General features: G+C 43.6%; 7 protein-coding genes across 8 annotated transcripts in view; 4 read left to right on the forward strand and 3 right to left on the reverse strand.

Moving 5' to 3' along the window:
• Positions 1-3,804: 3,804 nt before the first annotated feature.
• LOC308139592 (uncharacterized protein) lies at positions 3,805-10,412 on the forward strand (the record flags this gene model as incomplete). The annotated part of the gene is made up of 3 exons (XM_080509054.1): positions 3,805-3,957; positions 8,325-8,457; positions 9,202-10,412. The coding sequence occupies 3 exons, from the start codon at positions 3,805-3,807 to the stop codon at positions 10,410-10,412; spliced, it is 1,497 nt and encodes a 498-aa protein (XP_080365180.1).
• Positions 10,413-19,996: 9,584 nt separating this feature from the next.
• thap12a (THAP domain containing 12a) lies at positions 19,997-24,036 on the reverse strand. Its single transcript, XM_080509055.1, has 5 exons — positions 23,921-24,036; positions 22,783-22,900; positions 22,586-22,684; positions 21,925-21,961; positions 19,997-21,833 (listed from the first exon to the last, which is right to left on the reverse strand). Exons 1-5 carry the CDS (start codon positions 24,004-24,006, stop codon positions 20,020-20,022), a joined length of 2,154 nt encoding a protein of 717 aa, XP_080365181.1. The 5' UTR covers positions 24,007-24,036; the 3' UTR covers positions 19,997-20,019.
• Positions 24,037-26,926: 2,890 nt separating this feature from the next.
• LOC308139764 (uncharacterized protein) lies at positions 26,927-29,583 on the forward strand. Its single transcript, XM_080509286.1, has 6 exons — positions 26,927-26,988; positions 27,058-27,815; positions 27,901-28,189; positions 28,283-28,343; positions 28,704-28,920; positions 29,011-29,583. Exons 1-6 carry the CDS (start codon positions 26,944-26,946, stop codon positions 29,279-29,281), a joined length of 1,641 nt encoding a protein of 546 aa, XP_080365412.1. The 5' UTR covers positions 26,927-26,943; the 3' UTR covers positions 29,282-29,583.
• Positions 29,584-30,020: 437 nt separating this feature from the next.
• Positions 30,021-39,609, reverse strand: stt3a (STT3 oligosaccharyltransferase complex catalytic subunit A). The gene is made up of 18 exons (XM_080508680.1): positions 39,553-39,609; positions 37,664-37,784; positions 37,523-37,583; positions 36,795-36,916; positions 36,539-36,684; positions 35,999-36,089; positions 35,471-35,577; positions 35,196-35,360; positions 34,908-35,088; positions 34,501-34,656; positions 34,325-34,416; positions 34,078-34,233; positions 33,142-33,330; positions 32,933-33,049; positions 31,993-32,095; positions 31,715-31,903; positions 30,552-30,667; positions 30,021-30,422 (listed from the first exon to the last, which is right to left on the reverse strand). Exons 2-18 carry the CDS (start codon positions 37,749-37,751, stop codon positions 30,384-30,386), a joined length of 2,118 nt encoding a protein of 705 aa, XP_080364806.1. The 5' UTR covers positions 37,752-37,784; positions 39,553-39,609; the 3' UTR covers positions 30,021-30,383.
• Positions 39,610-47,190: 7,581 nt separating this feature from the next.
• On the forward strand, positions 47,191-51,117 carry LOC308139594 (galactosylgalactosylxylosylprotein 3-beta-glucuronosyltransferase 1-like; the record flags this gene model as incomplete). Its single annotated transcript, XM_080509056.1, has 4 exons — positions 47,191-47,613; positions 48,502-48,798; positions 49,491-49,587; positions 50,136-51,117. The coding sequence occupies 3 exons, from the start codon at positions 47,191-47,193 to the stop codon at positions 49,566-49,568; spliced, it is 798 nt and encodes a 265-aa protein (XP_080365182.1). The 3' UTR covers positions 49,569-49,587; positions 50,136-51,117.
• Positions 51,118-51,513: 396 nt separating this feature from the next.
• On the forward strand, positions 51,514-60,869 carry ei24 (EI24 autophagy associated transmembrane protein). Its single transcript, XM_080508590.1, is given in 12 exon segments — positions 51,514-51,634; positions 52,557-52,693; positions 55,538-55,588; positions 55,590-55,684; positions 56,538-56,597; positions 57,436-57,503; positions 57,602-57,726; positions 58,503-58,622; positions 58,732-58,843; positions 58,928-59,039; positions 59,394-59,468; positions 59,560-60,869. Coding segments are annotated over 11 exon segments (1,023 nt in total). The 5' UTR covers positions 51,514-51,634; positions 52,557-52,651; the 3' UTR covers positions 59,723-60,869.
• A 1,403-nt stretch (positions 60,870-62,272) lies between these two features.
• The window catches only part of LOC308139236 (galactosylgalactosylxylosylprotein 3-beta-glucuronosyltransferase 1-like), an 8,086-nt gene continuing 514 nt past the window's right edge, over positions 62,273-69,844 (reverse strand). The window contains exons 2-5 of one of the 2 annotated variants that reach the window (XM_080508600.1): positions 67,217-67,351; positions 65,668-66,125; positions 64,492-64,788; positions 62,273-64,114 (exon numbers count right to left, since the gene is read on the reverse strand). In XM_080508600.1, coding sequence (XP_080364726.1) covers positions 64,040-64,114; positions 64,492-64,788; positions 65,668-66,125; positions 67,217-67,328 — 942 coding nt within the window. In that variant the 5' untranslated portion in view covers positions 67,329-67,351 and the 3' untranslated portion in view covers positions 62,273-64,039. Of the gene's footprint in view, positions 64,115-64,491; positions 64,789-65,667; positions 66,126-67,216; positions 67,383-69,844 lie in introns of those variants that run through there. The other variant, XM_080508599.1, reaches the window with a different exon arrangement.

Genomic DNA, 69,844 nt, shown 5'->3' on the forward strand with positions numbered 1-69,844 from the left:
ATTAACGGCTCTGTTTTGTGAAAAACCTGAAAACATTTCTTTTCTTCAACCGACAGTCTGAACAATGTTTATATCCGTAACATTTTATTTCAACTGGAGCAGAACTTGCCATTTTGGGCCTCGAGCCGGACGTCCGGAAACCCAGAGAGTCCTTCACGGCTCGGTGTTTTTGTGAGACTTCATGTGGTGCAGCAGCGAATTACGGTGACTAAATCTCACCCCGCATACTTCACAGGAGTACGGCTTCTCACCCGTGTGAGTTCTCATGTGACTCATCAGGCTGCCCTGCTGATGGAAACGCTTGCCACAAAACACGCAGGAGTACGGCTTCTCGCCCGTGTGAGTCCTCACGTGGACCAGCAGGTTACTCTGCTGGCTGAAACTCTTAAAGCATATTTGACAGGAATAAGGCTTCTCACCCGTGTGAGTCCTCTTGTGCACCAACAGAGAACTGTGCACGCCGAAACCCTTGCCGCACGTCTCGCAGGAGTACGGCTTCTCGCCCGTGTGACTTCTCATGTGGCGCGAAAACTCACTCTGACGGTTGTAACATTTGCCGCAGATTTCGCAATTTATCTTCTTCTCAGTGGGCGTTTTTGGTTTGGGACTTAATATCTGATTTCTATGGACAATTTCACCAGACGTCTCCTCGTGGGGAAGCTTCGGCCACGCCCCCTCCGAGCTGGCCCCACGTTCCCCCTGCTCCTCCACCTGTGGACGCTCCGGTTCCTCCTGGTGCTCTTTGAACAGTAGAAATACCGGTTCCTGTTGTTCCACCTTGATCTGCAACGGCGGACCTGGTTCTCCTTGTTCCCCCCCGATCTGTAGGTGTTCCGGTTCCTCCTGGCCCTCTTTGAACAGCAGGAGAACTGGTTCTTCTCGGGCCTCTCCGACCGGTGGCGGCTGCGGTTCCTCCTGGTTGGGATGGTAGCTTGTTTTCTGCTGCAAGAGCTGCTCCTCCTTCACGTCGCGGTGCGGCGGGAGCTCTGGAGGGACACAAAGAGCGAACCGTGAGTCACATTACTTCTACAATTCCAGCTTTAAAAATGCACGCAGTGAAAGTGAAAACTTTCTCCTAAATGTATCTGCATGTGTCTTGCAAATTTCTTGGCTGTAAGTAGGGACTAGGGATGCAACGATCCACTTTTTTTCCACTTCTGGTCCGACACCCTAATTTGGATATCTGCCAACACCGATACTATTCCGAAACCAGAGCTCTGTTTGCATTCATATTATCATCATTGTTGTTATTGTTGATTTCATATGAGACTGTAATAAACTCCTCTCTACAGAAAAGTATGAAATGTGCAAATGCATGCATGTATTCTCCTAAAAGGCAACTTGAGGTTAGTGTAATGTCAGAAAAGGATGCAGGTGCGCGTGATGTCACCATCGCATAATACACTTGTCACATCTTTAAAACCTCTGAACCACTTTATTAATCCCTGACATTTTGGCTATAACATTAAGTAAAACAATAAATCCTTGGTCTTGCACAACTCTGCCTCAAACCCTAAAAACAGTGACAGTTGAGTTGAGAAGGAACATTTTCTTGGGGAAAAAGGGAGACGTTGTATCTATTACACTGCAATACTGTATTGTGCAGTGGTTGTGATTACGCTTCATCACCACAGGGGGCGCTGTGTGGTTGAATAGAGAGTGGCGAAGAAGAGGGTGTACGTTTGGAGTTATTGTGATGAGCCCAAACCCTGCTTTTTTTTTTTTTTGCTGCGGTGGATAAACCAAACACAGCCATAACGATGGAAATCCAACACGAATCACATCTATGTGCTCATTCAAACTCTTCCATACCTGTTGTGAGGAACTTGATTTGAGGTTTGCGGCTGATTTCCAGCATCCTCCGCTGACGGCAAATCTCCTCCTCGTACCGGACGACAGTTCGTTCAAACACGGTGAATATTTCTCCGGCAGCAGCGGTTAGTCGGTCGTTGATAAACTCTCTCAAAGTCTGAAGAGAAGTCATTGTTGCGGCAGGAGAATAGATTTTTTCCTCTGTGAGACGTGACAGCGGAGCCCACCAAGGTCCAGCCCCCCTCAAAAGGTGCTTCTTCTCCGGCTGTGTTGGGGGATCGCATCCAACGTTCAGATTCACACTGACACCTACTGGACACATTGGGGAACTGCAGGTTATTGGACGCACCTGCAATAGTTGGGAGTTCTTTTCTAAATGGACTGTAAACGTGTATTTTACAACGATCAATTTAATGATCAGAATCTGTGAGACTATGTAACTAAATATTTTGAACGAGACACGATGCCTTGGAATTTCTTATTAGTTGTGAATTCTGCAGAATGATGCCAGGAATAGTTTTAGGAATCATAATCAACCAATCACTGTCAAAGTTAGAATCTTTGAAGATAGAATGTAACGCTCATCCAGAAATGGCCAATTTTCCGTCTCTGACTTGTTAAAGTTGTTTCCCCTGCTCACAGCCTATTTAACATATTTCAGCAACTTTGACGAATGGATGAAACTATCTAAATGGTCATTTTAGACAATTTACTGTGAGAATAACTTGGATTTGAGGGGGGGGGATTAAATGTAATGCGTATGTGTTGTCGTGTTAAGTGACACCCCGGTGTGCTTTCAGTGGAACGATCTTCTGTTCCTGTTTCACAACTGATAAAGGTGTTTGGATGAATACAAAAAGAAATTGCTTGAATGTTCAAGTCGATTATGTCAAATAAACTTTTAATTTGGAAAATGCATTTCATGTTTGCATTAATGTATCCAGTTTCAAGATATGCCACAGCCATATCATACTACATGACTTTTCAGCAGGCATGGACTTCATGTGAGCATATAAGCACAAGTATTTCTCATATGTAGCCTATAAAATGTAAATTACGAGGTTGGATAAAACAAACATTGAATGCTGCAGACATATATTCCATAAAAGTGTTCAAAACATTGTATTTCAGGAGGCACGTGTTGCATGTGAGCAAGAAGGTCTTTCATCCAATGCAGCACCTGTGGTTTGTGCAGCTTTCATGGCATGTGTTTATAATAGAGACAGGGTAAATATTTCAGAATCACGCTATGGTGCTTGAAAAAACTATTCCGAACCATGTTGAACCGGAAACTTCCCACTAATGTTTCACAACTCAAAAAGGCTAATATTGGACCCTGACCATTTTCACATGTATTCTTTAAAACCCATAGCGAATGTCAGTTGATTGAAATAAGCACACCTTTTGTTTCTTTTGCATATATTGAAATCTATCTATCTATCTATCTATCTATCTATCTATCTATCTATCTATCTATCTATCTATCTATCTATGTCCATCCATCCCGCATTGCAGTTTGTCCGTGTGCAGTTGCCGTAGCTCATATTGGATGTGACGTCATTGGCAGGCGCGGGCACAAGCCAGGCCCTGTGAACGCATCTGGTCGAGCGGACATATCTGACACCAACACCGGTGCTGCTGACGACACGGAGACAATGGTGTCGCCAGATAGACTGTGAAGAGAAAGCTTTGACCGGAGCCTTTGCGGATTTATGGGCGTCGCCGAATGATGTCTTGGCTGAAAAATCCCGTGGGATGGAGAGGTTGATGATTTATCGGAGCTCGGTGGCGATGGATTTCAGCGGCATTCTGGTCGCTTGATGGTGGTGTTTGAAAATAACTGGTTTCCCTGTCAACTGGTGACCGACTTTCTTTTGCGTCTGTTGTTGCTGCAACTAGCGACTGAAGCAACTTTAAAGGAGAGTGGCGTTTGTTGGGCTCTACTGTATTGTCGTGTCTCACAGAGGAGCTATTTCATGTCCTGCAGCAACAATGACTTCACTTCAGGCTCTGAGAGACTTTATCAACGAGCGACTGACTGCTGCTGCTGGAGAAATATTCACCGTGTTTAAACAAACTATCGTCCAGTACAAGGAGGAGATTCGTCGTCAGCACAGACTGTTGGAAATCAGCGGCAACCTTCAAGTCAAGTTACACAGAACAGGTATTCAAAAGTCTGAATGAACACATGAATGTGACTCGTTGAAGAATCGTTAGATTTCTTTTGCAGCTCGCAGACAGAAATGATTCTGTAGCTGCAGTTCTTGTTCAAAGTGAAATAACAGATATTTTAAACCAACAGTAATAAATGAAACAGTGTTTGTGCTGTTTGCGAATAGAAGAAATGATTTATTGTCACTCAGTCTGAGCCAACATGCTTGTGGATTGTGCATCTTTTACACTATGTGTTTATAATGGAGACATTGTGGTAAACAGTTCAGAATAATGATGCGTTCAGGGTTTGCTGGGAAAAAACAGGCTGAACCACGTTAGAGTGGAAACTTCCTACTAATGTTTCAGAGCTCAGAGAAGCTCATGTTGCATCCAGATAGTTTTCTCATTTATTCTTTAAACCCCACAGCTACTGTCAGTCTATTGTATGTTATATTTTATATAAGTAGTCTTACCTGTCTCATCCATCCATCATGTCTTGTTTCCCTCCAGAGAGTCCACAGCAACACGTTGGTCACCAGAAGACGATCTCCAGCCTGGAGCAGGAGGAACATGAAGCTCCACACATTAAAGAGGAGGAGGATCTTGTTGAGGAGACTGTGACTGATGGTGGAAGAGACAATTCCCAGGACTCAGTGAGAGACTGGACCGTCCAGAGACTAACTGCTGCTGCTGGAGAAATATTCACCGTGTTTGAACCAACTATCGTCCAGTACGAGGAGGAGATCGGTCGTCAGCACAGACTGCTGGAAATCATCCTGAATCCTCAAATCAAGTTACACAGAACAGGTATGAGAAAGTCCGAATGAACCCATGAATGTGACTGATGGAGGAGCTCCATCCGTCTCACTGTTTGGTTTATCCTCCATGGGCAGAAGCAGGGATCGCAAAATGTCCCACATTTTCTACTTTAATAATAAATAAACCGTAATAATATCGGTATCGGTAGCTATCCAAATTCAGGTATCGGATTAGAAGTGTAGAAATGTGGATCGGTGCATCCCTAATCTAAAAGAAGGACGTCTCATCATCACGTCATCTGAGGTAGCATGGGAAACAGGAAACACAATGTTGTGCAAATTTGAGAGAAGATCGGTGAAAACACCTCCTAGAAAAAGGTTAAAAAGTGAATCCAGCGGCTAAAGTTGCACATCAAGCAACAATGTAATAATAACAAGTAACGTAACTGACCTTCTATCTTGTATTTTTTTTTTGTCCCTCCAGAGCTCCTGCAGCATCGTGACTGTCGGGAGGAGCAGCTCTTCAAACAGGAAACAAACTCCTGTCTTGAGCTGGAAGAAGCAGAACCTCCAGAGATCAAAGAGGAACCAGAAACTCCAGAGATCAAAGAGGAACCAGAACCTTCACGGATTGAGGAGCACCAGGAACTCGGCAGCAGCCAGGAGGGAGAGCAGCTTCTACTGAAGGTTGAAATTGATTCTTTTAGGGTTCCTTCTATTGAGGAGCAAAGTGACCTGAGTGAAGCAGAAGAAGAACCAGAGACCGAGCAGCTCCTCTCTCAAGAACCAGAGCCTCCAGAGATCAAAGAGGAAGAAGAAGAAGAACAACCAGGACTTCTACAGTTTACAAAGGACCAGGATGAACCACAACCATCAACTATGAATGCAGAGCTGAAAGAAATCGTATTTCATAGTGACGGTGTCGACAACGTTCCTGTGTCAGAGAAACAGGCTGAAGGTGAAGAACTTCTTTGTGGGGAAACTTCTTTCAGATTACACAATAATTTTTTTGGTCACATGAGAACTCACACGGGTGAGAAGCTGTATTATTGTGAAACGTGTGGGAAGAGTTATAGTCGTAAGGGTAATTTGTTGGTCCACATGAGAAGTCACACAGGTGAGAAGCCGTATCCTTGTGAATCGTGCGGAAAAAGTTTTAGAGGAAAACAGTATTTAGTGGACCACATGAGAAGTCACACAGGTGAGAAGCCATATTCTTGTGAAATATGTGGGAAAGGTTATTGTCGTAAGTGTGATTTGTTGGTCCACATGAGAATTCACACAGGTGAGAAGCCGTATTCCTGTCAAACATGTGGGAAAAGTTTTAGAGGAAAACGGTCTTTGGTGGATCACATGCGAACTCACACAGGTGAGAAGCCGTATTCTTGTGAATCATGTGGGAAAAGTTTCATCCAGCACAGTTATTTGTTGGTCCACACAAGAACTCACACGGGGGAGAAGCCACACTATTGTGAAACATGTGGGAAAACTTTCAATGATTATCGTTGTTTGGTGCGCCACATGAGAATTCACACAGGTGAGAAACCATATTCTTGTGAAACATGTGGAAAAAAATTTGGACTAAAGCAGAATTTGGTGGAACATATGAGAACTCACACGGGGGAGAAGCCGTATTCCTGTAAAACATGTGGGAGATGTTTCAGTGTACAACGTACTTTGTTGTCCCACATGAGAATTCACACAGGTGAGAAGCCGTATTCTTGTGAAACACCTGGCACAAGTTTCAACAAACGGAGTCACTTGTTGATCCACACAAGAATTCACACTGGTGAGAAGCCTTATTCTTGTGAAACATGTGAGAAAAGCTTCAACAAACTGAGTCATTTATTGGTCCACACAAGAACTCACACAGGTGAGAAGCCGTATTCTTGCGAATCGTGTGGAAAAACTTTCCGTCACCGTAGTACTGTTGTGAAACACATGAGAACTCACACGGGTGAGAGGCCATATTCTTGTCAAACGTGTGGGAAAAGTTTCGGACAACATGGTGATTTGGTGGTCCACACTAGAATTCACACAGGGGAGAAGCCGTTTTCTTGTAAAACTTGTGGGAAGCGTTTCAGTGTACGGCCTACTTTGTTGCGCCACATGAACGCTCACAACACGAATTCATGAAAGACTCTTATCGGAGATCTCATTCACGAAGTCCAGCTTGAGCCCCAAATCACAAGGAATCATGTTTAAAGGAAACGTTACTGATTTAAAAACTGTTGCTTCAGGGTGATTGTTACTGTTTTGTTACAATAAAGGAGAAGATTGACTTAAATGTGGTTTCCATTTGTATTCAAGTACGCAGTTTGACAAACTGTTAATGTCAATAAAGATTTTTTGAAAAAAACAAAACAAAGAACGCACTGATGACGCAATAAACGCGCGACTCCTGATGCCGCTCACCAGACCGGTAGTCGTCAGACGGAGTGTGGAAAAATAAACAACTTTTTACTGACCCTCAGTGGATTTATCGGCGTCTTCTAGTGGACAAAATCCCGTGGGATGGAGGAGTTGATATTTCGGAGCTCGGTGGCGGTGGATTTCAGCGACATGCTGATCGCTGGGGGTGGTGGTTTGGATTAAGTGGTTTCCCAGTTCACTGGTGACCGACTTTCTTTAGCGTGCGTCGTTTTTTGCGAGTAAAATCAGAAGCAACGTTTGAGGCTTTTTTTTTTTTGGAATCTTGTTGGACTCTACTATATTGTCGTGTCTCACCGAGGAGCTATTTCATGTCCTGCAGCAACAATGACTTCACTTCAGTCTCTGAGAGACTTTATCAACGAGCGACTGACTGCTGCTGCTGGAGAAATATTAACCGTGTTTAAACAATCCGTCGTCCAGTACAAGGAGGAGATTCGTCGTCAGCACAGACTGTTGGAAATCAGCGGAAACCTTCAAGTCAAGTTACACAGAACAGGTATTGAAAAGTCTGAATGAACACATGAATGTGACTCGTTGAAGAATCGTTAGATTTCTTTTGAAGCTCGCAGACAGAAATGATTCTGTAGCTGCAGTTCTTGTTCAAAGTGAAATAACATAGATTGTAAACCAACACTAATAAAGGAAACAGTGTTTGTGCTGTTTACAAATAGAAGAACTGATTTATTGTCACTCAGTCTGAGCCAACATGCTAACATGTCTGTGGATTGTGCATCTTTTACAGGATGTGTTTATAATGGACATTGTGGTAAACAGTTCAGAATAATGATGCGTTGAAGGGTTTGCTGGGAAAAAACAGACTGAACCACGTTAGAGTGGAAACTTCCTACTAATGTTTCAGAGCTCAGAGAAGCTCATGTTGCATCCAGATAGTTTTCTCATTTATTCTTTAAACCCCACAGCTACTGTCAGTTTATTGTATGTTATATTTTATATAAGTAGTCTTTCCTGTCTCATCCATCCATCATGTCTTGTTTCCCTCCAGAGAGTCCACAGCAACACGTTGGTCACCAGAAGACGATCTCCAGCCTGGAGCAGGAGGAACATGAAGCTCCACAAATTAAAGAGGAGGAGGATCTTGTTGAAGTGACTGTGACTGAAGGTGGAAGAGACAATTCCCAGGACTCAGTGAGAGACTGGACCGTCCAGAGACTAACTGCTGCTGCTGGAGAAATATTCACCGTGTTTGAACCAACTATCGTCCAGTACGAGGAGGAGATCGGTCGTCAGCACAGACTGCTGGAAATCATCCTTAATCCTCAAATCAAGTTACACAGAACAGGTATGAAAAAGTCAGAATGAACCCATGAATGTGACTGATGGATGAGCTCCATCCTTCTCTTATGTTTTTAGTATCTTTAATCACCTTTATTCAACTAAGGCTGTGACGGTAACAACTTTTGCTCTCTGCTGACAGCGTATGAGGAATGTGACATTTCTGGCATTTTCATGTATTATATGCCTACATTTGAGTCGTACTTTGTACACAAAACGTCACATACATATATCAGCTCAAAGCTTCCTGCATTAAATTCAACACTCCGTGTGAAAATAGTCCCAATCATTTGTGCTGCATTAGAACTGGAAACACTGCTGTTTGTGCTGCGTTGTGAAAGAATTTCCCCAGGGATTAATAAAGTGATCCTGAGGTTTTGAAGATATAAAAAGTTTATTATGAGATGATGGCGTCCAATTTGAACAAAAATAGTTTGAACTGCTTCCTTTTCTGACATTCTACTGACCTCGAGTTGCCTTTTGGGGAGAAAACATGTGAACATTCTTACATTTCATACTTTCCTGTAGAGAGGAGTTTATTACAGTCTCGTATAAAGTGAACAATAATGATAATGATATTAATATTAAAGCAAACAGCTCTGTATCGGAATGATATCGGTATCGATAGATATCCAAATATGATAGATCAGTGAAAATACCGCCTAGAAAATGTTAATCTACCAGCTGAAGGTGAACATCAAGCAATGATTTAATAACTAACCTTCCATCTTGTACTTTTTTGTCCCTCCAGAGCTTCTGCAGCATCGTGACTGTCGGGAGGAGCAGCTCTTCAAACAGGAAACAAACTCCTGTCCAGAACCAGAAGAACCAGAAACTCCAGAGATCAAAGAGGAACCAGATCCTTCATGGATTGAGGAGCACCAGGAACTTGGTAGCAGCCAGGAGGAAGAGCAGCTTCTACTGAAGGTTGAAATTGATTCTTTTAGGGTTCCTTCTATTGAGGAGCAAAGTGACCTGAGTGAAGCAGCAGAAGAACCAGACTCTGAGCAGCTCCTCTCTCAAGAACCAGAACCTCCAGAGATCAAAGAGGAAGAAGAAGAAGAAGAACAACCAGGACTTCTACAGTTTACAAAGGACCAGGATGAACCACAACCATCAACTATGAATGCAGAGCTGAAAGAAATCGTATTTCATGGTGACGGTGTGGACAACGTTCCTGTGTCAGAGAAACAGGCTGAAGGTGAAGAACTTCTTTGTGAGGAAACTTCTTTCAGATTACACAATAATTTGTTTGGTCACATGAGAACTCCCACGGGTGAGAAGCCGTATTCTTGTGAAATATGTTGGAAAGGGTTTAGTCAAAGGGGAGGTTTGTTGGTCCACATGAGAACTCACACGGGTGAGAAGCCGTATTCTTGTAAAACGTGTGGGAAACGTTTTGGTCATAGCAGCAGTTTGTTGGTCCACGTGAGAACTCACACAGGTGAGAAGCCGTATTCTTGTAAAACATGTGGGAAAAGTTTTAGAGGAAATCGGTCTTTGGTGGATCACATGCGAACTCACACAGGTGAGAAGCCGTATTCTTGTGAAACGTGTGGGAAAAGTTACACCCAACACAATTATTTGTTGGTCCACACAAGAACTCACACGGGTGAGAAGCCGTATTATTGTAAAACATGTGGGAAAACCTTCAGCGATCATAGTTGTTTGGTGCGCCACATGAGAATTCACACAGGTGAGAAACCATATGCTTGTGAAACATGTGGGAAAAGTTTTGGACTAAAACACAATTTGGTGGATCACATCAGAACTCACACAGGTGAGAAGCCGTATTCTTGTGAATCATGTGGAAAATGTTTCAGTGTACAACGTAGTCTGTTGTCCCACATGAGAACTCACACAGGTGAGAAGCCGTATTCTTGTGAATCGTGTGGAAAATGTTTCGGTCAACGTAATTCGTTGCTGCACCACATGAAAGCTCACAAAGAGATGAAGACATGAAAGACTCTATAGGAGATCTCATTCAGGAAGTCCAGCTTGAGCCCCAAATCACAAGAATCATGTTTAAAGGAAACGTTCCTGATTTAAACACTGTTGAAACGGTTGCTTCAGGATACTTGTTACTGTTTTGTTACAATAAATGAGATGATTGACATAAATGTGGTTTCCATTTGTATTGAAGTACGCAGAGTTTGACAAACGGTCAAGGTTTGAATTGAAATCGAAGGAAAAAGGGCGACCTGGTGAATAAATAACAAACAGAATAGGCTGCACAAAAAGTTTGTTTTACAACATTCACATAACATTCATAGTTGGGATGTGGGTTTTAGATTATTTAACGTTGTTAAAGGCAGATTATTGCATTGATAACTTAACATGAGGTTTCAATCTTGAGTACCCAGGGAAAAATATTAAAATATTAACATGCCCATGATAAATCATTGCATAAATAGTTAAAAGCATATTAAGAAGGGATCAAAATACATATTCTTTTGTTTGTTAAAAATGTATTTGTAGAAGTTTATTTGAACGCTAAATATATTTCATTATGTATATTTTGTAAAACAAATGTTAAATCTGAGTTTGTGTGGAGGGACGTCTGCGGTCCGCCTGCAGCTTGCTGATTGGACAATGGAGATCCTGAGGTGAGCAGGAGTGAGGTGCAGTTCAGCAGGTGTGTGTTTTTCACAAGCCTGAGAAAGAGACCAGGCAGCAAGAAGATGGTGTGTTAAACACAGTTTCAGGGAGTTCTGCATCGAAGTGCATGAACGGCTCCTGTTGAGGGATTGTTGACCAAGCAACCTGCGTAAAAACACCTGGACTGAAGCTTCAGTCAAAAGCTTCACAGTGAATGAACATGATTATCATTCTTTGAGCTAAATGGCATTATAAAAATAACACTTTTCTCTATCTTAGAAAATTAGAGAATTCATGAAAACCGTCGGACAATAACCATTTAAGCCGTTAAGACTTTAGATTTATCTGCTCGTTTTAATTTTTTTTTTTTTTTAATGTAATACTCTGGTTTTGTCTGTGTGTGTTAATTATCTCCTGACGGTTGCTCTGCAGTATTGTTTTGTGCTCTGCTGTACTGTTATTGTCAATAAAGGCTTTTTGAAAACGCAAAGGACGACGCACTGATGACGCATTAAGGGTGCGACGACCGGTGCTGCTGATGAGAGGGATGGACTGGAGTTGCCAGTCCAAGTGTGAAAAATAAACTTTCTACTGAGCTTCGGTGGATTTATGGGCGTCGCCGGATGCGTCCTTGTCGTCTTCACCAGTTCACCGACTTTTTTCTAGCGTCCGTCGTTTTTGCGATAAACAACAGAAGCAGCTTTGGAGGCTGTTTGGATCTTGTTGGGCTCTACTGTATTGTCGTGTCTCACAGAGGAGCTATTTCATGTCCTGCAGCAACAATGACTTCACTTCAGGCTCTGAGAGACTTTATCAACGAGCGACTGACTGCTGCTGCTGGAGAAATATTCACCGTGTTTAAACAAACCATCGTCCAGTACAAGGAGGAGATTCGTCGTCAGCACAGACTGCTAGAAATCAGCGGAAACCTTCAAGTCAAGTTACACAGAACAGGTATTGAAAAGTCTGAATGAACACATGAATGTGACTCGTTGAAGAATCGTTAGATTTCTTTCGAAGCTCGCAGACGGAAATGATTCTGTAGTCGCAGTTCTTGTCAAAGTTCTTCTCAAAGTGAAATAACAGATTTTAAACCTACAATAATAAAGGAAACAGTGTTTGTGCTGTTTACAAATAGAAGAAATTATTTATTGTCACTCAGTCTGAGCCAACATGCTAACATGACTGTGAATTGTGCAGCTTTTACAGGATGTGTTTATAATGGAGACATTGTGGTAAACAGTTCAGAATAATGATGCGTTCAGGGTTTGCTGGGAAAAAACACTCTGAACCACGTTAGAGTGGAAACTTCCTACTAATGTTTCAGAGCTCAGAGAAGCTCATGTTGCATCCAGACAGTTTTCTCATTTATTCTTTAAACCCCACAGCTACTGTCAGTCTATTGTATGTTATATTTTATATAAGTAGTCTTACCTGTCTCATCCATCCATCATGTCTTGTTTCCCTCCAGAGAGTCCACAGCAACACGTTGGTCACCAGAAGACGATCTCCAGCCTGGAGCAGGAGGAACATGAAGCTCCACACATTAAAGAGGAGGAGGATCTTGTTGAGGAGAGTGTGACTGATGGTGGAAGAGACAATTCCCAGGACTCAGCGAGAGACTGGACCGTCCAGAGACTAACTGCTGCTGCTGGAGAAATATTCACCGTGTTTGAACCAACTATCGTCCAGTTCGAGGAGGAGATCGGTCGTCAGCACAGACTGCTGGAAATCATCCTGAATCCTCAAATCAAGTTACACAGAACAGGTATGAAAAAGTCCGAATGAACCCATGAATGTGACTGGTGGAGGAGCTCCATCCTTCTCTTATGTTTTTAGTATCTTTAATCACCTTTATTCAACTAAGGCTGTGACGGAAACAACATTTGCTGGACAATATTATTGTCAAAATACAGTTTGAGACCAGATCAACCACAAATATACTAATATATCTGAAACACACAGGTCCTTCAGTGAGTTGCAGACCTCCACCAGTGCACGGCTGAGAAGTCTGACAGAGGATCATTTAAATAGCAACTGTGTGTGAGGAATGTGCCATTCTTTGGCATTTTCATGTATTTTTTGCCTACTTTTCAATCACACTTTGATGTACACAAAACCTCACGTACACAAGCTCAAAGCTGCCTGCAGCTTTCATTTTTTTTAACTTTAGAACTTTATTGTTCCACTGCTGGAAAATCAAGAAACAACATTACTATTCGGGGTGTAACGGGACACAGATATGAAAAGTTTATTATGAGATGATGATGTCACACAGACGCCCACATTGTTCAAATTGAACAAAAATAGTTTGAACTGCTTCCTTTTCTGACCTTATCTTGTACTTTTCTGTCCCTCCAGAGCTTCTGCAGCATCGTGACTGTCGGGAGGAGCAGCTCTTCAAATGGGAAACAAACTGCTGTCCAGAACCAGAAGAACCAGAACCTCTCGAGATCAAAGAGGAACCAGAACCTCCAGAGATCAAAGAGGAAGAAGAAGAAGAACAACCAGGACTTCTACAGTTTACAAAGGACCAGGATGAACCACAACCATCAACTATGAATGTAGAGCTGAAAGAAATCGTATTTCATAGTGACGGTGTGGACAACGTTCCTGCGTCAGAGAAACAGGCTGAAGGTGAAGAACTTCTTTGTGGGGAAAGTTCTTTCAGATTACACAATAATTTGTTTGGTCACATGAGAACTCACACGGGTGAGAAGCTGTATTATTGTGAAACGTGTGGGAAGAGTTATAGTCGTAAGGGTAATTTGTTGGTCCACATGAGAAGTCACACAGGTGAGAAGCCGTATCCTTGTGAAACTTGTGGGAAAAGTTTTTGTCGTAAGGATAATTTGTTGATCCACATGCGAACTCACACAGGTGAGAAACCGTATTCTTGTCAATCGTGTGGGAAAGGTTTCAGTGATAATTGTTGTTTGGTGCGCCACATGAGAATTCACACGGGTGAGAAACCATATTGTTGTCAATCGTGTGGACAATGTTTTTCCCTCAAACAAAGTTTGGTGGAACACATCAGAATTCACACGGGTGAGAAGCCGTATTCTTGTAAAACATGTGGGAAACACTTCAGTCTGCAACGTACTTTGTTGTTCCACATGAGAACTCACACGGGTGAGAAGCCGCATTCTTGTCAAACGTGTGGGAAATGTTTCAGAAACAAACACAATTTGGTGGACCATATCAGAACTCACACGGGGGAGAAGCCGTATTCTTGCAAAACATGTGGGAAATGTTTCAGCGTGCGGTCGACTTTGTTGTCCCACATGGGAACTCACACGGGTGAGAAGCCACATTCTTGTGAATCGTGCGGAAAAAGTTTCGGTCAACGGAGATCGTTGCTGCGCCACATGAAATCTCACAAAGAGGTGAAGTCGTGAAGGATCTCGTTCAGGAAGTCCGGCTTGGGGCCGAAATCACAAGGAATCATCCAGTTTGAAAACATTACTGAGATGATTTAGGACTTTTTTTTTTATTACTGTTTTTAAATAATTAAATGTGGTTTCCATTTGTGTGGAACAACACAGAGGTTGACACACGGTCCCCTGGTTGCACAAGGAGTCTTGCAGCAGCAGACTTATTCTATTTGTCACTTAACTGCTTTTTCACGTGTTTTGAAAAATGTTGCGTTTGTCGTGTGTGGGCAGATATGAACTTTGAAGAAATGGAAATAAAATTTTGATATGAATTTAACAATGAATGAGTCATGATTAAATTTTTCACTCTGTTTATAACAAATACATTTTGCTTACATGTAGCACAGGCCTGCTAAAATACGCTTTCGGCCATTTCACCTCAGAAAACCTCTTCTGCGTTCCACGTAGCTTTGTAACTTTGTTTACACGGTGATGGCAAAAACCTGCAGCCATTAATAATGTGAAACGTCGCCGCAGCCAATCACAATGTGTGACGTCGTCGGAAGACGCTGGCACAAGCCCCGGCCTGAACAAATCTGGTTCCTACACCGGTGTTGGTATCAGCTCTGTCCGGGGCGAGCCTACTGATGACGTCACACACAACTATTCAATACGGGATGGATGGACGGATATCGACAGATAACTGTTATTTTTATATTCGATATAGTAATTCATTTTTCGTTGTATTGATCTGATTCACAGTCTTATTATCAGATTCTTACTATATCTGGTGTTTATTTACCTGGTGATGTAATTATTGTCTGTTGTTGGACTGTTTATATATTTGCACTATCTGCTCTATGCTATCTTTAATTACCAACCTCGGGGAAAAATACAGTCCTTCCCTGATTGATTGATTGAAAAAGAAAACAAATCATGAAAAGAGTTCAACATCCCTGCAGTTGTGTTATTGCCCCAATGATGTGGTTTAGTGTTGACATTTCTTGGTTTCAATTCATTTGTGTGACAGGCGGTGGTGTGAGCATCTCGTGTTCATGTCTAAGGTGTGGGCACCCCGGAAACCGTGGAACATGTCATGGAGCATTGTCAGAGATATGAAACAGCAAGACAAAGGTGGATTAGGAAGTTGGGAAATAATAACTAACCTTCTAATACCTTCTAATGTATATAAGATACCTCTATTCTTACCTAGCTGTTTGCACATTTCTTGTCTTTCTTACTCATGAGTGTCTTTAAGAGCAGAATGTAACAAGTACATTTCTCCATTGTGAGATCAATAAAGGTTTATCTTATCTTATCTTATCTTAATATCATATGTATACTTCAGCGGCACTCAGGGAGTAAAGGACATCCGTTTGGGTTTGGGTTTCTTTGGGAAAGCACGTTAATGGGGAGGATTTTTTTATTTATTAAAAAAAAATAAAAAATTCCTATAGTTTTTGGATTAGTCATTTTGAGCCTCAGCAGGTAGGTGGCGGTAATGCACTAATTCGTTGTATTCCAACCGCTTTATGAAAGAAGAAGAAGAAGAAGAAGAAGAAGAAGAAGCAGAAGAAGAAGCAGAAGAAGAAGAAGAAGAAGAAGCAGAAGAAGAAGCAGAAGAAGAAGAAGACGAAGAAGAAGAAGAAGTAGTCGGACTTAAGCCCCGCCCCCCGGACAGATCTGGTTCCGACACCGATGCTGAAGACGAGAGGGAGGGAACGGAGTCCTCAGACCGGGTGTAAACAAACGTCGACTGAGCCTCGGTGGATTGATGTCCGTCGCCGAATGAGTCCCTTTTGTCTTCCGGCTGAAAAATCCCGTGGGATGGAGGAGTTGATGAGTTCAGCGGCGGCGTGTTTCAGCGACATGCTGGTCGGCGACGGCGGTGTTACGGATTAAATGGTTCCCCCGCTAACTGGTGACAACTGACAAGCTGTTTCGGAGGCCATTCGGACTCTTCTGTATTGTCGCGTCTCACAGAGGAACTATTTCATGTCCTGCAGCAACAATGACTTCACTTCAGGCTCTGAGAGACTTTATCAACGAGCGACTAACTGCTGCCGCCGGAGAAATATTAACAGTATTCGAACAAGCTATTGTACAGTACGAGGAGGAGATTGACCGTCAGCACAGACTTCTGGAAATCAGCGGCAAACCTCATCTGAAGTTCCACCGAACAGGTTTGGAAAAGTCTGAATGAACACATGAAATGTGACTCGCTGAAGAATCGTTAGATTTCTTTTGAAGCCCGCAGACAGAAATGAGTCTGAAGCTATCACACAACTTTTTGTTCAATGTGAAATAACAGGAAGAGGAAACACTGTTTCTGCTGTTTGTAAACAGAATAAGTGATTTATTGACAGTCTGAGTCAACATCATGACATGCCCGTGGTTTGTGCAGCTTTCATGGCATGTGTTTATAATAAATATTTCAGAATCATGAAGTGTTGCTGGGGGAAAAAAAACAACCTATTTTAATCCATGGAAACCCCAAAGCTAATGTCAGTTTATTGAAGCAGGCAGACTTTTTGTTTCTGAATATTTACATAGCAAAAGTAGCATTTCCTGTCTCATCCAGCCATCATTTAAAAAAAATTCACATCCATCAAATCAATGAGTTTTGTCTTGTTTCCCTCCAGAGAGTCCACAGCAACACGTTGGTCACCAGAAGACGATCTTCAGCCTGGAGCAGGAGGAACATGAAGCTCCACATGTTAAAGAGGAGGAGGATCTTGTTGAGGAGACTGTGACTGATGGTGGAAGAGACAATTCCCAGGACTCAGCGAGAGACTGGACCGTCCAGAGACTAACTGATGCTGCTGGAGAAATATTCACCGTGTTTGAACCAACTATCGTCCAGTACGAGGAGGAGATCGGTCGTCAGCACAGACTGCTGGAAATCATCTGGAAACCTCAAATCAAGTTACACAGAACAGGTATGAAAAAGTCAGAATGAACCCATGAATGTGACTGGTGGAGGAACTCCAGCCATCTCTTATGTTTTTAGTATCTTTAATCACCTTTATTCAACTAAGACTGTTTAACTTGACTGTAAATAGTCACCAGAACTTTAACAATGTACATTCACTGTGTAAAATGTATGTTAAAACCTAAATATCTTTCACAGCATATCTGCTAAGATTGTAAACAATGTTACTGTTTATGAAAGCTGAAAACAGTTAAGTTGTCATGTTGGTTTTTGTAATGAAATCATACACAGGTGTTCAAAGAGCAATACACTATGAACATGACATAAGGGATTTATATTTAGTGTAATTAACATTAAAGAATCTCTAAATCAGTCGCTCTTGCTCTATTGTGTGCCTGCGGGCGCCGTTGCTGACAGATTACATCACATAGTGATCACCTTGTTTGTTTTTTTTAAGTCTGAAGTCAACCAACAGCATCCTGACATAAGTGTCATAAGGTGTGGCCTTTCCTGGTTCTGTAGGGTTTCCTGTCGCTGTGGCACTCTGCTGCTGCCTTGCATGTGGATCTGGTAGGGCTGGAGGTGGGGGGGTGGTAGGCTTGGGTGGTTGCTGGTTCTATATCTACTTTTTTCCACATGGATTGCCCAATACAGTTGTGGTCACCAACGTTTTTTGAAGAGGAGTTTCCTGTGAACATTTAAAAGCAAAACACCTCATCATCACTTAATCTCAGGTAGCATGGCGAAGAGGAAACACAATGTTGTGTAAATATGAGAGAAGATCAGTGAAAATACCACCTGGAAAATGTTAATCTACCAGCTGTTCAGCAGATGAAAGTGAACGTCAAGCAATGATTTAATGACAAGGAATGTAACTAACCTTCTAACTTATGTTTTTGTCCCTCCAGAGCTCCTGCAGCATCGTGACTGTCGGGAGGAGCAGCTCTTCAAACACGAAACAAACTCCTGTCGAGAACTGGAAGAAGTAGAACCCTCAGAGATCAAAGAGGAACCAGAACCTCCAGAGATCAAAGAGGAACCAGAACCTTCACAGATTGAGGAGCGCCAAGAACTCGGCAGCAGCCAGGAGGGAGAGCAGCTTCTACTGAAGGTTGAAAGTGATTCTTTTAGGGTTCCTTCTATTGAGAAGCAAAGTGAAATGATCTGTAAAAAACGGAAATTTTGTCGGAAGAGGATAATTTGTGAAATCTGTGGTAAAAGTTTCAACGGACAGAACAATTTCTTGATCCACATGCGAGCTCACACAGGCGAGAAGCCGTATTCTTGTGAGACATGTGGGAAAAGATTCAGTCAACAGAGTCACGTGTTGGTTCACATGAGAACTCACACAGGTGAGAAGCCACATTCATGTGAAACATGTGGGAAAAGGTTCAATCAACACTGTCATATGTTGGTCCACATGAGAACCCACACAGGTGAGAAGCCGTATTCCTGTGAAACATGTGGAAAAAGTTTCAATGTAAAACACAGTCTGTCGGGCCATATGAGAACTCACACAGGTGAGAAGCCATATTCTTGTAAAACATGTGGGAAAAGGTTCAATCAGCAGAGTAATATGTTTGTCCACATGAGGACTCACACAGGTGAGAAGCCGCATTCTTGTGAAACATGTGGGAAAAGTTTCATAATAAAAAACAGTTTGTTGAGCCATATGAGAACTCACACAGGTGAGAAGCCATATTCTTGTAAAACATGTGGGAGAAGCTTCAGTCAACAGAGTCATATGTTGGTCCATACGAGAACTCACACAGGTGAGAAGCCATATTCATGTAAAACATGTGGGAACAGGTTCAATCAACGGAATCATATGTTGATCCATATGGTAACTCACACAGGTGAGAAGCCGCATTCTTGTGAAACATGTGGCAAAAGTTATACTCTTCATCCTTCATTGCTGCGCCACATGAAATCTCACAAAGAGAAGAAGTCATGAAGGATCTCGTTCAGGAAGTCCGGCTTGGGGCCAAAATCACAAGGAATCATCCAGTTTGGAAACATTACTGAGATGATTTAGGACATTTTGTTACTGTTTTTAAATAATTAAATGTGGTTTCCATTTGTGTGGAACAACAGAGGTTGACAAACGGTCCCCAGACTTATTGTATTTCTCACTCAACTGCTTTTTCACGCGTTTTGAAGGATGTTACGTTAATTGTGTATGGGCAGCTATGAACTTTGAAGAAATGGAAATTAAATTTTGATATGAATCCAAAGGGTTTTGTCATTAATTTAACATGAATGAGTCATGATTTAATTTTTCACACTGTTTACGCAATGTAGGAACAAATACATTTTGCTTAAATGTAGCACAGGCCTGCTAAAATACGCTTTTGGCCATTTCACATTAGATTTTCACAAAGCTAGCTTTAGATTCGTAACTTTGTTTACACTGTGACGGCAGAAATTTGCAAAATTAATTCTTTGGCATGTCTCAGAAACACTTGTACAGTTCTTGAAATTGCTTGGAAAGTCAAAATGAAAACCACGAAAATTAAGAAACAAATCTTTATGAACACAAGAAACCAATCAGAGATTACAAAAGTACGAACATTCATTAGCGAACAAAGTCAAGTTGCTACACAAAAAAAAAAAAAAATCCAAAGTGATTCTCAGGGGCCAAACTTGATCTGAATTACCAGCGCGCTCAGTCAGTGCTGGAGTCGTGTGGGTACGTCTGCACGTACATCTCGACCAGCGAATCCAGGTCGAGCCCGACGTCGTGGTTCAAGTTTAACACCGCGAGGCTCTTCGATTTGAATTTGTCCGGCGTGCTCTCCATGTACATCTTGTAGCGCTTGTACGCCATGTCGGCGCTCTCCTGCAGGGGCAGGGTCGGCACGATGCTGATCAGCCGCAGGACGGCCAGCATGTTGGGGAAGAACTTGACGTCCGCCGCCTGCAGCGTCTCCTGGACGCTGCCGGGAAACGTCTCGTCTTTGCCCTTCTTGCTCCACTTCACCCACCAGCAGTGCATTTCGGCGGAGAGGGTCCCCGCGTTGGGGATGTCGCTGTTGAACACCTGAATGCAGGCCTCTTCGGGCTCCGTGGATTTGCGCTCTTCGATGGCGGCGGGGACCAGCGACAGACACCTCAGGGTCATCAGGTGGTCGTCGCCGAAGAGCCGCGTCGCCTCGTCCAGGACGTGGCTCACCAGCGGAACGGACAGACGCTCCTTGTAGAAGTCTTCCGGCCGCAGGGTTCGGGCTTCCACCGGATGCTTCCTGGAGAACGAGCGGGGAATTTTGACGGGGATCTCCATGGCGGCGGCGAGGTTCACCGCCTCGTCGTTCCAGAACTCGTGATAGACGTCGATGTTGTCGGACACCTCCTTCAGGGACTGCACCACGGCTTTCACGCCGACTGCGGCCAAGTGAACATCAGCGGCGCTTCCTTGGAGGTTGTTGCCAAACGCTCGGGTGAGAGTCAGAACGTGTTTCAGCACGACCAACGCCATGATGAACTCGAAATCCGTCAGGCTTTTGGAGATCTCCAGGGCGCTGTGGGTGACCTGATCCGTCCACCTCATGTCCTCGTTGTCGTGCACGCTGTCCACGCAGAGCAGCAGTGCCTCGATGAGCTCCGACGCCACCTCGAACACATCCTGCCGCCTGGTCCAGTTGCTTCTGCAGATCTCCCTCAGCTCACGGACCTTGTCCTCTTTGTCCGGGTAGAAGATGGAGATGGCGTCCTCGAAGTCCGCCTGCAGCAGAGGTGTCTGACTGAAGAAGGACTCGATCTTCTTCAAGGTGGCCATCACCAGCTGAACGCCTGGGAAAGACATACCGGCTGCCAGCGTCACGTTCAGGGCCTGAGTAGATCTCAGCGAGATCACCGCCCTCGGATATTTCTCGGTCACCTTGGCGGCGAAGGCTTTGATTTTTTGGAAATGTGTCCCGGACAAGGCGTGGGCTTGACCGCGACACTGCCCCATATCCAAACCCCATCCTTCCACTTCTGACAGCAGGTGCCCGGCCAGGTCGTCCACGCCTGCCTGGAGGCCCAGGAAGCCGAGGAACCGCTCGCGCTGGCAGTTGGACTGGTCTACGTACCGGAGAAGGACGGGGAGGTGCCACTCCCCAGAGACCTTCACGGGGTCGTCGGTCAGCAGTGAGAAGAAGCCGCTCTGTTTGACTTCCTCCACCAGCTTGCCGCGGATGCTTTTCTCACAGGTTTCGATCAAGCGCTGGAGCTGATCCGAGGAGTGGCTCTCCTCGTCCTCTTCATACCTCTTCTTCAGGGCCTCGTCTCCACCGTTCACTCGATACTCCAGCAAAGCCTGAAAGTTGCTTGACCCCAGGGCGCCAGTCTTGCCATCAGTTGGACAAGTCGGAGGAATGTTTTGTTCTCCCAACAGCAGAACCGCTTCAAACAAACACTTGATGTACCGTTTGTACTCGTCATCCTCGGACGCTTCTCCCACTTCTTTCTTAGCCGGCATTTCTTCAGACTTTTTGACTTCTGAAAAAAAAAAGGGGGGGGGGGGAAACTTGAAAAGTCACACTTCTCTCTTAGTGAAAAGCAAGAAACACATATTGGGATTTGAGCTTACTTTTCCTCGCATTAGTCAGTGTTTCTTTGTCCTTGGCCTACAAAACAAACATGAAACTTGTTAGGGTGCTTGCAGAAGAGATTCTCAGTGATAATCACATTAAAACATCACATCCTGCTCAGAACACTTAATGAAGACAATGAAATGTACATTAGTTGAGCAACGAAAGTGCTAGATTCATAAGATTCATGTGACGTCTAAAACACAAAACAACAGGACACGAGCAAGACTGATTTCAGAAAACCTGAAAGTACAGATCCAAACAATGTTAAAAACGCAGTATTGAGTATTATGATTGAGTATTATGATATTAGGACTGTAGATGAGGTTCTCATTACCAAAACGATAGTATAGATTACTAGTCGATAGTTAAATGTTTGTTTCCTTATTGAGACTTGCTTGTTAGACCCAGTTGACACAATTTTACAAAACAATTTTCAGGTGAAAACAAAAATAACTTCTGTTGTGTTTTGTGTCCAGTTACATGACAATAGTGCTCCGAGCCACTAAAAACAGCTCCCTGGGTGTCTGTGCACTCGCCATTGTTAATGTTCATAGCTGTACACAGTCAAGGTATTTCAATGTACGGATGGTCTAAAGATTTCACTTTAGATTCAGTGAAGAAAACAATTCAATTCTTAATGTGTGTGATCTCACCCACCGTATCTTTGCTGCGCTTCACCTGCCCATTATGAGACTGGTTTGGACCATCAAAGATAGTTGGCACGGCATCGTCTTTCAGTTCTGGGTTCGGACAGTCCTGGAACCAAAGCATAATCATCACACACGTAGGAAACTCCCGTCACCACATCTTCACAAATGCTTCACCAATCCTACAACGTGGTTAACGTCACTCACGGTATTCATTGATGTGGCTTCAAAATGTTTCCCACAGAGTCTGTAGTAACTGTACAGCTGCTCTGGACATTTGTCCACCAGGTCCGGCCTCTGGCAGCTTTCAGCCCACTGTTTGGATCTGAAACAAGAAACCCGGTGAAAATTCTGCCGAGTCAACCTTAATGTCAGCTGTGAGGTTAAGACATGGTTCCATTTGCAGTCGACACAAAGCAGTGAGTTACTCACAGCTCTCAAACAAGATCAATAACAGAAAAGCTGGAAACAAATCACACAGACTGTCAATCACACAGCTTCCAGCTGAAATAACCAATCAGTTCACTAACCTGCCATCATTTCATGGTTCAAATACTGCAGTCTATTTGCCTCTTACACTGTCGTATTTTTTAAATAAATGGATATTACCTGTCCAGATTGTTTTTAATGTAAGTTGTATGTTACAAATTCCCATGTGGGGATGAATACAATAGAATAGAATACTTTATTTGTAATTATATGTGCAATATAATGAAATTGTAGGTGCTTCTCCCATTTGGGTAAAGAATGCAAAAGTACACCTAAAATCAATAGCACATGTCAAATAATCTAAAATGACTCATAATATAAAAATATAAATGGAAAGTTTAAAGTGTAAAAAGGTAAATCATTAAACACAGAGACTCTTTAAAGCACATGTAGAATTGCACTAAGATTAAAAACACTAATGACCGTCAGCTATTAATTAATGATCTGATGGTGTGTTTTAAAGTGTTTTATATTGAATGTAATACTTGATTCTCTTGCGTATTAATAGGGAATGTGGAAAGATGAATGGTGCACTGAGATGTGATCAGTTGTATAATAATGTCACTTTTGGGGAGAAAACAGTTCACACTTAAAATAAGCGTGAAAACATTAGAACGTCAGTTGGAAACAAAGTCGCTTGTGACTTTTCTATTCAATAAAGTTTACAGTTAGAGCTTTTACCACACCAAGAGTGTTAGACCGTGTCATTAATTCGATGTAGACATTTAATATCTTGACTAAAGAGGACAGAACCAGCCTTAATGAGTCGGTTTAACACTTTTTTGATACTGGGTTTGGTTTCAGCTCCCAGCTTAGCTTTCCTGTTACCATTAGCATCGGAGCTAATCCAACTTACCTTGTCGGATCTCGCGGGAACCGAAAGAGCGGCTGCGGGTCAGACTTCCTGCTGGAGCAGCCCGCTGCAGCGCACTGATTCTGCATCCCAACTTTAAATCTATAACCAACGTTTTGTCCCGAAATTCAGTTTCTCCGGGGTGGCTACAACACTTGCTAAAGATAGCGACGCAAGACAACAAACTGACTTCCGGTTTTGGATTTCAGAATATGAGAAGTTGTCAGTTGTCTGAAAATTAGGCTTCACACATTTCTTTTATTTATGTACTAAATCGCATTTACATGGTTGGTTAATGTCTAACAAATGTTGTATTGATTCCATACCAACTTGTTGTGAATAATTCTAGTTTTTCGTAAAAAAATGTTTAAATGTTTTTGGGTATGTTCTTTTACTGTGATAGCAACTTTGGCACATCCTAAAACTACGTCATGACGTAACGCCATTGGCTCGCACGCTCACGCGCCTTTCCCGCCATCCTTTGCGATCCTTTTCAAAGTGGAAATGAGGGAAACATGTTGCCGCATGTACCAGGCATGCTGGGACGTTTGACAGGAGATGATATTTTAACCTTTTGTGTGTAGTTCGTATTTTTGTTATTCAGCCAGTGTTCATGATTCTGCTGTATTTTTTTGTAATTCAAACAATTGTACCTTAAAATACTAAGAAATGTGTTTACTTTATCTCAATTACAAGCAACTTAAACAGCATGGTTAATATTTGGTATGTTGATATGATATGTTTAAGTGTCACATTGTTTGATCACATCTATCATATATTATTTGATTTTATTGTTCAAGAATTCCCCCCAGAGATTAATAAAGTATATCTGATTCAGTTTCAAATTCAGGACCACTTTGTAAAGCATGGTAGTGTGGGATTTGTATGTTCTCCCTATGTGTGCATGGGAAACTTAACAGTCCAGAAACATGCAAGTGAGCTATGCGTGCATACAGGATGAAGCCGTATAGAAGCTGCATTAATGGATTGTATTAATAAATTGGCACTGTATGATCAGAGTCAGATCCTCATAACATCACTGCTGCTTTCACACCACCTCTACTATTACTGCAAACGTTTAATAATGATTCTTTTCTAATGGGGCATAATGTTCACAAGCATAAGTCACTGATTTTGTCAGAACAATATAATGCCACTATGTCCTGGGATTCAATAGAAAATCGTAGAAAACTAACAGACTTTCGTTCATTTTCATTCTGTACTCTATATTTGCATTGTTACATTTCATAGTGTTTATGTCCTCTCGTGGTCACAGTGCGTAACTACAACCTTGCAGTGAGAGTATTTTCTTTAGAGAAATTACACAAAAAGATAGTCTTATGTGTCAAAAAGCAAGCTCATGCGTAAATGACTTTCATTCAACGTTTGATCAAATTGTACTTGTGGACTTTTACAAACGAGATTGAAACCAAAATAGGCTTTTTCCGCTAATAAAAATAGATAATCTATGTTTTGTCAAAGGGAATGTGAAGCTTAACAAATCAAGTGTTTGTGTATTTTCCATTTAGAATACAAAATATTTTCAATTATAATAATGTGTAGATTTCTTGTCACTGCACGAATGAAGCTTGCTGATGATTTCTTCCTCTTCTTTAACTTATTGTTATTATAAAAAAATATATATATTTTCCAGAGGCTGTTTGTGGCTTTGGGCGTGTGTCCGTCAGCGTGGACCGGTACTGCAGGAATCTGTTTGGGTTCAAACATTCAAACATTGTGACGATGACGGAGAAAGAGGGCACTCTTCTTCAAATCTCGCTCTCATGTGTTGACGCGTTCCGTTGGCCGCTCCGTGTTCTCGCGAGACTTGGAGAGCCAATCAGAGCGCAGCGGGAGCAGATTGAATCGGGACGCTTTTTGCTCCGGCAGACACTCGGTCGGTTTGTTTTCCTCCGAGCGGAGCTGCGCTTCTGTCTTTTTATTACAGCTTTAAGACGCACTAAAGCACGGTAAGCCAACGTTTATTAAGTCAACGTGACAACACGGAGTGTACAGTTTGTGTTGCTTACATTTAACGCCTTTCCAACGTGTAGTTTGATTTGTTTTGCTTGTACGCACGATGCCTTCTGTCATATCAGCGCGTGTAATCTGAATAAAAGTTACTTTAATTACCTTTTTTTTCTAACTGAAAATTAGTTGTTTAATTGGAAGACAACAATATAGTTTGAAACGGTAGTTATTGTGATATCATTCGCGATATAGGATCTGCGATATATTCCTATACACAATACATCCATGAAATTAATTCATTTATAATTTTGGGATAACTAATTATAGATCGGACCGATTGCCATCCGTCTTTTTTTTAATGTACTTGATTGTCAAAAGCAAACCTGATCCAGTGATTTGAACATCCAAGAACAACAGGAGTAACAAAGATATGGCCCGGGGACCAGAACCGGCCCACCAGAGTCTCCAATCCGGCCGGACAAACCAACCAAACCAGTTGTCAAAATTTCAAAGAAAACATGAAATACTTTTTCAAACAAATTCCTCAAGAGCGTTGGACACACTAGCTGCGCTTCATGGGGCAAAAATAATCCAATTAAATGCAGAACCGGTTGATTTTGCACCAGATAAATGCGTCAGTCTGATTATATTTTCACCGTCTGATTGAAATCTGTTCATAAGGGGTGTTTTAGTCTGGTTTTCTGATCGGATCATAGTCCACGTAAACAGCACATCGGGTAACTTACTATAAGTCGGAGCTTTGCAGGTGTCGGTTACCAAAGGTTGCAGATTGCAAAAAAAAAAAAAAAAAGCGCTCGTCTCCTCTTGATTATATTTTGAACCAAGAGAAAGTTTCTTTGAGGTTGCAGTTCCTAAGGAAAAGAAGCACCACAAGTGTAACCACTCAAGTTAATAGAATTTTTGATCCTGGCAGGCTTCCAGGTTAAGACGATTGTAGAATTCCGAGCACATGTCAAAAACGGCCGAATGTTGTTTTTGGTATTTATTCTATTTTTCATCTCTCCTCCACTAGTTGTGTTTTCCTAAGCGAAGTGATGGACAGCGTTGCTCCCGCGAGGCGGATTCACGCCAGCAAAAAAGTAAGACTACTTCTAATCCCTGCACGTTTTCTTGTCTGGACTGCGGCGTTAACGCTTTAATTTTAACAGGGGAATAAAGAAAATGCTCAGCCTGCTCATGGAAGCAAAGACTTTATCAAACGGGACAAGACGTCCGCGGCTCCTTTCCAACAGAAAGGCAACAAAAAGGAGGAGATCCTGCGTGCAGACGATTCTCTTAAAGCCAAAATGAAACCGGCCGGTCTGACGTCGGTGTCCAGACCAGCTGTGAAAAAGGCAATGGCCGCGCCGAAAGATGGGAAAGGAGGCTCCGCCGCTGAGACCCAGCGACAAACCCACAGCAGAGCCTTCGTCGCCCAGCAGGCCGCAAAGATCAAAGAGATGTCTGCAGACGCTCCGAAGCCTCCGGCTGCCGTCGCCCCGGCCAAAGCAGCTCCCGGACTGTACAGAGGCAGAATCATCCAGTCCAAGATCGGATCCATTTGGAGGTCCAGTTCCAGCCTGAATGGCCCGGACCCCAAACCCGCGGAGAGCCAGCGGGTCGGGGGCGTTTCCAAAAGCAGGTCCAAGTCCGTTTCCGAGGTTCCGGCGCGGGGAACTCGGCAGGCGGCGGCGATGGCGCCGCCGCCGAGGTCCAAGTCCGCCTTTGATAAACGCACTCAGGTGACCAAGCCCGCCGCCGTGGGCCGCCGCCCCCCCGTGGCTCCCTCCTCCACTCGGCCTCCCGCCAGAACCGTCCCGGCCGCTAAACCGAAGGTCGCGGTCACAGACCGGAAGGTCAGCAAGCCTCCCGCCTCCAGCAGCCTCAGTCAATACAGACTGAACATGGAGACCGCCGAGGAGAGGAGGTAAGCGCCGCCTCGCACCCGCGTTCGTTATTTTTTTTTTTTTTTTTTTTGTTAAACCATTAAAGTGTTTGTCTTCCTTCAACAGGGCGAAACTGGCCGAGTGGCTGGCCTCTAAAGGGAAGACCTTGAAAAGACCGACCCTGGCGGCATCGGCGGCTCCCGCCAAAAACAAGACCGCCGCAAAACCTGAGGCCCATCCCAAACCTCGGAGTGGGCGTGGCCACGAGGCTCACCCGGCTGCGCGTCCTGCTCCTCATTGCGCAAACACACGGGGAGCAGAGCCCCCAGCGCCCAGCAAAACTCCCGTCGTCATGGAGACGTCTCTGCAGCTGCTGGACGTCTCGGAACTCGACCCACATGAAGGAATGGAAGACGTACGGACGGCACTTTTGTTTCGAAGTGGCTAAAAGTGATACTCTCTTCACTGTTTATTGAGCGTTGTTTTTTTTTTTTTTACTGTTTTACAGATTGTTGTGAATCTGTGCCACGCCCTGGAAGCAATGGAAACACCATCTGGATGCAGTGATGGTGAGTTTGTTGCCATGGACACCAAAACGTCAATGTCAGACATTATTACTATATAAGATATGACTGTTAGGTTTATAAGCAATAAAGGTAAGTATTTCTATGCTAGTTAGGATGCTTTTATTAAAAAAAAAATTCCCAATTCTGTTTGAAAGGGAAAGGAACACTCGCAACATAAGAAGATGAAATTCAACAATAGAAAAACATGCACGAGTAAAAACTAAACATGAATTCAATCTACATCATTCTTGACGGACCCAAAGCGATTAACGTTCCTTTTTTTTTATCATTCCGTCTTTAGAAAACGTGTGGTCTTGCAACTTTTGCATTTAAATGTGATCAATGTCGTCCTGAATGTGACAGACTGCCTTCAGGCGACGGACGAGGCCGAAACGAAGAGCAGCGAACCAGAGGAGGCGAAAGATGAGAGGGAAGGTGAAAGGTCTGAGGAGGAAGGTGACGAGAAAGTGCCCGCAGAGGATGGCGATGATGATGAGGAAGGAGAAAGTGAGGATGAAGGTGTGAAGGAGGACGCGTCAGTGATCAAGTACAGCATCAAGACGACTCCGTACCTGCAGAGGTGAGGTCGCCGTCGTCTCCACGGCTGCGAGCTGTCGCTCCTTTCAGCCGCTCCGGTGCTGAAACTGCGGAAATCTTTCCTCCGCCGCAGCGTCAAGAAAACCCTGGCGGACGAGGCCGGCGCCACCTCGTCCCGGAAGAAGATCAACATCGGCGACCTGAAGTTCGTCACGCCCGTGCGGCGCTCCTCGCGCATCCAGCGGACGTCGTCGCGCCTGCCGGCGATGCTGCAGGACCACGACCCGAGCGTGTCGTCGCTGGCCGAGCTGCTGACGATGGACGACGACCCCAACGCCTTCATCTGCAGGAGGAACGCGGCGCTGCTGGACGAGCTGCCCGGCGACGGGCCCCCCCGGCTCTGACGACCCCCCCCCACCCCCCCGGCTCTGAGCCGGATACTGCAATACTGTTCAAGAAGAAATGTACGGACTGACACTTACTGGACACTTTATTGTTTTATTAATATAACATTGTTTGTGGCTGTCCAATTCTTTGTGAATGTATCAAAGTCTTTCAACGCTTTCATCTTTTAATCAAAAGTGGACAATGTTCTCTCCACGCACTACAATTAAAAAAAAAGTTCATTCTCATCTAAAGTGCTGATTTATTGACGTCCTGTGAAGATTTATTTTATATTTAGTTTCATCTTGGCAGCGAGTATGGGGATAAAGGCCTTTTTCTTTTTTTAGATTCATGAGGCGATGTTTGTTTTTTTTACTGTAGGATCAAAATCCAAAACTAAAATGCTTGAATTTATCTGGCCTCTTCACTCCAATTGTAGAAAATCCTGCACAATATAAAATAAAGGCTAGGAGGAAGACTTTTTTTCTCCTTCTGATCTTTAAGTCAATATTTAACCTGATTTTCCAGTTTTTTTCTAAATATTTATGCCAATTGGCATTTTTATAATATTGCCTTTTACAATTTCTGGAGATTTAATCAATTCTAAGTAATTGAGCTTCACTTTTAATCTAGATTTATTCCAGAACATCCGTTCTAAATGAAAAGTTTGTATACAACCAGTGTTATGATGCTGGAACATTTCAGTGGTGTGTCAAGGCTGTAGTTTAAAAAAAAAAAAAGAAGAAGAAGAAAATCAAATGTTTCACCACATTTTAATCCGACTTTAATAGACCACATTGTAAAAATTCAAAGCGTCCACAAATGAACACCACTTTCTTTTGGCTGCTTCCTGACAGACTGGACGTTTTGACACCAGCTCCCTGAAGCTCTGATCCCAGATGAGCCGTTTCATTACAACAAAAATTGAATTCATTCACACCCCCCCCAACCCTCCCAAAAAAAAAAAATCTCTTTGATGCAACTTTCTTCCCCAAACAAAAAGTATAAAAAGTACTCTCCTCTTTCTTTCCCTCTTATTTTTCCTGCTCATCTGCAGACCTCAGGGGAAGGCCATCAGTGCTGTGCGCTAAAAGGCTGTTTGCCCGCCGCCGTGTGGAGCTCCTATGTCCTCGACAGGCCTCGGTTGTCCAAATCTTTCACCTGCAACACGACACGTGGGTCAAAGATCCTCGTTTCACAGCTTCAATTTTAAACCTTGACGCCCCAAACGGGCGTCAAACCACTTTAGTGAACGGGACGGGACTGTTAAAAGGTTTGGAGCTGGTTTACCTTGTATATCCTAACCAGCCAGTGCTCTGTCGTGTACGCCTCCTCCAGCACGTCCAGCTCAAAGTCTTTGTTCCCGATCTCGGCGTTCCTCACGCGGTCGTAGCCGGGGGGGCGCTCTGTGGGAACAGGCGGCGGTGTTTTAAAGTCCTAGTGAAATGAAAATTCCACCTCCAAAACACTCTGGCTGTTGCTTCTAGGGACATTTTATTATGCTAACTGGTCTGAAGGTAAAATGTTAAAACATGTCAATCTGCGAGAAAATAGCCGATAAACGGCGCTATTTCCTCTGCTGGGCGGAGCTTCTGACAATAATAGAGTGACATCACGAGTTGTGCACACGCCCAAGTTGTGTTTACATTATGGAGGATCAGAGTTTTGACCACGAAGAGGCTGAATTTAACGATATTTCATCATCATCGTCATTTCAAACCCAGTGATTGATGAAGAAGACACAGAAGGTGGTTCTGCCATCGGTGACCCCGTCTGGAACATGTTTGAGGAAGCAGAAGACGCTTCGTCCTCCATTCGTCCTCGTCTCCTCAGCAGCCGCCAGTTTTCACCTTTGAGGCTTTGAGGCGTCTTGACTTTTGGCAGAACGACCGGCTTCCTGGATCATGTCGAAGCGCTTTTCCGACTGCGCGGAATCACCGAAGATGAGTCCAGGTATTAATTGATCGTAGCTGCCCGAGCTTGCAGCTCCCGCTAGCCACTAGCCGCCCGAGGAAGCGGCTCTCGCTAGCGGCTCCCACCTCCTGTGCTCCTTTTCTCCTCTCTCTGGTCTCTTCCAGGCTCAATCTTTCGTCAAGGCTTATAAAACGCCAACTATAACTTCAAAACACTGTTAAAACTTGGATATTTAAGAGGGAAACAAGCCGATATAAACACAACAGATGGAGATCTGCACAACTCTTGACGTCACGCCCACGAAGAAGGATTCCCCCGACTTCCTCCGCTGGAGATTCAAAATTCAAATAACTTTGTTATGCGACAACAGTGATGGGGCAGAGTCGGAGGAACTTTAGAAGTAGAACCCCAACTATCGTTTTTTGCAAAGTAGTGTTTTACATTTCACTAGGACTTTAAGTAAGGCTCCAGCAGTTATTTAGACGTGGTAAAGAGAGTGGGAGGGGGGACGGGGGGGGGGGGGGGGGGGGGCTACTCACTGGCCTCCGTGTAGACCTGGCCGAAGCGGTAGTAGCACATCTTGTACATGAGGCAGTTGAGCAGGACGGGCGAGCCCTCGCGGTCCACCCTGAACTCCCCGGTGGGGGTGTAGTAGTCGTGCTCCTTGATGTGCTTCCCCGTGTCCGTGCTCCCCCCGATGCGGACCATCCACAGGAACTTGTTGATGTCTGTCGGGTAAACGCAGTCGCATCCACGTCTTTAAAACCAAAACACACCCACGGACACCGTTTGACTGCGCGTGTAAAACGTTACGCACCGTCAGAGGAGTAACCCGTCAGCCCTCCGAAGATGACCAGGACGTAACTGACGTCCAGCTCCCTCATGATCTCGTAGGCCCTCTCCTCTGTGGACGCCATCGCCTGCGGAGCAGCACACAGAGCGGAGCGTTGTCAGTACAACAACACTTCGAACTGGAGATGCAACGACACCGACGCCGGCGTCGAGTCAGAGAAGGAAGATAAGACAGCACTTTATTCCACTGACCGGGAAGCTCAGCAAGAGAAAACACACTTCCATTCCTACGCCACTATTTCATAGATGTGAATCGAATGACTCAAATAAGTTTAAAAAAAAAAAGACTGCAAAATAGTAGGTTTGGAAAATTACATTAATTTGACTGGTGTACTCGTCCTTTAACGCAGTGTTTTTCAACCATCTTTGAGCCAAGGCACACTTTTTTGTTTGGAAAAATCTGGAGGCACACCACCACCACCCGAAAATGTTAAAATGGTAAACTCTGTAGTCTCTATTAACAATATAAAGTCTTTCTCATCAAAGTTTTATCAACAGGAATCAAATAAATCCAGAAAAAAAGTATTTCCCAATGTCTTTTTTTAATAGTGCCTCCGTCAGTGTGAAACCTGGACCTGATGGATGAAGAGCTGAGATCCTGGTTCACATTCTTCCTTTTCAAAAACTTCTCCATCACTGTCACTGACACAGTACTTTGATACAAGATGGTAGCAGGAGGTGGAGATGAACCACACTGACGTCTGTCACTTTACATTTCACCGGCAAAGTTCTGTGCTGCCCTCTAGTGGTGAAGAGTATTTATACATGATTACTCTGCAACACACTGTCGCTGTGAGAGCGAAAGTTTTTTAGGAAAAAATGTGAAATTGGATGATTTCCCACTGCTGTAAGGTTATCGGTGCGTCCCGACTTCAAACACTCGCCACAGAAGCTCCTCAGCTCACCTGTCCGACTCTGGAGATGTGCGTGTTGTTCCACGTGTTGTTGTCCACTAGGATGGTCCGATTCGCCATGGCCGTGATCTGATAGCCGTAATCCCACCACGACATGACTTTAGCGTCCTGCACACAAGAGGCTGCGGCTCAGTCGGCTGGGCCGATTTAAAAAAAAAAAACGAACCCTTCTGTGCGTCCCGTCCCGGCGGGCGGCGGACCTCGGGGGTGTTGTGGCGCAGCCAGTAGTACGCCTCTCTGAAGTCGTCGAAGATGATGCGGCTGCCGTCTCCGCCGCGGGCCGACAGCACGATGGAGGGGGAGGAGTACGCCTCGCTGGTCACCCAGGTGGAGTGGAAGGTGTACGTGATCAGGAAGAACGCCATGACCAGAATCATCCCGCTGGCAACCTGGAGAGCAAAACGCGACACGTTTCCACTGCATGTCCACATCCAAACCATCAGTGTCCAACATGAGGCCCATGAGAGGCAAACCTGTAGTAATTGTTCGTTTTTGTGCAAATATAGACCTTTTTTTTAACGCATAATCTGCACAATGACAAGGAAAAACTGTAAAGTGGTACTATTTTTAACTCAAGATGAAACCGTGGCCCCTGATGTCAAATGTGTTTGATAACTGAGCTACACGAACCGCAAACATCCACTGAAACAGTCATACGAAGCTAAAATGTCTCAGTTTTATCCCCTCAGACCGCCGTAACTAAGAAATCAGGGGAAAAAATGAATTAAAAAAACTTGCTTCTTTAAGGTTTGTTGGATTTTTGAGGGATATTTATTGTACAATCTGAAGCTTGGCTCACTGTAAACAAACCTACTTTCTGAAACTCGAGACCAAAAACTACAAACAAATTGATATTCAATCTAGACAACGGGTGGCCAGTTAGCTTGCCTGTAATATCTGCGCTGATTGAGAACTCCCATGATGCATCACTTGCAGAAGATTTGAATTTTGCTTCTTTTTTTCACATGAGAAATTAATCAAACTATCTAGTTTAGTTTTCTTACACCAGATTTCACTTAGAAAAATAGAAAAAAAAAAAAATGAAATAAATCCGGCCTTACGACATTTAATTCGCTTAATCAGCTTGTTGCTAAAGGTTGACGCTCGGCATCCCCATCCCCATCTCCGTCACCCACCTCGTTCTTGATGGGGTAGGTGGAGTCCTGCTGCTTCTTGCTCTTCTTGTCGGGTCGGCTCACGTCCAGGTTCTTCATGTACGTGGTGAGCACCTGCGACACGCCGATGCCCGACAGGATGCACATGACCGGAGCCAACACCAGCATGAGACGCACCTGGCGGATCAACAAACCACCTCAGTCAAACATGGGCGTGTTCGATCACGTGTGGGTGTGGAGCCAAAAAAAAAGAAGAAAAAAGTCGTACCATGACAGCGGAGAAGTACATGCTGGTGACGCCGTACATGATGATGAAGATCCTGGCGTCGGACAGGTTGTTGAAGCAGTAGTACAGGCCGACTGAAAGGAGGGAAACATGAACATGTTCAGTCGTGGAGCGACGACACAGAATCCGCTCGGTCAGCGGTGAGCTCCTCGTCTCACCGGGGAACATGAAGACCAGCAGCTGCAGGTCGAAGTAGTACGACGACCAGGTGGTGGGCTGGTGCTCAGAGACCGAGGCGATGATGGGGATGTTGTTCTTGGCGTAGGACGGGTCCAGCAGGGAGTAGAACCGCCCGGTCCAGGGGGAGATTTTACCTGGAAGATTCGGGAGACCAGTTTGAACCCGCTTCCAGTTTCAGCTGGGAACTGCCGAGACCGTCTGTGCTTTTAAGGTTAGGCTAAAGACCGTCCCATTAAACACAGCCTACGCTGGTTTCAGGACACCCTGGACCGACTGTCGTCTCCGTCCCATGCTTGTCTCTCCCACCCATCAACCCCCAACTGGAACAACACGAAGCCTCCACCTAAATCTGAATCCGCCATGTTTGTCCCTTCGCCGGTCTCACCTGTGAGCATGAGCACGGCGCCCACCGACAGCAGCACGAAGCCCACCAGGGAGATCACGCTCTTGAACAGCACTTCGAACTGCTGCGCGTTGAGCTTGCTGCGCAGGTAGTCGACGAAGGCGTGGATCTGGCACAGGCCGAACACGCCGAAGGCGGCCATGTGCTCCGACGACTGCACCGGCTGGCGAGAGGAAAAGCGTGTCACAGCACAGAACGAAGGGCACCTTTAAAAAAATTCTTTTTTTTTTTTTTTTTTTTTTTTAAACGGAGCCACACTGAGCTTCTCACCTGGAAACCGACAAAAGAGATCTGCATGGAGAGGATGGTGCCCAGGCAGTACACGGTGCAGTACGCCACATAGATGCGGTGAGAGAAGCGGCCCGTGAGCATGAGCACCAGGACGTGGAGCGGGATGAGGTTGATCAGGAACACGTAGCCTCCCCACGAGGAAACCTGGAGACACACCAGGAGAACGATCACCACGTCTGCCGCACACTCAGAACGGGAGCGGCATGAGGTGCAGGACGACGACGACGACGACGACGACGACGACGCAGCCTCACCATGTAGAAGTAGGCCAGGGCGCACATGGACGACCAGTACACCGAGCCGGTTTTCACAGCCTTGATCCACATGTAGTAGGTCAGGAGCATGCAGAAGATGGCAATACCTGAGGGAGGACAAGTACAGGGGGGAAAAAAAAAACAAAAAAACATCATCATTTATGCTTAATTTGTGGCGAAATCATAAGAAATATATATATATTTTTAAGTATTTCAGTTTAAATGTAATGTTTTTTTTTAGATAAATCTGTTGCTACGGACCTACAATGAGGAACGTTTTCACTGAATGTTCCTGCATTTAGATTTGGGATAAATTATCACCAGTGAAATCGTGGATGAAACATTAATGCATCCAGAATAAATTAAGTGATTTACACGCCCAAATCTAACTGAGTAAAAATGACATTTTATCTTTATAAACCGGTAAGTTCAGACAATTCTAATGTATCCTTTAAAACAAGAACAAATGATAATGTCGAAGACCTGAGAGCAACTATGGTCTCATATAGGCTGAACATTCTCCGTTACCTTCATTATCGTAGGAGCCGGCGACAGAGCGAGAGATGTAACCCGGCACCACTGCGATCATGGCAGCAGCCAGAAGTCCGGCTCCGGCATCCTGCAGGGCAGAGGCAATAATAAATTTTTTCTGTAGGAATTACTAGGTTTCGTGAATATCTAGACATTCTCATTTTGTATCCTCGACGCCACAACAAAGAAAAATGTTCAAATTTGAATCTAAAGGCAATTATGGCTCTATTTTACCAGTGAAGTAGATTAAATTTGACCTGAATGTGACCTCTTGAACTTAAATGTGTTTGACACCCTTTGGTTTACATGGTCCACCAGGGAAACCTGTGCACTGTAACCAATTTAGAACTGAATCACGGTCAAAACGGTCCCGAAAAGACCGAATTATGAAAATGTCGCGGGTAAAGAAGCACTGGTTTTGTTGCAGCGGAAATGCAAAACCTTTCCGAAACAAAAATGCAAAATTGATGCGGTTTCACTTGAAGCGTCTTTGTGCAAACAAGGCCTGAGAGACGCTGCAGACTTCCAGGTCTTCACCTTCAGCTCCTTGGTGAAGTGGTAGGTGACGATGGCGGTGAAGGAGGAGAAGAGGGGGGCGAGGAAGACGCAGACGTTCCGGATGTCGATGGTGATGTGGAAGAAATGCAGGACGTGGTAGAGGAGGGCGGACGTAATCATCAGTCCTAGTGAGGGAAGAAGAAGAAGAAGAGAGGGGGGGAGGTCCTTTGTGATCAAAACTGAGAGAAGTGCATCACATCCAGGCTCGGAAACGGGTTCCTCTGCGGAGCCTCACCGGGGTAAATGGTGCCGCCAATGATCCTCCCCAAAGGATACCAAGCCCTGTCATCGAACCAGTTGTGAAACTTATAGAAGCCTTCTTCTGCCAGGAAGCGGGTGGTACGGTAGTTGAAGTAGCTGAAAGTGGCAGAAAACGTTTTTAAAAAGGGCGAAGTCCAACAGAAACAAGGCGAGGCAAGAGGGAATGTGGCGGAGCTCTGTGTTCACCACTCTGCACTTCGATATTATATTTATATATATTTGCATTCGCTTCCTCCTTTGCATGTTATCTGTTAGTCTGCCAAATTTAATCAGAGTCCGTTCACAGGTTATGTGACGAAAACAAATAAACCTGATCCAGCTCCAACTAAAAACACACCAGGACAAAGTATTTACTACTTGTGAATAAGACACTAAAGGAGTATCAAGGATTTAAATATTAAAGCTGAAATAGAGGAAATAATAATAGTTCTATTTGTCATCTGATCTTGGGATTTCAAGTTGTTTTTTTGAAGTTGCAGAATTTAAGTTAACAAATACAAAGACAAGACATTTATACGAACTTCACACGTGTGCAGCAACATTTAAGTTTTTTTTATAGTTTCTTTTTTTTTTTAAATAACCAAGATTATTTTCTACACCATTTAAATGGCTTGTACTTGCAGTACTGCTGCTGTGCTGCCTGTGCATGTGTTTATAATACACTCTTGTGATGAAATCCAACCAATGGCAAGCAGCACTTACGGATCGAACTCGTGGATGACGCTTTCAAACCTCAACACGGAGAACAGCCTGGTGGAGAACGCTTGAGGAGGAGAAAGAAAAGCCCATGAGCATTTTGTTTGGGAGGCGTCGGGGTGACGCTGCCGGTGCCGGTGGACTCACAGAGGATAGCAGCCATGGACAGGATGAGCAGCTTCAGCAGCGTGTCCTGCTTCTCATAGGACAAACGCAGAAAGCCCAGCTTGGTCATTTTGGCGGGGTCAGGGACAAATCACCGTACTACCTAGAGAGAGGAAAAGCACTTATTTAGCGTGCGTCAAGGAAACGTGCGACAAAAATGTATGAGTGGTAAAACTTGACAAATATCAGTCCTCAACCTATACAAACTGCCTGAGGAGACTCCTATATTGTAAGAATGACCCCCGTAAAGTGGCTTTCTATGTGGTGGACACCTAAAGGTACATCTTAGACTTGTAGAATATTAAACCTTGAGGCCACTGAGGTCGTCAAGAGGAGCTTCACTCAGTTCCCAGAGTCAGAAACTGAACTTTTTACAACTTAACCCAGAAAAGAAAAAGATAATCATGTCCAGCCCCAAAGAAGAAGAGGTTAAAGGTCAGTGCTCATCTTGACACCGTGTCATTTGAGACGTCAAATCAAGTCAGAGCTCTGGGTGCATTTATGGACTCAGACCTGAAATTCAACAACCACGGTATAAGATAACAAAATCATCTCACGAGCATCTCAAAAAAATGTTGCAGGAAAGGATTTCTGAGCAAACAAAACTCATCTAAACTTGTTCATTTCTTTTAAAGGGAGTCTGGATCCACTTCAACATGTGACTTCTGCTCTATAAAATGTTGAATCTCCTCAACGAGGTTCACCAAGTCTTCCAAGAGACAGAAGAAACATTGTGAAGCAGCTTTTTAATTTCCTGTCCTTCTTACCTGTGGAACAAAGTTCATGTCCTGCTGACACACTCACTTCCTTTAAATCAGGACTTAAAACATGCATTTGCTCTATTTTAATTACATTAATCTTCAAGATCGTTATTTAGTCTCCTTTTTATGCCATTAATTGCCTTGTTTGATTATTTTTCGTAGCAAAGCCCTGTGATTTGCTTTGTGTCTGAATAAACTCACCCAATTGTCACATTTGAAACAGTAGCATCAGAAATAGTGTCACGTTTGGTTTCAGAGTTTCAACAATCACTCTGGACTTGTTCTACATTACTAGAGTTACTAACAAAAAGATTTGATTCGCGGCATATGTATGATTTCTTTGTCAATTTAAGATCCAACCTAGACTTCCAGCACTGACCTCATTCAAACTTTGTCAATTTTTAAAGAGCAGCAAAAAGGGGGGGGGGGGGGGGGGGGGGGGGGGTGCTGCAGAATTTACACACGTGTACATGTGTCCAAACGTGTCCAAAGACAGTTTTCTGATCACTGAGAGGAGCCAACTTTCCTGTCCAGCCCAACCAGATTAGGCCACGCACCACAGTGTGGAGGCAGGAAGCAGGAAGCACCCGCTCCTGAAGCCCTGTGCAGGGATCCAGGACACCCTTCAGCATGTGGTGCACCCTCAGGTTTGTCCCAAGGTGCAAACTGACACAGCAAAGCTCTGCAGACTCACAACTAGTGTTTATTTTCATATAAATGCCACAGATGAAGCGAACACAACTGCAGGATAAGTGAAGCACCATTCTCAACGTCACAGAGAGAGGAAGCAGCAGGGGATAATCACTATTATAAAACATTGTGTTGGCATTAAACAAGCGTGCAGGGCAAGGTGCAGAACACCTGTATTTTGTAAAAAAAAAATATAAAGATAAATCCTGCATCCGGCTGCCCCCATCCACTTCAAAGAGAGCAGCTAGCAAAGCTAACCTGCGACTCACAGCTTAATGAAAACCCCGACCACGCACCTCTCCACTCGCTTATTCTTTTAAATACCGACGAGCCGTTCACACACGACGTCAGCCGACAAGATTAAACCACAAGTCCTCCAGCGAGAACAGTTTTAATCTTTAATTGTTTCGCGATACTCACCCGCTCCGCTTCCAGCATTCACTTCACAAACCTTCGCCGAGGAGTAAGGCCCGCCCCAACGCCGTCACGCTGCCCGCTAATTGGCTGAGCGTCACTCGCTGGTAATCTTGGTCGAATGTGATTGGCTAAATGGCTTTCAATCAGATATAACTTCCTTGCGTTTTTCGCGTTGTGGCGAAGTGACGTGTCCTTACCCGGGGAGGAGACGCAGCGCCCCCTGCTGGCTGGAAGTAAGTTCACACGAATGCGGCTTTGCAAAACGAGCCTGAGTGCTTCAAAAATGTTTCCTATCAATCATTTTAAATCCCAACGCTACTCGCAACTATCAGCAAAAACTCCAGAGTTTGAGTTTTCTTCTAGTTTTTAAAAGGTAAAGTTTGTTGTAAGGCAGGAATTGTTTGTCCATTCAATACGTCTTTTTTTTTTTTTGCCTCATGATCAGATATGATCCATATTTTTTTAAACATATCTGCCTTTTAATGAGTTATACAACACACAAGGGTTTTACTGTGTGTGTTTGTGTTTGCTTGACTGGACAGAGCACATACCCAAGGTGTAAGCTGCCTTAGCCCACTGGGATAACTCCCTGGGTTGGATACGCTTGTTTAAAAACATTTATTTCAAGATCAATAAATGCTGCTGTGTGGTCATATATGGAGAAAAACACATGAAGTGGACTACAGATCCACTGAAAAACAAGCCAACATTACTGAATCATCACTTAGTCTTGTTTTTCATTTGCTGAAGCAGTGGCTTGATTAAATTTCAAATCAAAATCATAAACATTTTATCAATCACAGAGAAACAGTTAATACACTTGAGAATGTTGTATTTTCCATTGGGGAAAAACTACTGCAAGGACATACAATGGCAGGGTTATTAATCTTCATTAAAATGTCACTTTTTGATTTACTCGTCATTTTATTTGGCATAAATATGATTGGCATTTGTGAGAGCCTTCATGAGACTTCATTTTGAAGTTCAGGATGAAGTTTTTGTTTCTGAGGTCCAGCCACATCTTGGGTTCACAAGAATACCTGACTTCCTTGAAGTCAGGTATTCTTATGGAGTTTGCATGGGAGGTTCATTGGTGACGTTAAATTGCGCTTAGGTGTGAATGTGAGTGTGTGTGGTTGTCCGTCCCCGTGTGTTTGTCCTGTGATGGACTGTCCAGGGTGCATCCTGCTCTCGTCCATAGAAATCTAGTAAACAAACAAAAACGACTCCTCATTACAATAAAAATTAATCTTGCTCAAATAAAGAGTGTTATGTATACAAATATATATACTTGCATTACTTGACAGTATATGTTGACAAAATATAACTGTTCTGCTTATTCATTTGTTTCCCATTTCCTCATTTGAACAAAGTAATACTAATGAGATGAAAAATCAGGTTTGGCAACATGTAGAGCAATTCTCTTATGTTTGATTCACGCTGCACCTGTGACACAATGTCTCAGCTGTCATCATTCACTCATTTTGTTTAACCTGAGGGGAAAACAAGCAGGAGCTCAACCTGAGCAGGAGTGGATGTTGAGGAGCTTCATTTTTGCTGTTAAGGTCTAAACTCTTTGATTTAATTTTCTTTGTCTTTGGAGCGCTGACAAACAGAAGTGTCTGTTTTTTCTGACTGTGCAGAGGACTTTTCATGCCGAAGGGGGTTAAATTAGACTGTTTGTGTGGTTGAACGACAGAAAACTGTGATTCCGATCAAAGTGTATCCCTGAAAACTGTTGACTATCAGGGGGTCAGAATAGTGTGATTTACATTATATTATTAATATTACTTCTCTGCGTGACACTTCTTTGAGAGGTGGAGGAGTTGGATCTGGTTTCCACAAGTTGCATCTAAAATAAAGAAGGATCTCCGTCTCAAACGCTGACACTTTATGAAGATTTAGGATCATTTCTTGTCAAGGTTTGACGAGTTGCCTGAAGGTGTCCGTCTTTTGGACCAAACGTTTAGCGACTTGCCAAAGCAAGTCAGTTAAAACGCCTCATTGATCCGTCCCAGGAGTGAATCACTGCCAGGGAGGCTCATTCTGCTTCATGGCCGGTGAAACTGGACGAGCACTGAACCCCACTGAGTGACGAACACTGTTGGTGGTGTTTCCACGTCTGCTCCTCCTCCACCCAGACACGAGGGTCACCCAGAAAACCAACATCACGAAGAAAGAGCGAGAGCGCAAGCACCATTGTTGTCAAACTGGTGCTCATGTTCTTTTCAGGTTTTTTTTTCATCCATTTGGGATTTTTTTTCTGGATTTCAAAGAAAAGGAAATGTCGACCTTGAGAGTTACCGTGTCCTCGAAAAACATCTGTTACATCAAACTTCCACTGATGAGGATCCGAAGGAGAGGCTGCGTTCCTTTTTTGTGTTCATAGGAAGAAGAAACCAGGTTTTCAGCACCTGGACACCCGCCTCCATAAACACAAGGCTCAGAATCCATTGACCATCTTTTATTTTGTCCCTCATGCTTTCGATTGTAAACTATGGAATGTCCTTGTACACCTGCCAATACAGCCTGTCAAGTTTAAGGAGCCACAAAGAGAAAATAGTTTGTGAGTACGTGAAGACTATTTTTTTTTTTAGTCTGTTTGCTTTGCTCATCGCGCCAATTAAAATGTCATTGCTTTTATGTCATCTGCCGCGCTGCTTCCTTACCTGAAAGTTGGCACCCTTCTTCCCCTCCACACCCTCCATTCCTTTCCAGTTGGTCTTATCTTTTCTGTTTCCCCTCCACTGGCCCACTGGGAACTCTATCGTTTTTGCATTTTGCACAAAGTTTCACAGTCAGACGCCAGTGGTTTTCAAAACAATCGCTCAAAAATCCTCCGTTTTCAACCGTTTCACCCTTGTCAAGGACAGACGAGGAACAATGACGCCAATAAAAGACTTTGCCAATGTATGTGGCAGCTGAACAAAAACATTTGACGGCACCACCCAAAAGGACGCACCCGTCAATTATTCAATGTAACATGAAGTTTCAAAGGGTGTGTTGACAAGTCGGTGCTCTCTCCACCAACCAGATGAACTAGTGATGAGAATAAGGAGAGCAATCGGGGATTTTCTCCATCAGTGGTGAAAATCTGTCATGTAGGATTGACGTAATCCTTAAAAGCCTCTAAACTGAAATTCTGATCTGTACCCCAGACCTTTTGTGCATCTTGGGGTGTTAAATTTGCGTACTGATTTTCGTAGCGCTTGGTCAAACGTGATGCCGCGGTTTAACCTAAGTTTTGTAGGGGGTGCTGTTGAGCCATTTTGCCAGTCACACCTGTATCTCCCTCCCAAAATATAAAATGCACCAGGTTTGATGTGTTTGCTATATTTGTCAACTTTTCGTGTACATTTAGGTCCTCATAAATAAAAACCTTGGTGCTCGGACCCTAAATAGAGCTAAGCATGACACAGCTGGCCCACGTGTCAGCTAAACATCCTCAATCCTTTGAAAATAAATCATCCTTAAGGCACTGGTGTTAAAAGAACAACATTGTTGTCAATCAATCACAGTTCATAAGTATAGCACTTTACAACGACACCAGTGAAGACCAAACTGATTCACAGAAAGATAAAATGAGTCTGGTTGGAAGACGAGCTGCTGCATTCTGCAGCAATTACAACCAGTGACCTGCAGTCAGGGCATGCCGTGCCTACCCCAGGCTGAATTCATATATTTTATTTATTATTTTTTCAATTTCAGGTAGCTTACAGTACCTATAGGTTTGAAAGTATCAGCATTTTGTGCTTTCCATAGACCAAATGACTCAACATGACTATTCCCTGGTATGGCAGAGAGGCTGCACAAGTCAATCACTCCTGCTCTGTGAAGGACACGCCCTCTCGCGAATGCCACACCCTCTCGCGAATGCCACACCCTCTCGCGAAGGCTATATCCTCTCCCGAAGTTCACAAATTCTCCCGAAGGCCATATCCTCTCCAGAAGGCACACTGGCACTCTGCCTTTTCCGGTCATATCCAGTATATCCAGCATATCCAGGTACGCTGCCTTTGTACATAACTGTGCTATGCTAAATGCTACATGTCTGTTTACATTGCATGAGTGAATTGACAGAGCGCTGCTTTGCTCTCTCGCGAGTTGGGGGGGGGGGGTATGACAGGTAGGATGATCGCGCTAGAGACGATAGACATTTTCACAACTTTCTTTTTTTTTTTTTTATAATATTTGTATTGTATTTTCAAACAAATGACAAACACAATTGCTCACATACAGCACTATATACATTTGTCTAGATTAAGATACTTCTCAATTCTTGACAGTAACCACATAAGGTATCAGCTCAAAACACAGACATCCCAGTACAAGAAGATGAACAGGTTGTACACAAAGCATATCACGCTGACCTCGGGAATCCCCGCAAAAGCGTTGATGATACAGTAGGACCAACATGTTGTAAATAAAGATCCCAGACTCTGTAAAATGCATTCAATCTTGAGTGAGACATACAGGTAATTAGTTCACTTGGAATGCAGTCCCTGATTATATTGTGCCATGATCTTAAAGTTGGGGCAGACTCACCAATCCAAAAGGATAGGATATTTTTCCTAGCAGCAAAGGTCAGTACAGTACACAGTACATTTACAATGCTGGACCAATATTGCTGCAATTTAACACAAAACCAGATGCAGTGAACATAACTACCCATCTCAGATTTACATTTCCAGCACAGTGGTGAAACGTTGGGGTCCATTTTGTTCTCAATGGCAGGTGTTATATGGATACGGTGCACAATTCTGAGCTGTATTGACCTGGTCCGATTGCACACAGAAATATTCATGGCATTGGACCAAACCTTTTGCCACTCGAATTCGCTGATGGTGATTTTTAAATCCCTCTCCCATGCTTGCCCTGTGGGCTGTGATGATAGAGGTGAGTTTAAGTTCAGGGCTCTGTAAAAGATTGTGACATGCTTCCTATCTATGGAGAGAGAGAGCGCTTTTTCAACATGTGAGGTGGTGTTATTGGTTTTTAATGTGGTGTTTTTAATTATAAAGTCCCGAATCACAACTTTCTTTTGAGGAAAAACGCCAGCTTTTGAAAGATGGGAGAGCAACGCTTGAGCCACTCAACCTTCAGCAAAGGAAAATTATTTGTATTTTCATGCAAATTCGGCTTACAGAGGCGCCGCAATAGTGGTGTCAGCATTGCAGACAGCTCTGCCGTGCGAGTTGATTTGTTTTTCTCCGCATTTCTGTGTTTCCAACATAAAAAACGGATGCGCTGCCATGTCGTGAGATAGATCTTGTTGGGAGAGCCTGGAGACTGCCATTGAATCATTGTTTAAGTTTCTTTAATGGCGTTTTACCATCTTGATTTTGGTAGATTAACACTTGCTGCAATGCATCATGGGAGTTGGGCTAGCGGTGTTTAAAATGTCTTTATTTTAGGCTTGTTAGTGTTGGTAATGTTTGTGTTGTTGTGTGTGTTTGTGGTGCTTAGCTCGATTTAGTTTAATATTTCAAAGTTGGCAACTCTTTGGGGTTTTGTGTGTCATGTCTTCCTGCCATGGTCTTCCTGTTTGTTGTGTCAAAATACAAGCCTCTGCTGGTTGCAATTGGTATGAAGGGAAAAGCACATTTTTATTTGATAATGTTACATAAGTCCCCTTCTCTAGGACTTGACATGAATTCAGTTCTCGGTCAAAGACAACTCCCAAGGCCCTGACTGCCTCACGGACTGGGCCCATGACTCTGGATTGAATCTCGGGGACATCCACAAAACCAAAAACAACAAATTCAGACTCGGTCTCATTTATATGGAGAAAATTCTGTGCCATTCATTATTTAGCATCTGAAAGGCAGCTATGGAGCGAGTCAAGTGCAGAGGCAGAATGTGGGAGCGCCAGGAAATAGACCTGGACATCATCGGCGTAAAGGTGAAATGACAATACTGGGCAATACTGACCCCAAGTGGCAGCATGTGAAGTGAAACCAGGACCGGGTCAAGAATAGATCTTGGTGGCTCCCCAGATGACAGTGGGGCAGAGGAGGAGGAATAGTCATCGGCCAACACGACAAAGCTCCGGTCAGTCAGGTAGGACCTGAACCACTGCAGGACCGAGGACCGTGTCCCGAACACCAACATGTTCAGGCAGCCGGAAGAAGAGAACGGCGCCGTCCACGGCGTCAAACGTCGCAGTCAGGTCAAGCAACATCAGAAGCGCTGGTTTCTTTGCGTCCAAAAACAGCAGGATGTCATTGTGCACTTTAAGAAGAACTGACTTCATACTGTGACGTGAGCTGAAGCCTGATTGAAATTTAATAAAAAAGAAAGGAGTTTCTGTATTTGCATTAAAAAATAATCCCCAACCACACTCAAAGTCCTCTAAAGGTTTATAAATACAGTCGTTCAGACAGGTCTATGCTTCGTGACTGGAGGGGTCGGACTGATCTTTCTGACGGTGTGCCATATCACATGTTCTGTCTTGCAGATCGTGGCTCGACTCAGACAGGATGCTGTCGGTGATGAAAATGAAAAGCATCTATAAAATTTTGTTGATGATTGTGCCAGTTATACTGCTCCTTCACGTTACTGGCCACGACACCATTGCGTCTCTGCTTGGTAAAGGACAAGGTAACGTTTTGTCATAATTGTAGGAAATCGACATCGGCAAGTTCTGACCTGTCACATGTTCAAAATGTGTACTATACTTGCTGCTAATCATCTAATAGTTGTACAGAATAAATAAGCAAAAACACAACTGAACAAGAGCAATTAGGTTGGATCACATTCAAAATATAATGTTCCATGGCCTAATATCTCCCTGTGGTGAAAGTTATGACAAAAAAAGTGCAGTAGTTTTGACTTAATCTTGCTAAAAAAAAACATCCAGGCGGACAAACAAATGTATGCTGATGATTTTATCAAGTCCTTGGTGGTTGTAATTACCTAACATGGCTTTAAAAAAATTTAATAAAAACATTTTAAAAAGCTAAAATCTACTCAAACAAATTTTTTTTTACAAAATATAGTTATACTTTATTTACGTTCTTTATATCTCCCATTACAAAACGATTAGAATAATATCAATATCAACCATGAATCAAAATCCTTTTGGAAAGGAAGACTCTCAGAAATCCAAATTTAAATCCTTCCACAGATTGCGGGACATGGAGGGGAGAAAAAAAAAGTCTTCAAAATAAAATTGTGAAGATCTATCAAACATAAAATCATTGGCCAGTGATTTGCAGGTCCTCGGACAGCAATGCATATTAAACCGTATCGTCCATAAATAAACATAATTGGCTCTTCAATCCACAATAGACCCGTTTCACATGACATCAACGTTCAATGGGTGAATACAGGGTGTCAGACAGTGCTCAACAAAACTAATCGTACTTTCTAAAAGAGCTTTAGCTATCGATTGACGATAACGTTGTCGCCAGCCAGCGGTGTAGTGGAGGTTATGCGTGGGTCAAGATTACACCGACTAATCTTCTGTGAATTTCCCGTAGAGGCTCCCCTCACGTTCAACGCTCAGCTTTTGTACCTTCCCACGTTGAGCACAGCTGCAGAATGTGTGTCTGTATCTGACATCACACGGGGGCTCATTGTCTTTTTTTTTTTCTTGTTTTATCTCCCTGAATAGATATCGGTGCCAGAGGCATTTTGACTATGAAGAATTTCTTCCCAGGGGGGAACAAGGTCATCATTAATTATGTCCACGTTCGGCCCCCGCCCTGGTCCGACAGCCTGCCCTCGATCTACGTCATCACTCCGACATACTACCGACAGGTGCAGAAGGCGGAATTGACACGCATGTCCAACACTCTGCTCCACGTGGCCAACCTGCACTGGATCGTGGTCGAAGACGCCGACAAGAAGACCAGCTTGGTCCGTCGCCTCCTCAACAACACGGGGCTGAACTACACCCACCTCAACGTGCATATAACTAAGAAGCTTACTTCCAAGGGCAGCGGCCAGAGAAACGTGGGCTTGAAGTGGCTCCGGGACACGTTCAGCGTGAATGACAGCCGTCCTGGAGTCGTCTACTTTGCAGACGACGACAACACGTACAGTCTGGAGCTGTTCGACGAGGTGAGGCGATTGTACCGGGGCGCAGCACCACCCTGTGGGTTCTCGGCACAAACTCTCACGCTCTCGGCTAGTTTAACGTCAATGCTCACTGTCGTCGTTTCCAGCGCCATCGCGCCCCCATGCTATACCTCGTCTCTTTCCGACAGCCTGGAATGTTTGTACAACACTGTGCAATCGAGATCCTGCCTCTGCAGGATCAGTGATCAGTTTTAATCTCATGAGATTAAAACAAAATCCCTCGGAGAGAGAAGTTGTTGCCAAGTTTGGACCCAAAATAAAGTTCCATGACGAGAGAGTGTATTCTCTATTTTTTTGTTTTTATTCATTCCGTTTGTTACTCTTGTTTATTTCTCTTTTTGCACATGTTTGGAAATAAATACATACATTTTTTTTTTTAAAGTATCATGAAACTGTCACAGTGAATGTTTAAAAAAAAAAATGTAGCGAGCAACAAATATTTCACTGGAGATGCTAACTTATGCTGGCGACGGAATTAAATTCTTTTTAAAGCTTACGTGATTGTTGTACAAGCTTCAGTAGGAAAACTCATTTTGGCAGAACAAAATGAAGTGATATAAAACAAAGGTAAAGTTTTGGCAGTTTGACATAAAGGCAGGAATGGATGGGACAACCAGAGAGTTGATGGAGACGCTGAAGAGACTCTCATTTTGTTGAGAGATGGAATATTGGAGAGGAGAAGGAGGAGGAGGAGGAGGATGATACTCCATAGTTGCATAGAGTCAGATTGACAAAGATAATTAAGAGACAGGAAGTAGGGATGCGTTGGCTCCTGAAAAATCTCACCTTCACCCCTTAAACCCCCGAAAACCTTTCCTTCACTGGATTCAACGCAACTTGTATTTATTATATCCCTGTTTTCCCTTTCAGATGCGCTACACTAAAAAAGTATCCGTGTGGCCCGTGGCCTTTGCGGGTGGTGTGCGATTTGAGGCCCCCAAAGTCAACGCCTTGGGCAAAGTGTCTGGCTGGGATGTTAAATATGCCCCGAATCGACCCTTTGCCACTGACATGGCGGGATTTGCGGTGAACCTGCAGCTCATTCTGTCCAAACCTGCTGTTGACTTCAAGCTGTACGGGGTACCATCGGGACATCAGGAGACCAGGTTCTTAGAGGCTCTGGTCACTCTGAGCGACCTGGAGCCCAAAGCTAAGAACTGCACCAAGGTGAGAAAGGGAAGGTTGGAGTAGATAACATTTGTTCTTAAGAGTGACTGAAGGTGCAGCGTGTAGAAGTGGTTACAGAGTCGGTCAATCTGGGGATGGTTGATTAACAAACACATTTATGTAAATATACACTGCCAAAAGTAAAATCTAGGCAAGATGTAATTTCTTAAATTAAGTGAAAAATTACTTGTTTTTGACTAATAAGTCATTTCTGCTTAAAACAAAATTGTCCGCTAGGATTATTATTCTAGTTTTAAGATGATTATTATTTTATTTTCTTATTAGCTAGAATGGTCTTGGCGTTGAGCATTAAAAACTAGTCATAAGTACTATTTGGCTTAAAACAAACATTTTTTTCTCATTTTAAGACGACTGACCAGCAATCAAAGGACCTGAACGGGCATTTCATAAGTCCAATCTTCTTATTTTAACATTTGAAAATAATAACACATGAAAATAATACTTGTTTTCAGTCCAAAAATTCTGTTTTCAAGACACTGGGTCATATGGGGCTAGAATCATTTTCTTGTTTTTGAAAACCTTGTCATTTTAAGTATCAGTTTTCTTGTTTTAGTATATTTTTTTTCGTAGTTTTTTTCGGAGGAAGTTTTGCAGTGTATAGGATCTGTGTATTGGACTCGACTCGTATGGACTATTTTTCTGCTTGTATCTGATTTCTTCTGACACCACAGGTTTTAGTGTGGCACACTCGTGCTGCAGCGCCGAGTATTTCCTATGGTGCTTTTGGAAACCCTTCCATTGAGACTTGACACACTGAACCTGACCAAGGTAATAACACATTTAGAAATGTCTTTGGAGCTTGACTGCATGAAGACACATTTTATTGCTTTTAGGGGGCGGAGCTTCCTCAGCTCATATGTGCTGTAATGATAAATCTCACCTGAAATGTTTTAATCTATGTTTTGCTAAAACTTTGGATCAATCTGCATTCTTACCAGGCTATGAGGGCATTGTGACATAGGAGGAAATGCTGTCACTGTGCATCTACTCGCACACGTGCAGAAGAACTATTTACCTCGGCCGTGGTGCGCGTGCGCAGTAGCAGCGTTTCCGCCATCGACACCGTGACGGAGCCTGAGCGTTTCCAAAAAGTTGCATTTTCCCCCCGTTTCCATAGAGATGAAGTCGGAGCATTTTCATAAAGTTCCCCCAATGGGAGCCGTACACAAAAGTTGCATTTTCAGTGACTCTGAGCTGTTGTGTAAACGGACACCCAAAATGGAACAAAACTTTTCTGTTTTCATTTAAACGCTGCTTCATAATCCTGATTAGTGACCTTAGTGTTTTTTTCTTTAACCTTGTTTTTTTTTTTTCAGAAGAAGAAATGGTCATCTGGATTGTGTCGGAATTCAAAAGCGCCTCATTGCAGTTACTGCTCCAGAACAGCGCACTCAGGACTCGGCTGCCCATCTGATCATCAACCAGCCATAAATACCTACATGTCAACTTGCTGCTGATCTATAACCTTGGCTGACTTTCAGAAGCTGCCTGCATCAAATTGAAAACCTGGACAATTTTTAACAAAATGGCAACCAGAGCACTTGTCGTAGTTCTACCGCTATGTAGATTTCTTGCAGTGTGATGAGCTATAAATCTCCAATCACTGTGCTCAGACCTCAATTACCATCAACCTTATCGGGCAGGATACCATAAATTATACATTTGCCATTGTTTCCCACTTAACCTCAACTATCATGAGTGAGACATTTACAAGGCACATCACTTCAGAAAATCAAATTTTTTTCATGATACACGCATGCCTGCACATTACACATTATTGGAGTCTATTTACACGGTCTTTAACAAAGTAAGTCTAGAAAATGAAACTGTGAAAACACTCAAATTAAAAAAAAATATTTGAAGGAATATTCCATTCAGGGTTAAGTCACAAAAAGATGGTTTTTAAAAAAATATATTATTGTGATTGTTATGTGTTATTGTCACCATTGTTCTTGTTGTTGTACGTAGTTCATGAACAAAAATGGGGGAAAAGAAAATCTGAAAACCTGTTTACATTTAAACTCAGCCTCTTGGCTTTTTCTTATTTACATGCTAAATAAAATATTGCTTGTGTAACACAAATGCTCTGATCTGTCTGCATACGGGCACTTTACCCCAGTCAGACTACTAAGTAAGCACTTTACTATTTAAAGAAGGTTTTTTAGGAAGAATTATTATATCATCTTTGACTTTCTTTTTCCTGTCATTTTTATACATTTTTAACCTTGCATGTTTTCTGTGGGCCAACTGATGGAAATTAACCTTGTGCTAAATATGGAATATTTCCAGAAACCTCGTGGAGAGATAGCGTGTTCATTAATATGGACTGTCCCATCAAAATAAATAAAATGAAATGAAATGAGTGAAATAAACGCAAATGTTTTCTGACACGAAAAATGCAAAAATGATGCATCTTCACTTGTAATTATTGCCGGGTATAGATGGAAACTGGGATTAGGTCCAGTGCCCTGTGAAAGACGCATGTCGGGGGCGGGGCGGGGGATAAAAAAAAAAAAAAGAAAAAAAAATGTATATATATAAATCTAATTTGAATGTCATTTTGAGAAAGGGATAAATAAATACATAACTATTTTGGGGGGATTTAGTGAACCTTCTTAATAGACAGGCATTACTGTTACCTTACGGTGGACTCCATTTCCCATAATGCTCCGCGGTCGGAGCTTGCGCCATATGTTTTGCTCGGCCCTGCTGCTGTTAGTGTCTGGGGCAGTTTGTTGTTTGTTGTTGTTGTGACATTACCGGGACAGAAAGACGAATTTACCGAGCTGTGACAACCCCGGGCCTGTCGCATGAGGTAAGAAAGACACCGCGGCCATCCGAGGTTTGTCTCTCCGCGTGTTGAGGCGGTGTCTGAAGCCGAAACGCAACACTTTACACGAGTTGCTGAGCGTCGCTAGTTAGCTAGCCACACACATGCCGTCGAGCTAACAGCAGAACAAAAACAAACCCCCAAAAAAGTCAAGAGATTACGAGGGCAGACACATCCCGCTGGACACGACAGCGACTTGGTATTTAGGCTTTAAATCAGCGACACTTGAGAGGAAACCAGCTAACCCAGACTGGAAGCTATCATGTGAGCTAACGTCCACTTATCAAAATAGTCTCTTTTAAGAAACACAGGCTGAATAAACGACACCGAGACACAGTCAGAGATTTAATAATACTTATTAAACACATAAATAATGCAGATGATGAGGCTCCCTCTGTTCGCTAATGACACAGCAGTGTGTAATAAAAGTATTTTATAACAAAACAGTAAACAATCATGTGTGAGTCAGCAATATTGCTGAAGTGTCTCTATGTGGGAAGTTGTCATTGCAAGGTAATATCTTTTGTGTGTATAATAATAACAGTGATGAATAATTGAAGCTTTCTGAGATTCCTACCACGCCTGGGGGAAATGATCAATGTAATGATCAATAAAAGTGACGTGAACTCTGGGATGTATTGTACAGGTTAGAAAATGATACCACACATCTAAATCTAAATGGCTTTACATTGTGAAGTTGGAGCGATCATGATCTGTAGATCTAGGGTGGGCAGTTTTTATTTTGTTTTTTTTTAATCTTCCAAGAGGCCTTGTGAAAAATTAGAACTACTGTGACGGGCCGAATTATGAGCCGACTTCATTTTAGCTTGAAGGAAGTATCTCTTAACATAAAGAAGTTTGTTCCATGAGTTCAATGAGCTATCCTTGCCCGGTCTGGTGCCTCCAGGTTCCTGGGTGAGCTCCTTCCTGCCATGAGAGCGGACCACCAGGTCACCAGCCCCCCCTCCTTCTGCAGTTGATGGATCTGCAGCTGGTCCAGAGATGACAGACAGCGTCAGGGCCTTCCTCCGCAATGTTGCGACGGTAAGCAAGCAGACACTTGTGGGTTTCTACAAAATAGTTGTTGTCAAAGATTTTATTGACATGCTGAAGCTTTTTTTTTCAGTATGTACACAGTATGTTCCAGAAACCTGCAGGCCCTTTATAGTCGGGCTAATGGCCAGGTCATGTTTAGATCAAATGAGGACAAACACAATGAAATAGATATTGATTATGTGTTATTTCAATCCAGTATCCAGAGGTTGTAAACTGTGATATTCAAGTTGCCTTAAATCGGTATCTGAGATAAATTTGGTAGCTATTTCTGTTAGGATTGAGCTGTGTTTACTATATTTTCTCCTTCGTACTTGCTTTATAGTTTTAGATTTAAAAATACGTCTGTGGAAAAATATTCTTAGCTCCATAAAGAACTTTCGAGCTGGCCACACATTTTTTTCTTCTGCGCTATTTGACTCATTTAAGATGCAAAAAATGGTCCAACGATGTGCCTGGGGCTCCAGCAGCAGTGCAAAGTATCCTGAGAGGATAAAAAACAAAGTTTACTTTATCCCATTTCTGAAACCAAAACAAAACCTGGATAGTTGTGATCGACTCCTTCCAGTTCACTTGCATCCAGCTGCGAAACGGCAGCCCAGCCAAAGGTCAGAAGAGAGAGACCTTCAGCCGTGTCTTAATGTCCTTCGACACATTTTGAAATGTGGAAGACTAAACAAGACTAAAGACACCTGTCCACCCCACAGTCAGTCAGACTCCAGCTGCTACCATGGGCAAGACCAAGGAGCCGTCAAAAGACACCGTAGACCAAATTGTTGACCTCCACAGGGCGAGAAAAGGCTTCGGGGCAACTGCCAAGCAGCTTAGTGAAAATAGATCAACTGTTGGAGCGATGGTTAGAAACTGGAAGAGGCTAAAGAGGACTCCCTCCTTATGTGCAAGTACACTATTACTATTGGTATTATTATTATTATAAGTATACTATTACTATTGGTATTATTATTATTATTATTACTGATATATATATATATATATATATATATATATAATTTTATTGCTACCAATATTGTTATTGTTATATTATTGCTACCATTATTAGTAGTACTATACACAAGTATTGTACACTATTTCACACTGTTATTATCTGTATTATTGTTATTATTATTATATAATGCCTACTTCTAATGGCTCTGCCACTGCACCTTACTATTTATTTATCTTGCGTTTATCTCCTGCTTATTTCTAAGTGCCCATGTTCCGTTCTGTGTTTTACTTTATGTCTTTTTATATTTTTTACTTTTATTACTATTCTATTGTATTTTATAATGTTCGTGTACCAGATTGCTGCAACAAGACAATTTCCTTTGGGGATGAATAAAGGAATTATCTATCTATCTATCTATCTATCTATCTATCTATCTATCTATCTATCTATCTATCTATCTATCTATCTATCTATCTATCTATCTATCTATCTATCTATCTATCTATCTATCTATCTATCTATCTATCTATCTATCTATCTATCTATCTATCTATGTGCAGCAAGAAAATACAATATATTATTTCAAAACCACACAATGTGATTTCCTGAATTAAAAAAAAAAAAAAGTATATATATATATATATATAAAAATTCTGTCTCTCACGTTGGAAATACACCTACGATGTACATTTCAGACCCCTCCATTATTTCTATGTGGGAGAACTTGCAAAATGGCAGGCAGGGTGTTTCAAATGCTTATGTTCCTCAGTGTGTCTGCCCATCGTTGAGTTTCTGCTTTATCGACTCATGTTGCATATGTCCTGCAGTGTTTGTTTATATATATTTAGGTGCACGTAATGTGAACCCTTCCGTCACGAGCCTTCATTTGAAAAACAGAAACGTCAACAAAACACAAAGGGCTTCTGTGTGTGATCTTCCCAAAAAGTACATTTTACATTTGCGGTTGACCAGGCTGTAATTAAGTACATCCAGTTAAAGTGACGCACGGGCTGAGGTCCTGCGAGGTGTTTGAGGAACAGCAGGTTCCGTGTCTGTTTGTTCAGAACAAACGAGGACTATTGAACTTCAACGTCACTGTTAATCAGCTCAGCCTGAACTCGACCCGCCTGTCCTCCGACGGCACGAAGTCAACATTTCCAATCTTCAGAGAGATTTGTTTTAGTGGTTTGTTTTTTTTTTTTTCTTTCCCCCCTCAGCTTATCTGCTTCTTCAAACAGTCTTCCATATTAGAGCTCACGGGATCCTTCTTGACCACACCCACCCCACCCAGAGAGAGAGAGAGAGAGAGAGAGAGAGAGAGAGAGAGAGAGAGAGGAGGAGGAGAGAGAGAGAGAGGAGAGTGAGAGAGAGAGAAGAGAGAGGAGAGAGAGAGAGAGAGAGAGAGAGAGAGAGAGAGAGAGAGAGAGAGAGAGAAGAGAGAGAGAGAGAGAGAGAGAAGAGAGAGAGAGAGAGAGAGAGAGAGAGAGAGAGGAGAGAGAGAGAGAGAGAGAGAGAGAGAGAGAGAGAGAGAGAGAGAGAGAGAGAGAGAGAGAGAAGAGAGAGAGAGAGAGAGAGAGAGAGAGAGAGAGAGAGAGAGAGAGAGAGAGAGAGAACTTTGTGGCATAAACAGTTTGTTCCACTGTTGATAGAGGCTGTTCATTTGATTCGTTAGTAATTGCAGTTTATTATTATTATTATTATTATTTTTATTATTATTATGTTATTGGAAGGGGGGCCCCAAAATAAAATCCTGCTTAGGGCCCCCACTTTGGCCACGGGCGGCCCTGACTGTGTGATGTACTGTGCAATGGCAATAAAGAACGTCTAAGTCTATATTAAACTGCGTGTGACGAGTTCTCAACCACGTCCCGTCTGCCCTCTTACTCCAGGGGATCAAGGACTCCATATTGGGGATCGGAACGATCTCCAAGCTGGACGCCCCGCATCCAGCAGAAAAGGGAGGAGCAGCGGAGGAGAAGGGCCAGCGGGGCCTTGGCACAGAGACGGGCACAGAGTGAGGAACGCAAACCAGACAAGTAGGCCGGGGGATGGACGCTGCTACGCTTTCTCACCGAGTCCGAGATGTGCCGAGTCGTTCCTAATGTGCCGGTAGATCCTGAATGGAAAGCCTCTCCACGCTGCAGGATGAGCGTCCAGTGATGATTTAACAGAAAACATTTCCCACAAAATCCACATTGTACATTTAAGTTTCTGCTAGTCAGCGTTGAGCTTTGTTTGAAAAACAAAACAAACAAAAAAAAACCACACACACACACTTCCATCAGCGCTTCTTTCCAGCACTTAAATCCTTCAATTTGTTTTTTTTTTCCGCAATACATTGTTAAAGTCCTTTCATACTGCTGGTCTGCACAAAATGTAGGTTTCTTATACTCAGTCCTCTGTGCAACAAAGAGCTGGGGGACCGCCGGTGTATGCTGGGTGACACACACACACACACACACACACACACACACACACACACACACACACACACACACACACACACACACACGCACACACGCTTGCTGTTAATGAGTGTATGAGTCATACTTTAATCATAATTAGCATATAGCATCGCCGGTGTGTGAGCCCCAAAACCACTTAGCATGTCAGACAACTCGGTGCATCCTTACTTTTATAGTATAATAACATTATTAATGTCTTAAGTTACACAATAAAAAAAAAAATCAGATGTTTAGTTCTGGATCTCCTGAAGTCCCGATCTCTGCTCATTCCCGCTATGCGCCGAAACGCCACGGCTTCTCCTGCCGTCAGTCACGACTTGGTCTGACTCTGGGAGAAGAAGAAACGCCGCGTTGAAGCGGAGCGCGAGTTCCCGGTCAGCGTTCGGCCGCCATGCTCAGTGTGGTTCTCCCTCCTCTCTCACAGTGAACCCAAAGTAGCCAGCAGGATCGTCCAGTGCTGTGCCTGGAACGGAGGAGTCTTCTGGTGAGACACTTCATTTCATTATTTATTTCATCCATTTAAAACAACGCAACAGCAGGCATTTCATATGAATGAAAAGGAGCAGAAAGAAGTAAAACGTATGTCTGCCCCTTATCGACACAAAATCGTTTACAGTTCCAGTTCATTCACATGCAGCGTCTTTTTCCAAAACATCAAACACAAAATAAATAAATAAGGTTGATCTGCTACTCCGCGGTGTCGTATTTCTGTAACATTGATAATTTAACAAGTTTCTTAAATACATCAATGGATTTAGAAGTTTTAGTTTTACAATCAAGACCGACTCCTTCCATTGAGATGCATTTTTCCATTACGGCCGATTGAAACCTGGGTTTTGTAAAAAACCTCAGTTCCTTTCAGTTCGTATCTACTTTTTCTCTTGGGGAATCTGTTTTGCAATTTGTTCGGTAAAATTTCCAGATGAGCTTTAAACGTGCTTTTTAGAAGGGTTGTACTCCACTAAATCTTTAAATTTCAGTGTTTTTAGTCGTCTAAATAAAGGATCAGTATGGTCTCTGTAACCACTTCCACTAGCGACTCTAATCGCTCTTTTCTGTCGAAGAAAAATTGGATTTATGTATGTTTTACAGGCATTTCCCCACACTTCAATATAATAGGTCAGATATGGAACAATCAATGAGTTATACAACAAAAACAAAGCACTCTTATTTAGAGAACTTTTAAGTGAAGCCCATGATGTTGTCCAATTTTCTTAAATCACCGTTGTTATCTTCTGAGCTCGATGCTCGGGGTTGAAAACAGTTTCCAGTATGACGTTTCGTTTGAGGAGTTAAGTGTATCACCTCTCCACGTCTCTGCAGCTCAGCCTGTTTCTCTTCTACCGGGTGTTCATCCCACTGCTGCAGACTCTCACCGCCAAAATCATCGGTACGTATCTGGCACGGAGTTGAGGGAGCACAGAGGAGTCCTCCCACATCGAGTCGGAACAACAGAGCTGCTTGTTTGTTTGTTTTTTTCTGCCGCAGGTGACCCCTCCCTCCACGGCAGTGTGTGGTCCTGGCTGGAGTTCCTCCTGACCTCCGTATTCAGCGCGCTCTGGGTGCTCCCCCTCTTCGTCCTCAGCAAGATAGTCAACGCCATCTGGTTCCAGGTGAGGCCCCCCCCCCGTCCCGTCCTGTTACACGACAAAAAGCATTGTTTTCAGGAAAGTTTTGTGTTTCCATGTCAATGTTTTGGAAATGATGTCTGTTTACAGCAGTGGTTCTCCATTATTTTCTGTCATGCCCCCCCTAGAGGACAGAATTTTTTTCAGGCCCCCCCCCTGAATTGTACGACCATTGAGAACCTGATAATATTTATTTATTTATCTGTATAAACCACTGTATGAGTTGCTGGTACCAGCATTCTGCATACAATCGCCTAATTATCAAAATAAATTAATAAAATGAGCTGGGGGCCCTTTTTTAATTGTCTTTAAGCCTCATGCCCCACCTGACGCCCCCCCAGGGGGGCTCGGCCCACCATTTGAGAAGCACTGGTTTACAGTAAAGGCTGAGGGGTAGAAAAAAAATGTAGTTTTCACGTTTGGCCACTTGAGGGTGCTGTTGGTTAGTTTTGTAATGAAAACATGCAATTCACCCTCTGAACAGCACATTTGGCATCAGACGGTGCCGTACTGGCCACAACAGTTTTTCTATGTACACATGAGGCCTATTTCTCCCAAATATTGTTCACAAAGGTGTCTTACCCTGTTGTGGCTGCCATTTTCCTCGCTCTGCGACACATCTCCTTCACATGGCGCTGATCAGGCCTGTGGAAATGTCGATCCACTCCTCTTCGATCTTCAGACCTCCGGAAATTACTCTCTTGGCATGCCACGACCACAACGACTGAGTATCTGGATATCCGGGTGTGTCTCTGTTGCAGGACATAGCCGACCTGGCTTTCGAAGTGTCCGGCTGTAAAGCGCAGCCTTTCCCCAGCGTCAGCAAGATCATCGCAGACATGCTGTTCAACCTCCTCCTCCAGGCACTCTTCCTCATTCAGGTGCGGATATCACACTTCTCGGGCGACCTTTGTTTCAGTTAAAACACTACGCCCTCTCTCCTCATCTATGTCAAAAGTAATGGCTGTGTGTGTGTGTGTGGTCCTGCAGGGTATGATTGTGAGCCTCTTCCCCATCGACGCCATCGGACAGATGGTCAGCCTCCTGCACATGTCTCTGCTCTACTCCCTGTACTGCTTCGAGTATCGCTGGTTCAACCACGGTGAGTCACGCCGCCGCCGCCGCCGCGTCGGCCCGAATCCTCGGGCTCGCCGCGTGACGCCGCGGGACTCTTGGTTCCTTTCAGGCATCGAGATGCACCAGCGGCTTTCCAACATCGAGAGGAACTGGCCTTACTACTTCGGCTTTGGTTTACCGATGGCTCTGCTGACCGCCCTGCCGTCCTCGTACATCATCAGGTGAACGTTGTCCTCGCGCTCCACACACACACACACACACACACTTTCTTTACACAGTGATGTTAAACAGGAGGCAAAATGATTTTTAGGAGGTGATTCAGGCGGCTCTTTAAATTGCTTTTCTTTTTAACGTAAAAGACAAGTTACACTTTGACGAGGTTCACAAACGCTGTGTTAATAAAGGAGATTAATTTGATCCAGTCATCCCCAAGGTTCAGGTCTTGTGGAGCAGAAGAGATGTAAACAAGTGTGACGGTATCGCAGTTGAATTCAGACTTAAAAGAAAAGTGAGAACAATCCACCAGAGAGTCGCCTTCCAACTCTCTGTCACGTTTCTTCATTCTCCCTGCGCAGCGGCTGCTTGTTCTCCATCCTGTTCCCGCTGTTCATCATCAGCGCCAACGAGGCCAAGACGCCCACCAAGCTGTAGTGAGTGTCAAACCAACACGCCGCCGCCACAAACGCACGCTTTCAATCTGCCCCCCGCGCCGCTCACCCCGTCACGTCTCTCCCCTTCCAGCCACTTCCAGCTGCGCCTCTTCTCCCTCGTCGTCCTGATCAGCAACAAGCTTTTCCACAAGACGGTCCACCTGCAGTCGTCCCTCACCTCGTCCGCCTCGTCCGAGAGGCTGGCCTCGCCGCACACCTCCCCCGCCCGCCACAGACTGCCGCCGGCGCAGTGATGGAAGGGGGCTGCCCTCATCGGAGATGAAGTAGGTTCAGGAAGAAAGGGTTTACATGTTTGTTTGTTTGTTTGTTTGTTGTATTTAAGGGAAAAAAAAAAAGAAAAAAAAATCTGATCTCGGGCTCCTTTTCATTGGCCGGACACCTTCGGTGTGCCTCACGCTCAAAACACGTTATATACTCGGCTCCGGACTTCCTGTTTCCTTTCACGGTTTCATTTTCATTTTTTTTTTTTGTATAATGTGCCATTTGAGTGACTCTCCTTTCCCAGCACACAACAGATCATGTCGTTTAACATGGAATTTTTTGAGAAGGATTTCTTTGTTGTTGATTTTTTTTTTTTTTTTTTTTTTACTTTGACGCGAGCAAAGCACGGTCGAGCTTTGCCGGCCGTACGCGTGTCGGGACGTGTTCCACGGTGTGCCGTCCGTGCAGAAACCAGGAGCAGTGCTGCTGGTTCCAGTGGCGTTTTCAGTAGGTTTTACAAAAGCTGCTCCCCAAAAAAAACAAAAAAACAACCCCTAAAAGATGATCAAAGTGTCGCTCGGTGTCTCACCCCCTCCCCCCAAATGGAAAAAAAGTCCCTCCCCTGTCCGATGTTGCTTCCGACACGCCGGCGAGGGTAAAAAAAAAAAAGCTGCCGAAGCCCTTTTCAGTGTGACGGCGGAGACGACACTGCCAAACTGCTGCATCCACGTTGTGTTTGTTTCACTTCAACCACGACACCGCCGGCCTGAGAGGAAGGAGTCAGACGGCAAACGCCTTCACGTCCTAACAAACGGGTGATCAGCCTCCACCTGCTTGCTACCCCCCACCCCCCCTGCCAGCTCATGCAAAAAGAAGTGATCCCTCCCCTCCCTCTCCCTCCCCCCCCAAAAGAGGATTGGATGTTTGGGGTTTTGTTTTCCTGTGATGTATATAATGTTAATACCTCCTGAATGTTCAGTCACAAGCCTTCCACACAGCAAAGCCCCCCGGACCCCCAAACTCTCGTCTCACGCCTCAGAATCCTGCGGCTGTGGACCACTTTTTGGACCGGCGTGCAATTTATTGTAAGAAGAGAATAGTCTTTGTGCAGACTGATATCTGTGAGTGAGGTTTTGTAAAAGTAATACGTCTAATTTCAATAAAATTGGTCAGTATTCAGTATTTTATCACTTGTTTCGGTGTTTTTCCAGCTGTCGCATTGGATGTGCCGTGAAAAGAAAGAAAGGGAAGAAAGAAAAAAAAAGGCCATTTCTTGCTCATAAAACATAAAATAGGATTTGTTGGTTCGCTGCAACCAGCGGCTATGGAGCCACATGTGACTCTTTAGCTGCTCGGTGGCGGCTCTCTGAAATATATATTTCTTTTTTTCATTTTTCATTTGCAGTCCGAAATGATTTTCAAAAATAGGAGAAAAAAGAACAGTCAAACAAAAATGATTTTGAAAAAAAACCCCAAAATAATAATAATGTGTTTGTATATATATATATATATATATATATATATATATAAATAAACAAAATAATAATAATGTATGTGTGTATATATATATATATATATATTCAGGGCAGTAAAAAAATGTAAAATGGTAAAAAACATTTTTTTTAAGACAAATGGCTAATAGGCTAAATTGGTAACATGCATGGAATAAATCTAAACTAAAAAATGTGATAGACTCTCTAAATTGTAGCAATGAAATGGTTATAATGGTCATAAAGGTTGAAGACCCCTGATTTAAACTGAGGGGAATGTAAACATTGACATTCAATCTGTGTTCTCAGTCAAATGAGATCTTTCATGTGAGATTGTGTGCAAGGTAGGTGAAGCCAGTGGGGAACAGTCAGGCCACGTTCACATGTATGGATATTTAATGGCTATTTCCCTCTCTACCTTTAAAAAAAAAACAAAAAAAAAGTAAAGTGACGCACACAAACAGCTGGTTCAGAGCTGCTATGAGCAGCCAGCCCTGTAGGGGGCAGTGTAGCAAGAAGCATGAAGCCATGATAGCCAATCAGAATCCTGGCAAAAAAAAAACAGGATACCACGAATTGTGATGTAAATCTCCACCTTGCCACCTTTAGATGCAAACAGAGACTCGGATTTTATCCAGATCTTCACTGTGGCCAGAGTTTTCAGGAATCACCGTTTGTGGTGAGTCGTAGCTCTGTTTATGTGTAAATGCGAGGCCCAAATGCAGAGAAATATCACTATTGTAATGGTGAGTATTGTAATATTAATAGTATATAAATACTAATGGGAAATATAAGTGTAATTGTTGGTGTTGCATAAACTGTGTATCTACTTGTACAGCTATAATATGATATAATGTGTTTACTGTTAACTCTGCTGGTCCAATTGTCGCTGTAACATGACAGATGGCGCCATGTCATTTGCCACCGGGATCTGTTACGAGTTCGAGCCCACACTCGATGCTGGTATCGGTGTATACACATAGTATTTATTATTATTATTTATTATTTTATATGACTATTTTGAACATAAATAGGGCAAAATGAGATATCATTATTACAACCACCACCATCAACACAAATAACGACAACATGACATGTAAAAAACTTTATTTACAATTTGCCCCACAATTTATAACTATTATATAGATATTTCTAAATGTGTCTAAAGTATGGGGGCAGTGTTCGAGCAAAAAAAATTTTTTTCAATGAGTATGGAGAGTTGCTCATATGTGAAAAAAATCATCTATCAAAGTGAAACCATCTGCAAAAGTCGTCTCAAAATTTGCCTGTCTGTAATTAGGTTTTCAATCGTGTTAAAAAACAACAAAAACCAAACTGCTCACCAGTGTTACGCTGGCTCGGTGGCTGCAAACTGTGGAATGGATTTCCTGACTCATTACTCTGCGTCTCATTGAGACCCGCCTCCGTTCAGGAAATCCATTCCACAGTTTGCAGCCAGCGACCAGAGCAGCTGGCAGGGAAACGCTTGTGGAGTCATTTCACGAATTGGAAATCTGTGTCGGATCTTAAATTACCGATCTGTGAATCACATTGGCATCGGGATCCGATACCGATACTGGATTGGATCGTCTGTGAGGCTACAGCGTCACTATAACTGAAGCAAATGAATAGAAACAATAATCCAGTGACCAGGCTGTAATAATTAGTTTACCCAAAGACCCGTTTTGTTACTACCACATTAGTGCGAAAGTAAATATTAGTGAATGTGGTGTCACGCTGATCACTCGTGACGCACATTCCCATATCCTGTCAGTGGGACAGGGATTTTAACAAAGTTTATTTTAAGATGCTAGCTGATTGCTTCCCATGGCTAAGCTCGTCTCCACCCTAGCCCACAATGACACGTATGCTCAAAATGTTCTCGTGAGTCACTGTGCTGCTACTGTACTTCCTGGGGTACAGGTCAGCGGAGCAGCCAGAAGGAATGAGCCTGTGAGCCCGAACTCGGGGCAGAGAAGCCTCCCCCTCGCTCGACAGCTTCGAATCCTGTCAAGTCTGAAGTGCAGTGAAAATAATACAGCCAATTGTGAAGCCACCCGAACATGTCAATTTTCCAACTATGAATGTCTTTGTACATATTGACAACTCTTAGTCTTAGATGAGCAATTTTTTTTTTTTTTTTTTTTAATTTACATAATTACTGACCTATTCAGGTTCACGTTGATAAATTCTTTTACACACAGACGGATCTCAGTTCGGGTAGACAGCCAACTCTCCATACACATTGACAAGTAGCTTTGCTACGGTAATGCCCCCGTACTAAAGGCTCCTACACACTGTGCTATTTTGACATTCCTATAAATTCACAGACCGCCACACTGCAGGACATAAACTAAGCCGAGAAATGGAGTTTGCTGTGTGCAGGGTGAGAGGGTGAGGTGGGTTGACGTGATTGCGCAAGAACAACATGTCACAAACATAAATATGAACTGAAAACTGAACTTTGGAGAGAAAGAGAAAATGGAGAAGGAGGAGAAAATGGACACGGCTCAGAGTGAGAAGCCAAGTTGAGATGGTGATTTTGCAAAGGGAGCTCGACGTAGGTACCTACGAGGTAGGTACGAGCATTTACCGTTTCGGTCTCTAACAAAACACACGACATGCAAACGACAAAACAAACGGACCCGGGTCACAGCAGCAGCCACCTTCACCCCACACGTCGGACACCGTCTGAATTTGATTGCAGGCTGTCTTTCGTCAAACACCACGACAATGGCCGTCCTTGAAAGTGTCTCACTGTGTGACGTAGGACCACCAGTTTAGTCCAAAAATGCCCCCCCCCCCCCAAAAACTTTCACAGTGTGCAGGGGGCTTAATGCCTGGATCCGGTCCAGTGTGTCAAGTCTCAATGTTGGGGTCTCCTTGAGATTTAAAAGCAGGTGGTTTTGTAGTGCGAGTGTGCCATACTAAAACCTGCGGGTAAGAAGAAAAAGCAGATTCAAGTAGAGTAACAGCCAATATGAATACAGTCAAATGCCAACACAGTATGTATACAGAGCATTTAAGATGAGCTTTTGGCCCATAAGAGGCACTTTTAGGTTCACTGTGTAGTATTGTCTTTGAAAATTAGTCTAAAAATGATCCAAACCTTTGAATCGAGTGTGGGGGGGGGGGGGGGGGGGACAAATCTGGTCAGTCAATCACCAGATTGACTGACTCTCTGGGAATATGTTGCCTCACCAGTGTTAAGTGTTAAGTAACCACTTCTACAGACTGCACCTTCAACGACTCAAAGAACAAATACTGTTTTTCACGACATGTAAATCACGCTCAAAACCTTCTTTTCTTACCTTGGTGCAGTTGTCAGCTTTGGGCTCCAGGTCGTTGATAGTGACCAGATCCTGTAAAAATCTGGTCTCCTGTTGCCCCGTTCCTACATTGTACACTCTGAAATTTGCCTTGGATTTGGACAGAAGCAGCTTCAGATTCACAGCAAAACCCGCCATGTCGATGGCAAAGGGTCGAGTTCCAGCGTATCTCGTCTCCCAGCCGTACACTTTGCCCAAGGCGTTGACTTTGATGGACTGGTAGCGCATAGCTCCCGTAAAACCCACGGGCCACACGGACACCTTTTCAGTATAGCGCATCTGAAAAGTAAAACGGAGACAGAAATACAAGTGATTTATTTAATATAAGTTCGATTTCATCAACTACCGCAAAAGACAAAGGAAGGAATGAGGAGGCAGATACTTTACTACACCGACGTGTTCGGCAGATGAATTTTGTTTGGACATTCATCATGGTCAAAGTTCTAATAATAGCAGTAAATCACAGTAAATACAAGATTACTGCAAGTGTAACATAGAAATATGGTTGGTACAGCATAATCCATAAACGATGAACTTGACTCTCGTCTCAACTCTGACCATTCTTCTTCATCGTCTGCCTCCTCATCCTCACTGCCGCTCGATGTGCCTCTACAGGATAAACGCCATTTCTAGAACCCCATCATCCACACAGCACAGTGTTTTAGGAGTCGGGAAAGCGGGTTTGTTTTAAGAATGAGTTCCAGAGTGTAGACGCCGCCTCTGCTTTGACTTGTGGACGAGCAAGGTGCACATTTGCTGCAAGCGATGATGTCCAACGCTGCGACCCAACACCCTGAGAAAGCCGACTGACCGAACAATGTGTCCCACATCTGGGCTGCTAAAAGTTGTTGGAAATAGAGGCGAGGTTATAGCGTGGGCGTGTGACGACTCTGGAAACGGCAGTACTGAGCATCGATTGTAACATTGCCGGGACTCGGAGAAGAGACATCTGAGATGAAGTCGGAACAGCTGCTGTGCAAGTCTGTTCCCCACCGAGACAGACGGAGAGCTGACTTGCCACAAAGCACCCAACAATAAACTGTAATCACTTAGTTTGTGAACGTCTGCTTAAGCGGACAATAAAGGTCAAGGAACCAGTGTGGTGGGGAGAGTTGAGAACCCACAGGGTGGTGCTGCGTCCCGTTACAATCGCCTCACCTCGTCGAACAGCTGCAGACTGTACGTGTTGTCGTCGTCTCCAAAGAAGACGACTCCATGATGGCTGTCATTTAATCTGAACGTATCCCGGAGCCACTTCAAGGCCACGTTTCTCTGCCTGCTGCCTCTGGAAGTTATCTTCTCGACCACGTGCACGTTGAGGTGGGTGTAGTTCAGCCCCGTGCTGTTCAGGAGGTTTCCAACCAAACTGGTCTTGTTGTCGGCGTCTTCGACCACGATCCAGTGCAGGTTGGCCACGTGGAGCAGAGTGTTGGACATGCGTGTGAGGTCCGCCTTCTGCACCACTCGGGTGTATGTCGGAGTGATGACGTAGATCGTGGGCAGGCTGTGGGACCAGGGCGGGGGCCGAACGTAGACATTATTAGTGCAGTGCTCCTTGTTCCTCTCCTGAGGATGGGGGACAGTCCTGAGAGCTACCATCTCTCTGGTACCGATATCTATTCAGGAAAAAGATGAATGAACAACCGTGTGAGCAGCCTCAAAGCGCTTTGCATCATTCATCACATTCACAGTCAGTACAGCCTGCGGCCATATAAGGCGCCGTCACTCCACTGAAAACAGTTTGGTGTTCAGTGTCTTGCCTAAGGACACCATGTCATGTGAACAGCTGGAGATGGGAATCAAACCCGCAGCAGTCCGATTGGGAGACGAGCGCTCTACCAACCGAGCCATGCCACCCCTTATCACTTATGAGGGTTCTGTTTACACACGACACCAGTGTCTGGATCCACTGCAACCCTGACTTTTGAATTCCAGCTCCCAAGGTGGAATTTTTCTTGAACGCTCGCAACTCCGCCCTGAGACAGCCAGTGGCTATGGAGCGCTGTTGCTGCACATGCGCACCTCCGCCGTGGTAAATAGGTCCTCTGCTTATGCATTGTTAAAGACATGGCGGCCTCCGTGGTGCCATGACTTCGTCCGATTCGTCATCAGTCCATACGACTGTTGCGTACTCTCTATTTTGTTAACGTTTATCGCGTATTGTTCCCTGCACTCATACAGTACATGTGTGATTTCGTTCCCAAAACGAGCAACAGCGCCCCCTCCTGTCCTGGCATGCTAACTACATTGTTGTCAGTCAGTCTGTCGCTGTCGCGTAATTGCAAAAAATGTCTTTGACAGACAAGTCGCGGTCACTAGAAATGTGGTCGTGTAAAGAGGGGGCCATATATCTATCATTGTGTTAAACATCCCGCTGCTGCACACTGATCGAAATCACTGGCCAATGATTTTATGTACTGTATATCTTAAACTCTTCAGAATTTTACTTTGAAGCGTATTTTTCTGTACCTATCCCACAACCTGTGGAACTGTTTACATTTTTACTCCTGAGATGGTCATCCTCTCTAAAAGGCTTTTGATTCACGGTCAACAATATCGATATTATCCTAATCTTTTTGGAACTGGAGATATAAAAAAACCTGAACAAGGCACCTCAAAAGGCTTTTACATTATCACACATGAACGGCAACAAATGCAGAATAATGACAAATACAATGAAGGATGGCGGAAAAAAAAAAAACGTTACCTCGTCTTGCGCCAAAGAAAGGTGCGATGGTGGTGTGGTAAGAAACTGGGAGGAGCAGTGTGACTGGCACAACAATCAACAAGATTAGAAAGAACCGCTTCTTGTTGAACATCCTGTCTTGAGTCGTGCCACGATCTGTAAGACAAACAACACGCGACATGGCACACAGTCAGAAAGACCAGCCGGAACCTCCCAGTCACAAAGTCTGAAATGATTCTAAACCTTTGGAGGTCTTCTTTGAGTGTGGTCTTCGGAGCTATTTTCATGTACATCCACGAAGTTGGTCTGGTCACATCACAATGAAGAGTTACGTCCATCCCAAGGTTTGAACTATGAATTAATTTACCTTTAACTTAAGTAACTTAAGTGTTTTCATTCAAAAATTGCTGAATTTGTGCATTTGACAAAGTGTGCTGGCAAAGAGAGCGTGCAACTGTTTCCATTACGTCTCCAACCAAATGCTTCCAACACTTCAAGGGACCTTCCAGAGCAGGCCTGTGACGATAAACATGTTTTTGCAGTACAATATCTTGTGTTACAACATTTTTGAGACCAAATTTACCACAAATGTAATGATAATACACACACTAATGCTAGTATACGCTTTCAAATGCAATTAAGGTTTATTTCTCATTTTTTACCATTGTAACTGGAATTACAAGAACTTTTAAAATCATTTAAATAAAAAAAAAAAATTAGAAAACTGCACTTGAACACATCTGTACTTGAACGTCACAACCACAAACGATAAAATGGACCTGTCACTGTTAAGAAAACAAATCATATCCTTTATAAAGCCATGCACACACCCAGAACATTAAATAATATTGAATAACCGGACCTCCCAGCTGGCATCTCATCCAGCCTATTTCGAGGTGAGAGACGACGAAACCATTTCCTCGTACAGGAAACTGTAAAAACTGGCTTTTGAGGAACTCAACAGCTCGTCTTAATAAACCAAATAGCATTTGTTCAGTGACGTCGTAGAGAGGAGAGGGTGAGGCAATGACATCTTTTTCAGCAAACTTGCGTGTTGCCCATCCACACCTCAAAGCAGAGGTGATGTTGTCGCTTGTCCTTCCTCTCGAACTCACGTTCCAAGAAACCGATTTCCAGGTTCCTGAATTCTGCGCCGTGTGACCGATCGGCCCCCCCAAAAAAACCCAAAATGATTCCGTTGCATGAAACGGCGTTACCGTGTGGACAGGGTCTAAGAGACCGCTGCTCAAATCAATTACAATCAGTGAGCGAAGAGCAGATTCACTTACTTCGGTCTCACCCCATGTCTATCTATCTGTTTGTACATATACATCTCTCGCTTATGACACGACGACTATGGACTCAATTGAAGGTCTTATCAGGAATCGCACTTGTACAACAGGTTTTGTTTGTACTGTTTGATGAAGGAATGCTTTGATTTTCTGTGTCTGTTCCCGTTTGGATCCTCTGAGTAGTCCACTGACAGCATTTTGTCAGTGGACACTGTTTGTTGCTTTGGCTCTGGGAGTGGCAATAGAACTGGCCCCAAGTGACACTCTCTCTCTGATCTGAACCGGCTTTCAAGAAGGTGAAAACAACATTCAGCAGTCTGACTCAAAGGTACAAAGAGAGCGTAGGGAATCAAATAAGGTCAGTAAAACTATAGAAGCACTTAACAAAACAAAACAAAAAAAATTCCACAAAAGCTACTTTAAACTCAGTTAAACTTTTTGTATGTAACTTCATTGTAAAGGTATGAAATTAGCTTTATGGGGAAAAATTACATTTTTCTAATTTTTATCTAAATGAAAGGAATTTTGCCAAATATCCTTTTGGTGAAATATGCATATGTAGATTTCGCAAAGCATCGACATTTTACGTCATTAAGTAAAATTCTTCAACTAAAACACCTGGTTTCTTCTTCCTATGAACACAAAATAGGAACGCAGCCACTCTTTCTCATCCTCATCAGTGGAAGTTTGATGTAACTGATCTTATTTGAGGACAAGATAACTCTGAGGATCGCATTTTATTTAATTTTTCTGTAATCAAGCAATTATCCAAAATGTTTGTTTAAAAAAGGCCAACAGAAAATAACAAGAGAACCAGTTTGGCACTCCCTCTCTCCTCTTCATGATCTTGTTGCGCTTTATTGTGTAATCAGAAGGAGAGAATCACCCCAAGGCAGGATGGAATGGAGTGAAGACCCAGAATAACATGATTCTGATCACTTTTTTGGAAGAAGAACGTCATTTATCCTGAACCCTGGCCAGACCCACCCTGAAACCCCTTGAAACCCCTTGAAACCTTTGACGCTGGCGTCATGTGTTCACTGGTTATCTGGGTGGAGGAGGAGCAGACGTGGAAACACCACCAACAGTGTTCGTCACTCAGTGGGGTTCAGTCAGAGTTCGAATTACGGGGGAGCTAAGGGGAGCTGGGCTCCCCTGAAAGCCTAATTTGAAAAATTTAGGGGGAGCTCTAAAAACACTGGCAATACCTATTCTACAAACTTGAGAGGTCTGATCGTAAAATAGGGCTCCCCCGAAAGCCACGTTGTAATTCGAACCCTGGGTTCAGTGCTCGTCCAGTTTCACCGGCCATGAAGCAGAATGAGCCTCCCTGGCAGTGATTCACTCCTGGGACGGA

This window comes from Blennius ocellaris (genome assembly GCF_963422515.1).
Source record: "Blennius ocellaris genome assembly, chromosome: 14".
Classification (NCBI taxonomy): Eukaryota; Metazoa; Chordata; class Actinopteri; order Blenniiformes; family Blenniidae; genus Blennius; species Blennius ocellaris.

Coding starts and splice junctions, on each gene's coding strand:
- LOC308139764 (XM_080509286.1), top strand. CDS start 26,944: ATGGACAGCGTTGCTCCCGCGAGGCGGATTCACGCCAGCAAAAAA. Junction 28,344..28,703: donor ACCATCTGGATGCAGTGATG/GTGAGTTTGTTG, acceptor TGAATGTGACAG/ACTGCCTTCAGGCGACGGAC. Junction 28,921..29,010: donor ACGACTCCGTACCTGCAGAG/GTGAGGTCGCCG, acceptor CCTCCGCCGCAG/CGTCAAGAAAACCCTGGCGG.
- thap12a (XM_080509055.1), bottom strand. CDS start 24,006: ATGCAGAATCAGTGCGCTGCAGCGGGCTGCTCCAGCAGGAAGTCTGAC. Junction 22,901..23,920: donor TTCCCGCGAGATCCGACAAG/GTAAGTTGGATT, acceptor TTCTTGTTTCAG/ATCCAAACAGTGGGCTGAAA. Junction 21,834..21,924: donor ACTGACTAATGCGAGGAAAA/GTAAGCTCAAAT, acceptor TTTTTTTTTCAG/AAGTCAAAAAGTCTGAAGAA.
- stt3a (XM_080508680.1), bottom strand. CDS start 37,751: ATGACCAAGCTGGGCTTTCTGCGTTTGTCCTATGAGAAGCAGGACACG. Junction 36,685..36,794: donor TGGCGGCACCATTTACCCCG/GTGAGGCTCCGC, acceptor TTCCCTCACTAG/GACTGATGATTACGTCCGCC. Junction 35,361..35,470: donor CCCTGGCCTACTTCTACATG/GTGAGGCTGCGT, acceptor GTGTGTCTCCAG/GTTTCCTCGTGGGGAGGCTA.